Genomic DNA, 72,089 nt, shown 5'->3' on the forward strand with positions numbered 1-72,089 from the left:
CTGCCTTTGGAGATGGGCCGCATTATACTCAGAGCACGTTCTTCCCTCCGTGTTTGCCTTTTGAGATCTCGTTTATTTCTAATCTCTCTGCCAGTTGTTCTGATTTTTACATTTACAGCCACAGTTTTTCCTTGAAAACACACACACACACACACACACACACACACACACACACACTCACTCACACACACACACACACACACACAAATGTACACACTCGCACCTGTACACGTGTGCACCAGCTAATCACATGTCTAGTCAACTGTGCTTTCATGAATACCTGAAAAATACATCCAGAATACCATCACATCTTATACACTTAGTTCATACTAAATTGTTTCTCTTCTGTATTTGTAACAGCCACCCTCATTATAGTATTAGGAATGCAAAGTAATCTTTTAATGGTCAAATTCTGCTCTACTCCTTGTTTTGCTCTGAGGGCACCTTCAGAATCTTCTGGGATCCTGCCAGGTCCAGCACACTCTCAGTGTCCCATGGAATACATTGCTTCTAAAGCTAAATCTGCTTCACTCTTCTACATAGGTTGTCACTTTTCTCTCTCTCCAACACAGTAGGCGAGTAGTTAACCAATACAAACTGAGCCAAAAGCTAAATCATGGGGAAAAAAAGCAAAAGAAAAAGAAAGAAAAAGAAAAATGAAAATGAAAAGAAAAAGGAGAAGAAGAAAAAGAAAAAGAAAAAGAAAGGCTATATTTATTATATCGGAGAAAATACAAGTGAACCGTTAGCATAAGTTAAAAAACATCTGGTGGTGGGGCCTGTTTTATGTTGTCAAGAAGCTATAAGTTGTTCTTGATTTTTTTAAATACTCTTTAAATAATGATTCCTTACCATGTATAGTATATGTAAAAATGGTAATCTATGTCCATAAAACTTTTCATAACAAATCTTATCACTGTTTTGTTATTTATTCTAATCAAATATAAAGCTAAATTAAGTTAGTTGTTAGTTTGTAAATAATAGTAATATAAAATATACTTAGTAGCACTCAAACTAATATTTTGAAGAACATTTACTGAGTTATATTTTGAAATGAAAATACAGAATACATCTGTATACACAGGAAAGAAGGTATATAATTCTATCTTAATTAAAGGCATTAAAAATACATTTAAAATAAATAATTACTGCCTCTAAGTAGTGGGGCTAGTTTTATTGCAACACATATTGAACATCTTAATATTGTATGGATCTATGATGGAAACTTTATAGTCGGAGCGTATCTCTATTCATGATTATAAATTTATCACATTAATATTATCATTACTAGCGGCTTTGTCAGGGCATGCTCTCATTGGTCCATGAAATAGATATTGTGTCACTCATATTCACACAGCAAGGTTTTAAATACTGAGAAGACAAGAGTGAATTAAGACATCTCTATGTCGCAGAGTTTCAAGTGATGGCATCATATCCAGGTTATATCTTTTCCCAAACTTACTTATTTTAACTCTGTTTCCTCTTTAGTGTAACGTTTAGGTAAAACTTTTGAAACAGTAGCTTTACTTTATAAGTTTATATTTGTCTCCTGATAAAGAATTTTATCTATATAACTACTGAGCAAAAACTCAGAATTTATACATACTGTAAATAATTAAAATACTGTCTAATGCATTTGGATAAAATATTTCTCTTCTATATTTCAGTTTGCTGTAGATGTCTATCTACCCTGTGTATAAAAAAGCTGCCAAATCAATTCATCATTTCACTTGGTGAAAAGGACACTTTTCAAGCCTTTACCTTTAAAAATGTGCTTTTCTTGGCACTAATTTTAATATAGTAATAATTCATTTGGCACCAGAATTTCATCTGCCAACCAAATATTTCCAAGTAAGTACAAACATTAATTAAGTAGCACAATAGCTTTGTAAGGAAAACTATTATTACAATCCTGGATTTGAATAGATTATTGAAAAGGAAAACATAGCAATGGCAAGATTATTTTAAACTAATCAAAGGTGAGTTTATTGTTGGCTGCAATACTTTCAGTTCATGACTTTGCTCAAAGTAGAGAAATAGGTGGAACACATTAGAAGAGAGCATCCTGTATCATGGAATTAGACTGTACCATTCACATCATCCCTCAGTTTAGAATATAAAACGTGAGAAATAATTAATTTGTGCACTGTTTAAATGACAATTGGTGAAAAGAGAAAGCCTTATAGTTAAAGTGGTAAAAAAAAAAAAAAAGAAAAGAAAAGAAAAGACCCTTAACTCAAATACAATCATTAAACGAAGAGTCATTCCTTAGTTGCATGTTTTTCTTTGTGTGGGGATGAGGTGTCTTGAGTTTTCCTCGTCTGTGTTAGCTTGTCTCTTGGTGTTGTCCTTCAGTTAGTTACCCCAAATCAAATGGGCAACCCTGAAACCATACGCATTCAAGTAACATTATCCAGAATTGTCAGGTTGTATTTATGTGTATGTGTATGTATAACAAATAATTATAATGCTATATGCATTATACAGGATAGCTTAAAGGGAGCAGAGAGAACCAAAATGATCTAATTGTAATTTCAAAAAATATCAAAGAGGTAGTTTTTTAACAAAGTGAGACAGAAGTGACTAGTTATAAATCATTTTTCAATTGGAGAAAGGTTTTATGCCTACAGAAAGTGCATCAAAATCCCCGATCTTTTGAGATAAAATATGAGGTACTTGCTTAAGCACAAGTTTTGCATCTGACATTGGGTGTATTTGTTCAAAGAACAAGGTGATCAGGAAAGAAGATTGCATAACAACAACAACAACAACAACAACAAAAATGGCTACTTAAGTTTTCACTTTAATTGTGAGTCTCCTCTGTTAGATGAGAGTTCTAAATAGTGAGCAAGGGGAAGTTGCTTATCATGATGCATTTGGCATATGTGCATTTGAATCCTCGATATCCCACGTTCTTCATCTTAAACAGGAAAAATGTAAATTAAAAAAGGCCAAAAAACTCCAACCATATGCAATCTACACCCTATACACTACAGATGGACAAATAGTTTTATAAGGTATTCTCTTTCTTTGGGGCTTTGTTGTATTTAACATCATCTAATTTTAATAGCTGTCAGATATTGTACAGTTTCACTGTGAAAAAGATTTCACGTTTTGCTGATTTGTAATTGGCAGTGCATTCTGAAGGGAAAGCTGTGAAAGGCATTGGAGTTAAAGGGCTTATCCTCTGTTCAGGAAGCACACTGCATTTGCATTTTCCATAGCTCTCAGAATTAGGAGAGATATATTGTGTTTGCATGAAAGATAGCTGCAGAATTACTTCAATCCCTTTAAATACAAGTGGGTGAAAAACTCTGAATGGAAATGAGATCGGCCACTAAGCTGTGCAATGTGTGGAGGATATTATGGTAGGTTTTTGGACTGGGGCTATGTCATCCATTAAAAAAAAATAGCTTCTCAGTTATGTTGATTACCTTTTCAGAGGTTGACGGCTGCCTGCTATGCTAAAAGATAAGGTTTGATGGATGCACACTTTACTGAATTATAATAAAGATCATCTTATAAAATACTAATGTATATGTACTGGAAACTCCATACTATTTATTATAAGCTAACCCAACCTTAACAAAACAAAACAGTTAATGTTTTAAATTTACCACACCTATAAAAAGGAAATAAAGTTAATTTTTCTCTAAAGCTTAAAGTTCTTAAAATAACCTCTAACCTTTAGAAATCTTTCATCTGAAAATTTTAGCTAGTCAATATTCATTTGTACCTGCTTCTCGATGATTTATCTTAAAAATTTACAGATAGCTGGCAATCTAAATATTATTTCTCATGACTCATATTTATGCATTATATGGGAAGGATGTTAAAACAAATTAATATATTTTATTATAATTAATAATTATTAGTAGTAATAAGGAAAAAGCTTTTTCCCAAGCACACAATAAATGTCATGGATTTACTTCTTTGATCTGTGAAAACTCTTCAAGATAGGCAGGCTGTGAAAATGTGACTACAGGTGCCAGTATTCAAAAAATTCTCTTAGATCTTGACTTTAAAGGGTAGGCAGAAGTATCCATATCTGGAAAGGGCTGGTAAATTTGGAAAGAAACTAATATTGATGTGTTTCCTTAGTCATTTTATTTGTCAATGTTGGTTACAGGCTATGAAGTATCTCTCATCGCTCCTATTTCCTCTGAAATACATATTTTCCATATTCATTATAATTGGTTATTTTTTGCTTTTTCTTTATTTTTCTCTCATTCAATGTATCCTAATGGCATCCTTCCCTCCATCTACTCTTCCTACTATCCCCCCCAACTCCCCTGTTCCCCAGATCCATTGCTCATCCCCTCTATTTTCTCTCAGAAAAGAACAGGTCTCCCACTTATACCAAGGGAACATGGCATGTTAAATTCCAATAAATTAGGTAGAAGCCCTCATATCAAGGCTGAAAAACGCAACCCAGTAGGAGGAAAGGTGTCACAAGAGCAGGCAAAGGAGACACACTTCTCCTATTGTTAGGAGTCTCACAGAAAACCCCAAAACTAACTAACAACCATGGTGTATATTTGGAGGACCTAACACGGATCCACACTGGCTGTGTTTACTTCTTCAGTCTCTGTGAGCCCCTATAAGCTCTGCTTAGTTGAGTCTATGAGCAGTCTTCTACTGGTGTTCTATTCCTCTGATTCCTATAATCCTTTTTCCCCTTCTTCCCCATGGTTCCCCTAGCTCTGCCTAATGTTTGGCTATAGTCTCTTCATTTGCTTCTGTCAGGTGCTGGAGGGAACTTCTCTAGTAGTGACTGGTCTCGGCAGCAATCTATGTATATAGCAGAAAATCATTAGGAATCATTTTATTGAGTTTGTTTTTGTTTGACTATTTGTTTATTGTTGTTTGTTAGTCATGTTTGGCTTTACCCTGGATCTCTGAGCCATAGAGCCTCCAGATGTTGGAGTAGGTCTTGGGTCTCAAGTTAGACCAGTCATTGATTATCCTTTCCCATACACTCTGAGCCACCATTACTTCAGTTTATCTTGCAGGCAAGAGAGGTTGTGAGTCAAAAAATTTGTGGCTGGATTAGTGTCCCAGTATCATCACTGGGAGCATAGTCTGGTTAAGAAACTTTTTCTTAAGACAAACACAAGATAAATCAAATTAAGTATCATACAAGAAAAGCAGCAGTTAGTACAAACACCGTGCATGAGATGAAGCATGCAGCCAGTAAAAGACTGGATTTCAAGAAGTATGAAGCCACAATGAGTACTAATCACTGAATAACCCACCTTTGAAAGGCACTTTAAGATAGGTAGCAGTTATATAGGCCAGTTATACAGTTTGGCCCAATATTGGTAACAATATTGCATCTATTCCTTACAAGATTTTCAAACAATTTGATGCTTCTTGGCTTCCCTCTAAGAATTGCTTTTTTTTATTGGTAAGAATTGCTCATTTACAATTAGATCCTATTTTATTCTATGGAAATTCTGAAACTATGTTTTTCTGTAAGCTTAATGAGTGTTGCATGTAAGTTTTCTATCATAACCTGAATGATGATTGCAATGCAATTTAAACATACCACCAATAACATTATTATTAGCTCACGCTGTACAGAATATAATCCTGGGCATTATGTTTAGTTAAGCTAATGATTGTTTTAAACTGCTGAGTAATATCCATTGTAAAAATGTACCACATTTTATTTATTTATTTTTCAGTTGAGGGGTATTTAAGTTGCTTCCAGTTTTTCAATATTATGACTAAAGCCACTATGAACATAGTTAGGCAAGTGTTCTTATGACAGAATGGACTTCTTGCTATATACCAAATAGTCGTAATAACATCATGAAGTTTGCAAGCAAATGGATGCAACCAGAAAAAAGATCATCCTGAGTGACATAACTCAGACCCCAAAAGATACACATGGTATGTACTGAACTATAAGAGGATATTAGCTGTTAATTAAAGTATAGCTATGCTACAATCTACAGATCCAGAAAGTCTAAGTAACAAGGAGGGCTTTGGGGAGAGGGGACAAATGGATCTCCCTGGGAGGGGTAATATTGCAGGTAGACTGGGGAAGAATGGTGACTGGAACAGGCAGGATCAGATGAGGGGAGATTAGAGGGAGAGAGTAAATGGAGAGATGATTGAAATTGGGGGGAGGGGCATTTGGAAGGCAATGTGGAAACCCAGTGCAATGGAAACTCCCAGTAATCTACAACAGTGTGAACCATACTGAGCCTGAACCAACTATCTCTTTTAACCAGGGAAGTCTTCCAGTGGTAGAGCCGCCATGACACCAGCCACAAAATCTTCAACCTACAACCTGAGGCTATGGTCAAGATATATTTTATGAAAGAAGATTAAAGAAAAAGAAGAAGATAAAAAATTATATTTGGACATGTTACCTGTAGGTTTGATTGAGGAAGGTGGACCAGTATCAAGAAAATATTGTAAAATGCAAAATGTTGCTTAGTGATGTCATTTTATTATACTGATTAACATATAAATATTATTTTAAAATAAGATTAGTTTTTTTCAAGCTTTCTTCACTAGAACAATTAGGAATCTAGTCTTGATAAAAATATTTTGGCACTAATTTCTAGCTTCAGCATTTCATGTGACAAGCAGACGGGGTAGCTTTTTTAAATATGCAATCAGGGTCTTCATTAAACACTGTATCTCACTATATTCCCTATCATATCAAGCTCCTCAGCTCAAGGGAAACTCCAGTGATTAAGGACATATATTGATGAGCTATATCAACTGCCATGTTATGCTATCACCCTGTGATAGCAGATTCTTTAACCAAGATCTAGAACAGCCCATTTGGGTATAATAATAAGGAGACAATTTGACAATATGAGAATTTAGTTTTCCATAGAACCTCTATTCCCAGTAATGTGTCTTTGACCAGGTTTAGAGTATCAGGCTTGCGACAGATCCATGAGGCATGTATATCCAACCAGACTGTAGTTGGTTGCTCCAGTTCATGCTACTTTTGGATCAGTGGGTACAAAGTACATGGTCAGTTACTATTATAACATATAGAGTTCAGTGTTCGAGTTTTTGTTCCTACTACCCTGCATAGCACCTTCCAGCATGAAAGTTAGACAGCATTATGAGAGTTTCCTGGATAGTTTCAAATTGATTCCTTAATGTACTTCAATTAAAATGAATACTGTTTTTAGTAATAGGGTATTATAATTTACATTCCATGGGTTAGGTATTAAAAATAAGGTTCTTGGGCTCTGTCATGTAAGCAATTTTAGTTATGATTATTGAACACCAGAATCTATTGATCAGGTATATATGTTTTAACTTTTTTCAGTTTTAATGATGCATCTGAATTCAACTATTTATTTTTATTTTCATTATAATTAATTCATGAACTAGCAAGATAGTTTGGGCAGGTCTTTATAATGTTGAATAATGTTTTTAACTTATTTACAAAGGGCTGGTCTGGACTTAGTTTCTCTTATAATTTGTGTTTGGAAATATTTGATTTTAGTATGAAACAACATCTCAATTCTGAGCTATGAGGACTCATGAAACAAGTATAGAGTTTATCAGATTCTAAAACAAATTCCCTAGATATGTCACCAGTGTGTAGTAACAATGCAACAATATACAATCTATCTGAGAAGAGATGGCTTCGTCATTTAATTGAAATTGATGATCATTTACTAATGCCAAAGGTTATACTCTGTCCTGGAATATGTAATGTGAATTCTCTAGATTTTATTTTCATGGAGTTTGTAATGTAGTTGGGAAAGTTATGTATCTGACAGACCAATATACATAAATATAAAGGACATATTGCAAAGAGCAAGCAATACTTGGGAGCATAATTCAGTTAGGAGATCAAGCATCTTGGGATCTGAAGATTAATTTGCAATAATTATCTAGAAATTATTGAGTGGATCACTACGATGTTTTAAAACAGATATTTTCCAAACATGTGGCATGACATTTTCAAGAGAGACCTGTATGGGAAAAAAAAGTTCTCCAAAGCATGTGAGGATTCTTTGAGGTAGTTGAGGACACACTACTCGGGATTTAGCAGCCTCTAACAGATTAGACACAGGTGTCTGAGCTTTGTTCACATTTGCACAGCAGATAGAGAAGCTTTGGGAGCAGGGACTAAAGAAGGCCACTGTGGTAAAAGATTATGGATTGTTTCCTTGTGCACTCCTCTGCTGATCATATCTTTGATTACTTTGAAAAGTTTCCTCCTTTTCAGGAAGAGCAAAGTCATTGAGCCATGACTTCGCTCTGTAGCAAAATGATCAAGCAATTTGCCATGTTTCAGCTGCAATACCTTGAAGCTTCTTCCACACAGAGAATCTTTTTCCTGCCTTCAAGTTTCTGTCCCCATTAGAGCTGCATTAAGTTCCATGGAAATGAGAAAAGCAAACCTTGACCCTGAAATTAGTAACAAATATAAAATATATCACATGACAAAAGCTATCAGTTCTCCATAGAGAGTTTTATCCTTCCCTCCCAAGGACTCAAGGCTAAGTTGCTCCACGGAGCCTTTTTTCTTTTCTTTTCTTTTTAATGTAATTAATTAATTAATTAATTAATTAATTAATTAATTTTGGTTTGAGATGCCCATGAAACTAAGCTGTTGCTAAGACCTTCTTGATTCACCTAAACCATTATCTGGGTGCTCTTCTCTGGGTTCCTTCTCTATTTTTGTTGCTACCTCTGACTCTGACTCTTTTCAGCCTGGAAGCTGTGTGTGGAAGAAGTGAGAGCCATTCCTAATCTCAGTTATTACTGGTTGCCCCATGTCACCTCACCCCTCACCACCTTACCACATACCACAGCTTCTCTCATTAATGTTAACACCGGATCCCTGAACTATTACTAAAATAATTATAAATTTGACAGCTTAACTCTTTGTATTTTCTTAAATGTTTAATCTATTTATTGGCTACTTCATTTTAAATTGCCTTACCGATTCAAAAATCTCAAAATTGTCATCTACTTTAGGAAACATTCATTAAGAGGAAACGTGTTTGTTACTTGTTAATATAGCTGCCCTCTAATCAGTTATGGTGCTATGATAAAATCAAAAGTTAATCTCACATATATTGCTCCCTCTACAGTCAATGATATTTTAAATATGTCCAAGTAATTCCTGAAGGTTTAGTGAGATTATTCTTAGACCCATGGGCAAAATAATTTTTTTTTTGGATGGGGAGGTCTCTTCACAGGCACCACTTTCTGATTTAAGTGTCCCACCCCTCTTATTCAAAGGTTTAAAATTCATGAAATCAAGTTTTTAAAGCACTTTTCTACAACTCTTCAAATAATAATTCCAAGTGGAAAGATTTAATTTGAAACTGTAATTGTCTCTTTTCTACTTCAATACATTTTATAGAACTATGATGGACTTTAGTGCTTTGTTCTGAAACATAGTTATCCCATTTTCAAATAAAATTTTAAACATTCAAAAAGATAAAAACTATTTAAAAATCATAGCACAATATAGTACTAAAATATATGTGTACCTAATGAGAAAATTAATACTAATCATGACTACAATTTTTCTAAGGTGTTCTGTAGGAACTCTGATTTTTAATGCTCTCTATACCAGGAACAAAGCAAAGTACTGAACAACCTTTGGCATAGCCAACCACATATAAAAGGTTACTATGTTCATTCTTCATTTGTGAGGCATATAAGTTGTTTCTAGTTTCTGGCTATTATGAATAAAGCTTCTATGAACAGAGTTGAGCAAGTGCTTATGTGTTCAGAAGGAGCTTACTTTGGATATATGCCCAGGAGTGATATAGTTGGGTCTTGTAGATTAATTCCCAATTTTCTTAGTAATACCATATTAACTTCCATAATGGTTGTACAAGTTTGCATTCCCCTCAGCAATAGAGGAATGTTCCTAATGGATGAAGTGATACATTTACACAATGTAATATTACTCAGTTGCCAAAAAATGTAATAACATCATGAAATTTGCAGGATGGAACTAGAAAAAAAATCATCCTGACTGATGTAACTCAGACCCCCAAAAGACAAAATAGCATCTACTCATGTATAAGTGGATATTAGTTGTAAAGTAAAAGATAATCATGGTATAATCCACAGACTTGGAGACGCTAAGTAATAAGGAAGGCTAAAGAAGGGGATGCATGCCGCTTCTTGCAAAGGGGAAATAGATTAGATTTTGCAGGAGAACTGGGAATGAATGGAGTTGAGAACAGGCAGGATCAGGTTGGGGGAGGATGGAGGGAGAGAGGGCTGAATAGGTCTGCCCTAGTTCCTCTGCAATCATCTCAGTGTTCCTGTGGGACTCCTCACAGTGGGAGTAAGGACTTTCTCCAACTCTTCTGCCTGCTATTGGAAACCTTAATCTTTCTCCAACTTGCTTTTTTCAGCCTTAATATAAGGTGATGTGTCAAATCTAATTGCAATTTGATATGCCATGTTTGTTTGATATTCTTGAAAGGCCTGACACTTTCTGAAGGGAAACAAAAGAGATGTGGAATCAAGATACAAGTGTGCAGGGGGCCTTGGAGGAAAAGAGGGAGGGAACATGGTAGAAGGGATATAATATATGAGAGAATGATAAATAAAAAATTTAAAACTTAAACAGATTTTATATGATATTACTCTAAAAATACAGAGACAAACATATTTGCTTCCCTATTGTTTATTTGTTTGGATAATCACAAAATAAAAAAGTAAACTCACTAATTTTTATTTTCATTAATTATAGTAAAATTAGTGATATATCCTAATACACTTAATATCAAAAGAATTTATAACTTATTTTCTTGATACTAAATATTAAAGTGGGAAATAAATCTTGTTATGAAATACATTTCATTTATTTTTGTTGTTTTTAGTTTTATTGAAAATATATTTTTATGTAGTATATTCTGATTATGGTTACCTACGCCTAACTAGTCCTCACCTTCCATCAAATCCAAACCATTTTCTGCTTTTCCATCAAATACAATCAAGCATCTAAAGAAAAATAATAAAATAAAATAGGACAAACCAAAAGCAATCCAGAATAAAACAAACAAACAGAAAAAAGAGACAAAGAAAAAAGCACAAGAAGCACATATAGACACAGAGCCACACACATGTACACATGCAGACATCCCATAAAAATACAAACTGGAAGGTATATTATATATGCAAATGATCTACAAGGAAAAACCTTCCCTGACAAAACCATTTTAAAACAAAAGTCCCCAAAAGTATCATTGAGTTCATTTTGTGTTAGCTATCTGCTGCTGGCCATCTGGCCTGTCCTTAAGAATTAGTTTTATTCCCAGTGATACTTCATTGGAGAAAACTAGTTTTTCATTTGAAAGTAGATATCAATTAGAGATAGTTTCTGGGTTAGGGGTGGGGATTTGTGCTCACAATTCCTCTTTGCACTGTGATCTCATGTGGTTTAGATCTATGTAGGACCAGTGTGTGATGTCAGTCTCTATGAGTTCATGTAAGTGTTGGTCCTGCTGTATCTAGAAGGCCTTGTTTCTTTTACTGTCTTTCTTCCTCTTCTTCTGAAGGATTCCTTGAACCCTGAGGGGAGACACTTGATGATACATCCTATTTAGAATTAAGTGTTCCAAGGTTTTTCACTCTCTGCATGTTGTCTTGCTGTGGCTTTCTATTTATTCCCATCTACTGCACAAGGAAGCTTGAGCTTCAACCAATGATGGCTGAGCAAGAATCTGACCTATATCAGAATGTCATAGGAATCATTTTATGGCTACATTTCTTTAACAGAACAGTAGTACTTAGTTTTTCCCTAGTTCCCTGGGATATCTGTTATTAGGTTCTTGGCTACCCAAGAAGTGTCAGGAATGGATTCCATCTCATGAGGTAAGCTTTAAATCAAATCATATATTGGTTATTTAGTCCCATGAGCTTCGGGCCATTATTGCACTAGAACATCTTGTAGACACATCATCTTTGCAAACTAAAAAATTTGTAGCTGGGTTAGTGTTTACCATTCTTCTTTGGTAGCAAGCAGAGTACCATCTATTCTCTTATGATGATGGTTATGGTTTTCTATCATTCTGATAACTTTATGCATGTAAGTACAAGCTTGCAAACACACTATACAATGCAATCAGCAGTACACATTTCATGATCAAGCAGCAGAAACCCAAGCTTCCAAACACAAAGCAGTGATAAGTGGATACCAACTTTATTACCAAGATTTCATCACTTTACCTGAGATTCATTCTTTGAACATGTCCTATGTTTTTAACATGTACAATTTATATAAGATAATTAAAGCTGTTTAAAATTCAACACATTTGATTCTTTCTCATTTTTTTCATATAGTGACTTTGAAATCTGCATTCCATAGACTGATTAAACATTCAACCTGACTAGTACATTTAAAATATCTACAAGTTCATGACCATGTAAAATATCTCCCTTTATTTTGCAATGGAAGGTTTTTTCTTTTTCTTTTTTTTTTTTTTTTTTTGATTTTTTGTTGTTTTTTTTTAATTTTTAAATTTTAATTTATTTTTTAAATTTATTTTTATTGGATATATTTACATTTCAGATTTTATCCCCTTACTCCCATTTCCCTCACCACCCAGGGACATCCTATCCCATCCCCCCTCCTCATGCTGCTATGAGAATGTGCCCCCACAAATCCCCCGACTCCCATCTCCCCACCCTCGAATACCCCCACCCCCCACACACACTCAGTGTTCATTCTTCATGGGACCAAAAATCTCCTCTCCCACCTATGCCCAACAAGGCCATCCTCCCCTTCATGTACAGATGGAGTCATGGGTCCCTCCCTATGTACTCCCAGGCTGGTGGTTTAGACCTTTGGGATCTCTGGTTGGTTGGTATTGTTGCTCTCCCCATGGGGCCACAAACCCTTTCTGCTCCTTCTCTCTAGCCTCTCCATTGGAGGACTCTTGATCAGATCAGTGATTAGCTCTGATCATATGTTTCTGAATGTGTCAGCCTTTGACAGACCTCTAAAGAGACAACTATATCAGGCTCTTGTCAGCATGCACTTCCTGATATCCACATCAGCGTCTACCTTTGGTGACTGCACATGGGATGGATACCCAGGTGGAACGTTCTCCAGATGGCTCCTCCTTCAGTTTCTGTCCCATACTTTGTTTTCATATTTGCTCCCTTGAGTATTTTTGTTACTTCTTCTAAGTAGAACCGAAGCATCCACACTTGGTCTTCCTTCTTCATTAGCTTCATGTGGTCTGTGAGTTGAGTCTTATCTATTACAAGCTTATGGGCTAACATCTACTTATCAGAGAGTAAATACCATGTGTGTTCTTTTGTGATTGGGTTAACTCACTCAGGATGATAATTTCTAGTTCCATCCATTTACTTAAGAATTTCTCAAATTCATTATTTTTAATAGCTGAGTAATACTCCATTGTCTAAATGTGCCACATTCTTTGTATCCATTCCTCTGTTGAAGGACACCTGGGTTCTTTCCAGCTTCTGGCTATTATAAATAAGGCTGCTTTGAACATAGTGGAGCATATGTCCTTGTTATATGTTGGAGCATCTTCCGTGTATATGCCCAGGTGTGATATAGCTGGATCCATAGGTAAAGGTATGTCCAATTTTCTGAGGAACCACCAGACTGATTTCCAGAGTGGTTGTACCAGATTGCAGTCCCACCAACAATGGAGGAGTGTTGCTCTTTCTCCACATCCTCTCCAGCATCTACTATCACCTGAGTTTTTGATCTTAGCCATTCTGACTGGTGTGAGGTGGAATCTCAGGGTTGTTTTGATTTGCATTTCCCTGATGACTAAGGATGTTGATCATTTCTTAAGGTGCTTCTTGGCCATTCGAGTTTCCTCAGTTAAGAATTCTTTGTTTAGCTCTGTACCCCATTTTTTTAATAGGGTTATATGGTTGTCTGGAGTATAATTTTTTGAGTTCTTTGTATATATTGGATATTAGCCCTCTATTGGATGTAGGATTGGTAAAGATCTTTTCCCAATCTGTTGGCTGCCATTTTGTCTTATTGACAGTGTCCTTTATCTTACAGAAGCTTTGCAATTTTATGAGGTCCCATTTGTCAATTCTTGATCTTAGAGCATAAGCCATTACATTTCCGGAGTTATACGCTTTCCTTATTTACCCCCACCCAAGATCTCCCTATCTCATTCCCCCTCCTCCTGCTTCTATGAGGATGTTTCCCCACCTACCCACTAACTCCCACCTCCCCACCCTCGAATTCCCCCACACTGGGGCATCCAGCCTTCATGGGACCAAGGACCTCTTCTCCCACCTATGCCTGACAAGCCCATCCTCTCCTATATATATACAGCTGGAGCCATGGGTCCCTTCCTATGTGTTTAGACCCTACAGCTCTGGTTGGTTGGTATTGTGGCTCTCCCCATGGGGCTGCAAACCCTTTCAGCTCCTTGGCTATTAGCCCAAAAGCTCGCAATACCCAAGATACAACTCACAGACCACATGAATCTCATGAAGAAGGAAGACCAAAGTGTGAGTGATTTGGTCCTTCTTAGAAAGTGTAACAAAATACTCATGGGGGCAAACATGGAGACAAAGTGTGGGACAAAAACTGAAAGAGGGGTCATCTGGAAACTATTCCATCTGACTATCCATCCCTTGTGCAGTCACCAAAGGTAGACGCTGATATGGATTCCAGGAAGTGCTTGCTAACAGGAGCCTAATATAGCTGTCTCCTTAGAGGTCTGCCAGAGCCTGACATACATATAGAGAAGACTGATGGTTATTTTTTAATGTAACTTTTAACTTCTTTTTGAAAACTGTAATGTTATTCTCCTAAGCAGATTTTTATTCTCATGCCTTGATTGAGTTTAGATGAAAAATTTCTTGGTACTTATAGGCATTATTCAGAATCTTGAATATGTAGACTGTGTGAGTGTGTGTGTGTGTGTGTGTATTTGTGGGTGTGTGTGTATTTGTGGGTGTGTGTGACTCTATGTATATGTATGTATGTAATTGTTTTGTGCTGGTTCATTGGTATACATGTTCATACATGTGGATGCCAAAGGTCAACTTAGGTTGCCATGCCTCAGGAGATATTCACTTTCTTTATTGAGATAATGTTTCTCATTGACCTGTAGTCTATTGTGGATGATAACAGGTTTTACTGGTTAGGCTGTCTCCACCTACTCAGCTAGAATAACAAGACTGTGCCAGCATGTTTGACTTTTTATGAGAGCTCTTAGTATTTACATGTTTGAATGACAAGTTCCTATTTAAATTACCTATTTTAATGTCCTTTAAAATATATTTTATTCAGAAAGTATATTTTAAAAAATCCCAAAAAACAGTATAGGCTGTAATTTTCTGCTTGTTGAATCAACCATTCATTATTAAGTCCATGTCAATGACCAAATCAAGAGATTTCTTTTACTGAAACTAAACCCAGATTTCTAAAGAATTCTAATACACACACACACACACACACACACACACACACACAAATGTAGTACACAATAAACTTGTGTATTGCATGAAGTTACCACCCTTTAATAAAATGCTGATAGTCCATTAGCTGAGGTAAGAAAGAGGAGGTGGGAGAGAGAGGATGCTCCCTGGTAAGGAGAGAAGAACTCTGGGATGAATTCAGATGCAGGAAGAGGTGTGCTCTGAACTCTGAGGAGACAGACCCATACACCTTAGAGAAGGTAATGAATGCTAGCATTGAAAACAATCACAGGCCTTACATCCTGAAGGAAGGGACTATGATGACTCACTATAAGGCTTTCTTCTGACTCATTTCTTTCATGTGAAGGAAACATGACTCATCATTCAAAGCAATATACTTTAATGTTATTTTTTTAGTATTACTAAAACAAAATAGGTTCAAATTTGTGTCTTTTGATTTTTACTCTGATAAAATACTTGAAAGTGTGTATAGGGTTATATGCAAATGGTTATTGATATGTTACCACAATGGAAAGATAGAGCAAAAAGTATTTATCAATAAGACATCAATAAAACATATCTATGCAGACTATATCATATAGTCATTACATTCATGCTGTGTAGAGATGTAAATCAGAACAATGGAAATGTTGTGTATTGATTTTAACACTGTACATCAGTGTTAAATTTGCCAAAGTTCACTGAACTGTCAACTATATGTTTTATTGTGTGTTGTTTTCTATCAATAATGAAAAAATAAAAGAAACAATAGTTTCTGCTGTGAAGAAACTTATGATTAGAAAAGGAGCAATCTAGGAATTGATAATACCTAAAAAACAATCAATTTTATAAATGGACTTTGGTATTGTAGAATATATTTTTTTCTTTACCACTGGTCCTGGCATGGATTGTCTAAGACTTTAAAATACTTTTGTTTTGAGAACTCTCTATACATTACAAGCTGATACTGGACTAGATCGTGCAGCAAAGGAGTGCTTCTATACAAAGTGAAATTTTCATTTGTGTTATGTGATATCTAATAGAGAGATTCCCCACTGATAGCTTCCGTATGTGACTTATCTTTGGAATTACTGAGGCACATTTAGAAATCATGACTTAGCTAATACTGGGAGAGGAGAATAACTGGAGATTTGTGGTGATTCCTAATGACTAATGGTGTCATAGAAAAGGCCTATGTAATGAAGCCTCCTTAAAGATCTCTAAAGAACTATGTATTAGTCTTTTCTGGATAACTCAATATGTGGATTCTGTTAGAAAGTAAGCCTTGAAACAATGGGAATCTCCAGAGCTATTTCCAGATGTGCTATATCATTTTTTTTTGATGTGAAAATATTAAAGGAGAAAATATGAAGTGAGGATGGTTTGGGGGTTTTGCTTTGAGAAGTTTCAGACTACAGACTTTGAGTGATTAGGCTTCTGGGCCCAAGTGTGAAGGGACAGGGCATCTTCAAAGAGAATCATAGAGGAAAGGTCTCATCTTAAGGCATCTGGAAGAAAACAATCATTGAAGAATATGGTGATAAACTATTTAGCTACAAGACCTTTAGCAGGTGTTTGGTATTTTCTTGGGGTGTGTTTACACCTCTATTTTTTTGTCTTAATTGCTGTGTTATTTATTAAGTGACTTAATGTAGGGCAGAGAAAATACTTTGATTTATTCAGTATTTCTAGATATACATGAACAGACATACATACACATATGTATATAAATATACATTGGAAGCCATGGATATTATCTATAACTAAAACTAAATGTAGTTTAATATATTTTTATATATTTTTATATGGCATTACTTTGATATCATAATTAATTAAGATTACTGGCAGAAGTTATACCTCAATGGAGAACATAACAGAGAAATTGAGGTCATTGCTTCCTGATAAATTCATTTCTTTTCAACTTGGATTTTTCATAAACATTCACTCATGGAACATTTTTAAAAAATCAATAAGGAAAACAGCACAGGAAAAACAACCACAAAGTGAAACAAACAAACAAACAAACAAACAAACAAAAAACATGAAAATGAGATTTCTCTACATTATCTCCTTACAGTAACTGATAATTTTAGGGATATGACTCTAAAACTAGTACCTCAAACTAGAATTACTTGCCTCCAATACATGGATGTATATTGCTATTCTTGCATAATTATCAGAGGAAAGCTAGTCATAAACGGTCAGTTTTATTACAGCCAGTTATATTCTTGCAATCACTGGATATGTGCTGGGAAATGAACATAAGCCACAGCAGGATGAAATACTCATGAGGAAACTATAAAACCTGGGTATCAAGATTGGAATGTTCTCTAGCAGAATTCAGAAAATCTCTCTGGAGTGCCTTTCACACTGCTTAATATTTTACCCTCCGATTGACCTCAATTACCAGATACAGGCACATTGCCACTCTGTGATTTGGATATCATTGCTAGGCCTTAGCAGTTTCACTGGACAAACAGATGAAAATGTCTTCAACACATAAAGCAAACAACAGACACTGTGAGATTTGGTAAGATGTATGTATATACAGAAATAGATTTTAGGGAAATATATTTAATATATGGTTAAATATGAACAAAACGTAGGTTCATTATATTGATATATGAATATAAAAAGAGGAAGTACAATGTCATCCTAAGCAGAACTGGCAAGTTGGATCAAAACTTAACAAAAAAATTAAGTATGTATAAGTGTTATGGCCCAGTCCCCCATCCCCAGAGAACCATCTGTAAGGAGAGACTACAGATTTTCAATGACTATGCTTAATTTTTTAAAACAGAACAAAAAAACAAACCAGGGACATGAATTGGCTGCCATTACAGAGCCCAAAAGAGGCCCTGTTTTGTCTGCTCACGAGTCAACACCACTGAGAGACTTCATATCCATGCCATGGTGCAAGGACTAAACTCCAGGGGTAAAGATAAACTCATAGTGTCAGAACCAACCACAAATAAGGTGATTACCATGGAAAATTTAAAGCAAAACAAACTAGAAAACAGAGGACTAACCATCTCTTACTATCAGCAAATGTGCCCAGCAGCTGCTGGTAGTCTCCAATCACGACGAGCAGATCAACAGAAAAGGGAAAATGTTGAGGATGAGGCCAAATTCTGAATCTTGGCATCTAACTGAATTTAGCATAGAGAGAGCATCAGCATGAATTCAAATATGTGTGAATCACAGTAATCACCCGAAGTGCTAAATCACACAAAGTGCTAAATCACACACTTCATGATTTATCCAAGCTACCAAATCACTGTGGTCATTGTGGTGTGAATTCTGTGGAGCTTTCCAGAGTCAAACTTCTAATGACTCAGATTTAACACACACACACACACACAAACACACACTTATCCTTTCTAATAACCCACTGTAATATCTGTAAGATAGGTGATCTATTAAAAAAAAGTCAGCCATTTGGATATACGAATCACAATTATTGATAAGGGCTTAAAATAAAATTAAGTTGAAGAGGAAGACCTTGCCTATGCAGATATCTTTATCCACACTTTTCTGACATAGTTTCAATGTCAGTCTTTTATTAATATCAAATTCCATTTTCAGTTAAATATTTTTGTGTGAAAAGCAGGAATTCCGTTTTAATCCACATATGGTCAGTCAGGTTTCAAAGCACTACTTAATAATAAGAGTCTTTATTTCTTTTTACTTATTTTTAATTAATTAATAAACTTTATATTCCAACTGTAGTTTACTCTCTCTCCTGTCCTCACATGTCCTCCTGTCCTCATACTTTCATTCCCCTCCCCCATCCACTACTCCTCCATTTCTCTTCAGAAAATGGGAGGCATCTCATGCATATCAATAAGCCATGGCATATTAAGTTGCAGTAAGACTAGGTGCTTCTTCTCCTATTGAGCGTACATGAGTCAGCCTACTTAGGGGAGAGAGATTCAAAGGCAAGCAACAGTGAGACACCTTCTATTACAGCTCTTAGGAGTCCTACTTAAACACTAAGCTGCATAACTGAAGCATACATGCAAAGGGCTAGGTTAGTCCCATACATGCTCCCGTGTTGGTGACTTAGTCTTTGTGTGCTCTTATAGGGTCAGGTGAGTTGATTCTGTAGGTTTTGTTATGGTGTCTTTGACTACTCTTGTTCCTACAATACTACCTCCCCCTCTTCTTCAGGATTCTTCAAAGCTCCAACTAATATTTGTTTGTGGGTCTCTGTATCTATTTTCATCAGTTGCTGGATGAAGCTTCTCTCACAACAGTTATGCTAGGCTCCTGTATAGCAGAATATCATTATGAGTGTCAGGGGTAGGCTTCCTCTCATGGCATGGGTCTCTAGCTGAGCCAGTCATTGGTTGTCCAGTCTTTCGATTTCTGTTCCATCTTTACTCCAGCACATTTAGGCAGGATAAAGTGTGGGTCAATGGTTTTATGGCTGGATTGGTGCCCCAATACCTCCACTGGAAGTCTTGCCTGGTTAAAGAAGATGACCAGTTCATGCTTCATATCTCCAATTTCTCGGTGTCTTAGCTAAGATCGCTCTTACAGATTTCTGGGCAGTTACATGCTTATGTTTCTATCTTGTTTCAGAGATCTACCTCCATTCCAGTTGTCTCTCTCAGTACTATCTCCTTCCTTCCATCTGATCTCTCCTGTTCCCATGCCCCTCCCAACCCTTAACAGTACCTTCTCAGGTTGACCTATAATATCTATTCTATTCTCCATCTCAGTGAGATTCAAGTCTCCTACTTTGAATCCTCCATGTTACTTAGCTTCTTTGGGTCTGTGAATTGTAATATGGTTATCCTTCACTTTATGGCTAAAATCCACTTATAATGAGTACGTACCATGCATGTCTATCTAGGTTTGTGTTACATCACTCTGGATGATGTTTTCTAGTTCCATCCATTTGCTTGCAAAATTCATGCTGTTATTGTTTTCATAGCCAATTAATCCTCCATTGTGTAAATGTCTTTTCTTCCATTCTTCAGTTGAGGGACATCTATATTGTTTCCAATTTCTAGATATTATCAATAAATGTGCCATGAGTATAGTTAAGCAATATCCATGTGGCTTATTAGAGCATCCTTGGAGTACATGTTCAGGAGTAGTATAGCTGGATCTTGAACTAGTCCTAATTTACTGAAAAACCAACAGGTTGATTTCTAACGTGGTTGTACAATTTGCACTCCCACCAGCGATGGAGGAGTGTTTTCCTTCCTCTACACCCTCACCAGCATGAGCTGTGGCTTGAGATTTTAATCCTAGTTATTCTGACTGGTGTAAGATGAAATTTCAGAGTCCTTTTGATTTCCCCTGATGATTAAGAAGTTTGAACATTTCTTTATGTGCCTTTTGGCCATTAGAGATTCTATTGAGAATTCTCTGTTTATATCTGTACATCTCTGTTTAAATAAATTATTTGGTGTGTTGGTGTCTAGTTTATAATTTTCTTATATTGTTTGTATATCAGCCCTTTGTCTGATCTGAGGTTAGTGAAGATCTTTTTTTGTTCTGTAAGATGCTGCTTTGTCCTTTTGACCGTGTCTTTTGCCATACAGATTATAAGATTCATTAGGTCCCATTTGTTAATTATTGTGCCTGAGCTATTTGTGTTCTGTTCAGAAAGTTGTATCCTGTACTAATGAGTTCAGGATTATTTCCCTCTTATCATGTGTATATAAGAGGTCTACTAAATTTTTTAGTTAATTTGTATTCAGCCATTTTGCTGAAGGTGTTTATGAGCTATAGGAGTTTCTTGGTAAAAATTTTTGAGGTTGCATGTTTACTCCTCATATCATCAGCATCTTATATCAGATTTAATGTATCTGGTTTTATATTAGGTTCTTTGATGCACTTGGATTTGAGTTTTGTGCAAGATGATAGATATACATCCACACATCTTCTACAGGCAGATAGTAATATGATAAGCATCATTTGTTGAAGATGTTTTCTTTTTTCTATTATGTAACTTTTGTATTTTTGTCAAAAGACAAGTGTCCATAGGAGTGTGGACTTACTTTTGGGTCTTTAATTAGATTCCATTGGTCAACCTGTCTAGTTTTATGCCAATACCATATTGTTTTTTTGTTTTATTTGTTTGTTTGTTTGTTTTTTATTACAAGTGCTCTGCAGTACAGCTTGAAATCAGGAATGGCAGTATCTTCAGAAGTTCTTTTATAGTGCAGGATTGTTTTAGATATCATGGGTCTTCTGTGTTTGTTTGTTTTTCCACATGAAATTAAGTATTAATCTTTCAAAATCTGTGTTGAGGTTTTTATGGGGGTTACATTGAATCTGGAGATTGCAGTTTGTAAAATGGACAAAACCTACTTATCTATGAACATGGAAGATCTTTTCATCTTATGATAGCTTCTTCAATTTCTTTTTTCAGAGACTTAATGTTCTTATCACACATGTCTTTCACTTGCTTAGTTAGTCCAAGATATTTAATATTATTTGTGGCTCTTGTGAAAGGTGTTATCCCCTAATTTCTATCTCAGCCCACTTATCATGTGTATATAAGAAGTCGACTAAATCTTTTAGTTAATTTTGTATCCAGCCATTTTGCTGAAGGTGTTTATGAGCTGTCAGAGTTCCCTGGTAAAATTTTTTGAGGTTGCATATGTTTATGTATCTGCATAAACCTCATATCATCTGCAGAGAGCAATACTTTGACATCTTACTATCCAGTTTCTATCCTCTTGATCTTCTTTAGTTGCCTTGTTGCTCTAGCTAAAACTTCAAGTCCTATATTGAATAGATACAGAGAGATTAGACAAACTTATCTTGGTTTTGATTTTAGTGAAATTGCTTTAAGTGTTTCTTTATTTAATTTAATGTTGGTTATCAGTTTTCTATATATGGCTTTTATTCTTTATAGGTCTGAACCTTCTATCTTTGATCTCTCTAAGCCTTTTTATTTTCCTTTTAATTATTTACTCACTTTACTTCCAATCACTGTTCACTCTCCCAGTCTCTCCCTCTCCACTCTGTCCCCCAAATATGCCTTCTCCACTGAAAGGGTGGAGGCTTCCCTGGGGATCCCCACTCCCTGGCACATCAAGTTTCTACAGGATTAAGCACATTTTCTCCCACTGTGATCAGGTAAGATTGTCCAGCTAGAAGAATATACCTAAAAGACAGGCAACAGCTTTTGGGATAGGCCTGTTCCAGTTCAGGACCACATGAAGACCAAGCTGCACAACTGCTACATCTGGGCTAGGGGACCTATGTCCTGCCCATGTATGCTCTTTGGTTGGTGGTAATTTGAATGAAAAATATATATATATATATATATATATATATATATATATATATATATATATATTTAGATATAATCCCTTGGTTAGATATACGGTTATTGAAGTTTCTTTCACAATTTATTGGCTGCCATTTTATCCTAATAACAGTGTCCTTTGCCTTACAGGACTTTTTCCTTTCCATGATCTCCTATTTGTCCATTGTTCATCTTAGAACCACAGGCATTACTGTTCTGTCAGGAAATTGTCTTTTATATGAATAAGTTCAAGGTTATTTTGTACTTTCTGTTCATTTAGGTTTAGTGTATCTGGTTTTATATTAAGGTCATTGATAAACTTTGACTTGAGTTTTATGCAGGGTGATAGATAGGAATCTATTTGCATTCTTCTACCTGTAAACGTCCAGTGAGACCAACACCATTTGTTACAGATTCTTTCCTTCATTGTATGGTTTTGCCTTCTTTGTCAAAAAGTAAGTGTGCATAAGTGTGTGGGTTTATTTCAGGGTCTTTGATTCTATTCCATTCATGATTCTGTCTGTTCCTATACCAATACCATGTAATTCTTTTATTATTGAACTTTAGTACAGCTTGAAATCAGGAATTGTGATACCTCCAGAAGTTCTTCTATGGTTTATTATTTTGTTAGCTACCCTGGCTTTGTTTTTCATATGAAGTTGATAATTACTCTGTCAAAGTCTATAAAGAATTGTGTTGGTATTTTGATGGGAATTGCATTGAATCTGTAAATTGCTTTTGGTAAGATGTTCATTTTCCCTATGTTATCATGAGTATCCATGAGTATCAGAGAACTTTCTATCTTCTCATATCTTCCTGAATTTCCTTCTTCAGGAACTTGAAGTTATTGTCATATAGGTCATTCACTTGCTTTGTTAGAGTTACACCAAGATACTGCATACTTTTGTGGCTATTGAAAAGGGTGTTATTTCCCTAATTTCTTTCTTGGCCTATCTGTCATTTGACTAAAGAAGGTCAATTAACTTTTCTGGGTTAATTTTGTATCCACATACTTTGTTGTAGGTGTTTATTAGCTGTAGGAATTCTCTGGTAGAATTTTTAAGGTTGCTTATGCATACTATCATGTCATACTTAAGTAGCAATAATTTTATTTCTTCCTTTCTAATTTGTATCTCCTCGAGTTCTCTTAGCTGTCTTCTTGCTGTAGCTAGAATTTCAAGTACTATATTGAATAGATAGCAAGAGTGGGCAGCCTTGTCTTGTTCCTGATTTTAATGGAAATACTCTATGTTTTTCTCTATATAATTTGTTGTTGGCTATTGGCTTTTTTTTATATTTGTTTTGTTATGTTTAGGTATGCAACTTGTGTTCATGATCTCTCTAATATCTTTAATGTAAATGGATATTGTATTTAATCAAAGATTTTTTTTTAGTATCTAATGAGAGAATCATGTGATTTTGCATTGATGGATTTTTGTATATTGAACCATTCCAGCATGCCTGGAATGAAGCCTACTTGACTTTGATTGGTGATATTTTTGATTTGTTCCTGGGTTTAAAATGTGAGTATTTTATTGAGTATTTTTTGCATCAATGCTCATAATAGAAATCAGTCTGAATTCTCTTTCTTTGTTGAGCCTTTTTGTAATTTAATTATCAGGGTGACTGTGGCTACTTAAAGTGAGTGTGGCAGTGTTCCTTCTGTTTTTATTTTGTGAAATTGTTTGAGGAGTATTGATATTAGCTTCTTTTTTTTGTAAAACCAATTTTTAATTTATGTTTTTTATTGGATATTTTATTTACATTTCAGATGCCAGGTTCAGAACTAAGTGTTTTAGTTGGGAGAGATGATATTAGCTTCTTTTGAAGTTCTGGTATAATTCTTCACTAAAACCACCTGGCTCTTGGCTTTTTGGGTTGGGAAATCATCCATTTCATTTAGATTTTCCAATTTTGTAGAGTACAGGGTTTTGAAGTATGACCAAATATTTTTTTAATATCTTTGTTGTCTCTTGTTATGTTTCCCTTTTTATTTCTGATTTTGTTTATTTGGATACATTCTCCTTTTCTTCTGGTGAGCTTGACTAATCGTTTGTCCCTTCTGTTGATTTTCTCAAAGAACCAGCCCTTGGTTCTGTTGAATTGCTGTATTGATTACTTTGTTTCTAATTGATTGATTGATTTCAGTCCTGATTTTATTTCCTGCCTTCTCCTTCTGTTTGGTGTGTTTGCCTGTTTTTTCCCCTAGATTTTTTCTGAAAGGCTTTCATATTTTTATTTTTTCTTTGACCCCATAGTCATTGAATAGAATGTTGCTCAATTTCTAGGAGTTTGTAGGCTTTTTGTTGTAGCGGTTGATATTAAAGTCCAGCTTTAATCCATGGTGATCTTAGAAGGTACTGGGAATTCTTTCTTTTTTTCTTTTATTCTTTTGTTCTGTTGAGACGTGCTTTGTGTCTGAGTACAAGTTCAATTTTGACAAAGCTTCCATCAAGTGTTGAGAAAAAGTTACATTTGTTTGTGTTTGGGTGAAATGTTCTGAACATGTCTGTTAGGTCCATTTGAGTCATAATATATTGTTAGTCCAATTATTTCTCTGGTTTGTGTCTGTCAGGCTGACCTGTCAATTTGTGATAGGGCTGTTCAAGTCTCCCAGTATTAATGTGCGCTTTAAGCTTTAGTAATGTTTCTTTAATGAATGTAGGTATCTTTGCGTTTGAGTCACATGTATTCAGAATTGAGATGCCTTGGTGGATTTTTCCTTTATTGAATAAAACACATTCCCTATTTTTTAGTTAATTTTGATTGAAAGTCTATTTTATTAGATATTAGAATGGCTTCTCCAGCTTGCTCATTGGGTCTCTATGCTTGCAAAAGAGTTTTCCAGTCCTTTACTCTGTCTTTGTTGCTAAGGTGTGTTTCTTATATGTAACAGAAGGTAGGATCATGTTTTTGCATCCATTCTATTACCCTATGTCTTATTGAGTAATTCAGCACAATGATGTTGGAAGATATTAGTGACCAATGATTGTTAATTATTATTATTTTGATGCAAGAAGGATCTGTGTCTATATGTTTCCCTTCTTTCCAATTTTCTGGTATGTAATTATTTATTTCCTTTGTTTCCCTGGGTGTAGATAACCTCATTGGCTTAGAATTTTTCTTCTAGTTTCTTCTAGAGTTTACAAGTCATCTGCCCAGGCACTTCTGATTTTTAGAGTCTCTGTTGATATTTTGGGACCAGTTCTGCCTTTATGTGTTACTTGGTTCTTTTTTTCTCACAGCTCTTAATATTTTTTCTTTGTTCTATACATTTAGTGTTTGATTGTTATGTGAAGAAAGGATTTAATTTTTCTGATCTAATCTACTTGTTCTTTTGTAAGCTTGTAAGTTTATAAGCAACTCTTTCTTTATATTGGGGAAATTTTCTTTTATGGTATTGTTAATCATATTTTCTGGATCCTGGATTTTGGGAATCTTCTACTATCGCTATTTTTCTCAACTTTGTTTTTTTTTATAGTTTCCAATATTTCTTGCATGTTTTGTGTTAGGAACTTTTTATATTTAACATTTTTATTGACCAATATATCTATTTCTTCAATCATATCTTCTTTACCTGAGACTCTTTCTTCCATTTCTTGTATTTTTCTGGTGATGCTTGCATCTGTAGTTCCTGTTCTCTTCCCTAGGTTTTCCAAGTCCTGGATTTTCTCAGTTTGTCATCTCTATTGCTTTGACTTACACTTTTAGCTCTTCATCAGTTTTATTCATTTTTTTCACCTCTTTGATTATATTTTCCCGTATTTCTTTAAGATATTTATTCTAATTTTAATTGCCCCCAAGTTTTATTTAAGGTCATTTTTTTCACCTGTGTTAGGCTATCCATTGCTTGGTACAGTAAGATAGCTGGGCTATGGATATTAGTTGATTGTGTTCTTATTTTGGTGGTTAGCCATCTGGTTTTCTCTGTCATGAGCATGGATGTAAGTAATTTTTGTGGGCCAGAAAATTTTAAATTATTTCTTAAATTCCTATAACTGACAGCTTTGTATGGGTTTGCTTGTCCACATGATTGTTGAGCCCAGTTAGATTAGCTGTTAAGACTGTGTGGCTAATCACATGTATCTTTTCTTCCCCCAGAAAACCTCTGGCTAAGTAGTAATTATAAGAACTACCATTTCACAGTGCCGTGTGTGCACCATGGCATAGATAACAAGGGATAGCTGGGCTCTGGTAGTGTCAGCATTGTCCTGGGTATTGCTGATTATGTACTTATACTTGCCTTTAGTCATCTGGGTTTGGGGATTATAGGTTTAGGTGCTTATTCTGCATTTATCTTTGTTAGATAGTTGTTTGAGATGTTTGTTCCTCTTGTTTCTGTTTCATTTGTTCTTCTAGACTGAATGGGGTTCTGGTACCCAGTGTGTATTCAGGTCTTGTACAGTGTCTCTGCTGAAGATTTTGTGGCTTGGATGACCTCTAGGATTTTGGGTGTCAACATTGCCTCAACCCCAGAGGTTGAGGCAACCCTAGTACCAGCAAGGTGTAGGGTCCCTAGAGCAAGTACGGTCCCCAGGAAAGAGCTAGAGTTTTAAGGTAGAAAATTTAAAATTGTTGTGTAGCTTATGACTATTTGAGATTATTTTTTCTACTGTATATTTTTAACACCTTTGCAAAATCTAAGGTGGCATACTATGTGTAAGTTTATATTTGAATATTTTATTTGTCCAGATGATCTACATGCCTTTTCGATATACCACTACTATATTGTTTTCTAATAAGACACAAAACAATCTGAAAATTCAGATAGTGATATCTCATCTAAGTAAACAGCTTCAAAAGTAATAATCTCCAGAGTCAAGAGTCAGCTTATACATTGGAAAAATCAGAATTTGCCAACTATACTTCCAACAGGCGATTGATATTTAGAATATAAAAAGAACTGAAAAAAAATGCTTCAAGCCACATTACCCAAACAGAAAATATCCCCACTGAAATGAATCAAATTCTCAGAGAAGATACAAATGATCCATAAATTTTTGGAAAGGCTTTCAAAATCCTCAGTAGTTAGAGAAATTTAAATTAAAACTGCTTTGACATTGTCTATAATTCTAGATATAATGACTATTGTTAAGAAAACAAAGGACAAGAATAGCCGTTGTGATGTGAGAAAAGAAGAGCCCTTATTTACACAGGATGTGACCTGGAGCAGCCAGTATGGACAGCAGTAAAGAGAATTTCAAGAAACTAACAATAGAATTAGCACCATGTTTGGGTGTGAACCTGAAGGAATATAAGTCAGTATATGAGGGAATTAATTTCATGTCCATTTCATCTATTTACATTTCACTTATGAGTGTATTAGACAGAAAATTGGCAGATTGAATCAACATATTCATCAGTCTCTGATAAAGTAAGGAAACTAGTACATATATGCACATGGGATCTTGCTCAGTAACAAAGAAAAATAAAATTATGACTTTGTAGGCAAAACAAAAGAGGAAATGTTACACTGAGAGAAATATGCCATATTCAGAAAGGCAAATATGAAAACATTTTCATATGTGGTATATTTGAATGTGTGTTGTATGTGGGCCCTGAAACTATAAAGAAGCAATAGACCTTACAGAATGAAAAAGATAAAAAAAGAAGGTATTATAATACAGATGTCATAAATGTAGAAAGGAAAGAGATCAAAAAGAAAGAAGGGGACTGGAGCCAGACAAACACACACACACACTCACACCCACACACACCCACACACACACACACACTCATACACACACATACACTCACATACATACAGACACAGACACACACATACACACACACAATCACTGTGAAACATATTTGCTTAAAATTAATTAAAAACTCAATTTATCAATATAACAATCTTAATTATCACATGCATATACTGTGTGTAGTTATACATATTTAATAAATATATATCAAATAATCAGAATTTAGCATTCAAGCCGTGCAGTGATGGTGCACGCCTTTAATCCCAGCACTTGGGAGGCAGAGGCAGGCAGATTTCTGAGTTTGAGGCTAGCCTGGTCTACAGAGTGAGTTCCAGGACAGCCAGGGCTATATAGAGAAACCCTGTCTAAAAAAAAACAAAAAACAAAAAAAAAAAAAAAAAAAAAGAACCAACCAAACAAACACACAAACAAACAAAAAAACCAGAATTTAGCATTCAATACCTATTAGGTATCACTTTCTCATAAACATACAGCGTTTTTAAAATAAGTTACCAGAGATCAAACACAGAGCTAATAATCACAATAGAGTAGTTTGTTGTACATAATATACTAAGACTGAGACTGCGGACATGATGATTTACTGATCAAGAACATTTGCTCTATAGGAATGATCACTAGAACTCAATTCCTGAATGTAGAAACCCAACACGCATGTTCCTATCTGAATGTAGAAACCCAACATGCATGTTCCTATCTGAATGTAGAAACCCAACACGTATGTTCATATCTGCTGCTTCAACACTAGGGTCCACAGATCCTAGGAACTCAATTAGCAGAAATGGTGAGTTTCTGGTTTAGTGAGAGATCTTGTCCCATGACAATAAGATGATAATGAGAAACACCAGATTACCATATGAGCATAAGACTGGTGAACCAACACATCTTTATCCACTACACAGACTTGTATGTGCAGAGCTGTCTTTACACACATAATGACAAAAGGTGTTACAGAAATTAGGGCAATTCATTTGAATTGGGAGGCTTTGGGAAGGCCATTTGACACATGTGATCAGGACAGACATAATGGAAGATAGAGGGTTTGCATCTATGGAGAAAGAGGATAGGCAAAATTAATTTTTTAATTAAAAAAATATTTTAGGTTTTACTTCTTTACTTTATAACCTGCTTACTGCCCCCTCCCAGTCATCCCTTCCCACAATCCTTCCACCATCCCCTCCCATTCAACTCTGAGTGGGTAGGCGCCCTCCTGGGTATTTCCCTACCCTGGCACTTCAAGCCTCTGAGTCAAGGCTCCTCTCTCCCACTGAGGCCAGACAAGACAGCCCAGCTAGAAGAACATATCTTATATAAAGGCAACTGCTTTTGGGATAGCCCTCAGTCAAGTTGTTTGGGACCCATATGGAGACCAAATGGCACATCTGCTGCATATGGTCAGGGAGGCCTAACTGCAGCCTCTGAATGCCTGAAGGGTCCAGGTTAGTTGACTCTGTTGTCTTCCCTGTGGAATTCCTATCCCCTTCAAGGCCTGCAATCATTTTTTTTTCCTATTCTTCTATAAGAGTTCTCATCCTCTATCCACTGGCTGTGGGTGTCTGTATCTGTCTGAGTCAGCTGCTGGATGACGCCTCTTAGAGGACAACATGCTCCTGTATGAAAGCATAACTGAGTATCATTAATAGTGTCAGGGACTGGTGCTTGCCCATGGGATGTGTCTCAAGTCTGGTCAGTCATTAGTTGGCCATTCCCTCAGTCTCTGCTCCATTCCAATACCTGCATTTCTTTTAGACAGAATAAATTTTGGGCTGAAAGTTTTGTGAGTGGGTTGGTGTTTCTATTGCTACACTGGGGTTTCTGCATGGCTACAGGAGACAGCCTCTTCAGGTTCTATATCTCTAGTGTTGTAAGTCACATCTAAGGTCACCTCCATTGATTCTTGAGTGTCTCCCTTATTCCAGGTCTCCATTTTGTCCTGGAGATGCCTAGCACTTTCTCAGCTCTCTCAGTAGAAGATTTCCATTCATTGTCATGGCCATCTGGACATCTATTCTATCCCTCCTTACACCTTATCTTGAGTGCCCCCCACCATTTCCCTTGCTGTCTCCTCTTCCTCCCAGTTCCCTCCCTTTATTTGCCTTTTATTATTATTTTATTCCCCCTTCAAAGTGAGATTCCAGCAACTTAGCATGTGCCTTCCTTCTCGGTTAGCTTTTTTGGGACTGTTGAATATAGCATGGTACCTATATTTTATGGCTAACATCCATTCATCAGTGAGTACATACCATGCATGCCATTTTGGGACCAGGATACCTCACTCAGGATGTTATTTTCTAGTTCAATCCATTTTCCTGCAAAATTCACAGCGTCTTTCCATTGTGTAGACATACCACATTTTCTTTGTCCATTCTTCGGTTGAAGGACATCTAGGTATAGGAGGAGTGAGTCAGTATGTTTTACTATCTCCCCGTATCCCCCCCCCCCATGCCCCACAGTGGCCCAGGCATGGGCAGTAGGCACAGCAGGTACTTCATTCACTAACACCAGAACCTGCCTGACACCAGAGAACAAAGACTTACAATGTGACTGGGACAGCCAATCAGAAGGTGCCAGCTGTGCTGAAAGAGCAGTTGTGGGCTGAAGGAACTTGGGTGGAAGGTATAAAGGCACTCTCTACTATACCAATAAATTGAGTTTCTGTTCCTAGGCTGACTCCCCAGAGTCTGAGGTGTTGATTCTTACCCACTACCCCCAAGGACTGGCTCGAGGGATGGAGGTTTAAGGCTACATCTAGGTTGTTTCCAGTTTCTGGCTATAATGAATAAAGCAAAATGGCAGCCCACAAATTTAGAAATGATCATCACCAACACTACATCTGATAGCGCTAATATCCAAAATTTACAAAGAATGCAAGTTAGACACCTACAACTCAAATAACGCAATTTAAAAATGGGGTACAGAGCTAAACAAAGAATTTTCAAAGGAGAAATCTCCATTGGTGGAGAAGCAATTAAGGAAATGTTCAAAGTCCTTAGCCATCAGAAAAATGTAAATCAAAACAACTCTGAGCTTCTATCTTTCACACATCAGAATGGCTAAGATAAAAAGAAATCAAGAGATAGCACATGCTGGCAAAGATGCAGATCAAGGGGAATATTTCTTCATTGCTTGTGGGAATAGAAACTTGTTCAAACAATTTGGAAATCAATTTGACAGTTTCTCAGAAGACTGGGAATAGATCTTCCTCAAGACTCAGCTATACCACTCCTGTGTATATAAACAATAGATGCTTCAACACCCCACAAAGACACTTCCTCAACTATATTCATGGCAGCTTTATTTGTAATAGCTAAAATTGGAAATTTTTATGGAAAAATGACACACATATAGACATAAAGAAAAGAATGTATTTTATACATGGACATACGAGAAGAACAAGACATAGAATAATTCATAACACAATTGAGAGTAATAGATATAAATTTCAAAATATGAAAGGGTATATTTCTGCTTTGAAAGTTCACGTGCATGGTGACATCTGAAGAGAAGTGTTTATGAGGACTGGTAGATGGGGTGAATGGAAATATCTACCATAAGTGGATATATATTCAAAGCAGAATGTTGAGGTTTAGCATCTTGCCCCTTTGCTTTTAGGTAAGTAATCTCTACCTCCACTTTCTGTTCATTCTTTCCAATTCACTGGCCACCAAGGTTTGTCTCTTCTCACCTTAATTGTGTGATTATTTATTTTACAAGTTTATCAATGACATTACTTTGACTTGCCCTAGGTACACTTGGTCCTGCAGTAGCATCAAAATCAATTTCTGTACAAATAAGTCAGCCTATGTTGACATAAAAATTAAACTTCAACTAATTATCTTGGTACTTTCAAAGAATAATAATTTTTAATTTAGAAATTACTTTAAATAGTAGTAATTACAATGAAAATAACAAAATAATATATTCTGACACGAAATTCTGAGATACATGTATAAAATTTAGAATTGGTTGCATTTATTCTTTGGTCTATAGATATTCAAATGTACTCACATCTTTGGTTCTGAGGTCTATTTCCTTCATGTAAATTGGCTTTTCAAAAAAGTCATACATGTTCACAAATCTATCAGTCACTCACTAGTCTGCTCCATTGGCCCATGTGATAGCCTCTTTGCCAATATCAAACTATAATGACTATTGTATCTGTGTTTGGAGTCTCTTTATCAGACAAGGTGATTATTTCTCCCATATTCATCTTTTAAAAACATTTTAAGGCATTGGAGGGCCTATGAATTTAATGTAAAATGTAGAATAATATTGATAAAAACTTTATTAATCTACATGTCAATTTAAAGAGAATTTAAATTTTTTCTAAGTAGAGATTTACAAAATTCATAAGGGATGTCCAACCACTTATGGCTTCTTGAATTTCCTTGAAGATTAGTAAGTGGAAAAAGATAATTTATAAAATTATATATTCACTGGTGTACCATTGTTGTGATGAAATAATATGTTGAAATGGGGACTTGTTTGATATATTTAGATACAAAACAAATTTAGAAAATGGGTAAGTAGGAAGCTGGGTGTAGTCAAAAGGTAGCCGGGGAAATTTCCTTATGATTGGATTATTTTGTATTTTGAACCAATATACTCAATTTTGTATTTTGAAACAATATACTCAAACCAAACCTCAGGATTGCTAGGAAGAAGAACTAGAATAAATAATTATGGTTAGGGAGTGGAATGTGAGGATCAAACTAAAAAAGCAGAGGGTGCGGGAGGGAATACAAGGAGAGACAGCTTAAACGATGGGCCATTTGATGGGTCCTAGGGAAACGCGTTACTGTGTTAAGATACCTAAAATATAGAAATATATGAAGGTTATAGAACTAGAATTACAAAATAATGGGGAGACAGAACTCCAAATGGTTATCTCTGTTCACCAAATGAAACCTATAGTTCTATTCCAGGGATGGTCACATCTAATCATGTTGTTCAAGGGTCCCATGAAAATTCTCCAGCTATCTAGGCTATTAACAACACTACTGGTTGCTCTCCACTAACTGATGGTAAGGCCTTATTGCTGAAGACAACACCTATACAACTCATTGGACCTAGAGAAGTGTAACTGATGACTTCCTAGCGCCTTTACACTTATTGACAAGTGTTCATCCTATTGAAAGGTGCTCTGCAGATTATCAAAGGAACATTTTGAACACTAAGCCACCTATGAACCCTTTAATCTACAGTAGAGACTTTTCTTCAAGATATGCCAGTTTAATAGTGGTGCAAAATTTGTCAGACTAACCAACCAATATATGATTTGATTTAAAGCTCAGCCTACAAAATGAAACCCATCAGAGAACTGTCCTACTGCAGTAAAAGAAAAGAAATAGAGACCACAGCTAGACAAGGTACAGAATGAGAGACTTTGGAACATCCAGTCCTAAATGTGATGTCTCCTTCAAATACCTCCCCTGGTGTTCAGGGAACACTGCAGAAGATTGTAATAGTTAGAGATAATGCTGGATACCAAAGAAACAAGGCCTTCTAGCCACAGCAGAAATATGAAAATACATACATATGAACTCATAGAAACAGTAGCAGCATGCACAAGGTCTGTATGGGACTGTAGGAGATAGATTCCTGAGCTTAGAGAAATAATAAATACAAGCTTACAATCCTAATCTCGAATTTATCTCCTATAGAGAACCTCTTACAAAGGAAAAATATTTTTCTCCAATGGAGTCTCACTGGGCATATAAGCCACTCTTAAGGGCAGCCCCATTCCCAGCAATAGATGGCACACATAGAATGAATTCAATAACATTTTTGGAAATTCTTTGTCTCATATGCTGTGGCAAGGATTTTACTTTTTATTATTATTTTATTTTTTTATCTTGCAGATCGTTTTTGTGCTGTTTTCACTCTTTTTCTTCTATTTGTTTATTTGTGTCTCTTGTTCTGCATAGGTTTGTTTGTTCTTGTTGTGTATTGTTTTAACTTATCATTGTTTATATGTATGTCTGTTTGTTTTCTAGAAGAGAGAAAGTAAATTTGAATAGCAAGGGAAGTGGAGAGCATTTGTGAGGAACTGGATGTTAGGAAACAGTGTCCAGAATATATTGTATGAAAAAAAAAACAATTTTAATAAAAGAAAAAATACATCCACACAGAGAAAAAGGAAATCCCAATAAATATTGATAAAGTCAATGTATTATATTAATGCCAATATTATGATCTTAATAATGGGCTATATTTTGTCAGACAGCACATTGAAATAAATTTAATTAAGACTATGGTCTCCTTTTTTGCAAATGATATAGCATAGAGCACATGCTTTCTATTATTAAGTATAATACTTCTTGGGAGGCAAAATAAGAAGGGGTTGTGGTTGACTGTCCATTGGAATCTGTGCCTGGATTTTTTTTTTAGAACTATTTGATGTCATTAATGTTTGTGTATTGAGATTATAAAACCCTTTGAAGCTCTTCAAAGCCTGAGTATTTAAATCTAATACTTCATAAAAATGAAGCAGTGGCACTAAATGCATGTCACTGCAGTTGGAAAGACTAGAGGCATGACACCTAAAATTACAACAGTCATGGTGAATCTCAGGACAGAATTGAGTTGATAGATAATGACATCGGTGGTATATGTGATCAGGATAACTTCAAAGCCTTAAATATCCTTTTTATACAGATGTTGTGGTGAATGAGGTAATCCATTTGCTTTCTAGGTTACTCTGGGATATTTAGAAAAAGATTTTTGGTATAGATTTTTCTTATTGTAGTATTTGTTTTCAAATAAGATAGCTTACAGTTGTCTGTCTGTCTTTCTTTCATCTTTTAATATTTTTTCCTTTACATTTTTCTAAAAAGATACTTTAATGCCTGGCGTGCTGGACATATGCAGTGGCAACAAAGTAACCAGAAAAAAAAATGTAACTGTTCCAGCTACTTCTGTTTATAGAATCAAAGCACATTGATTTCTCTAACAAACAGAAACTTCCATTATGATTTTTTATTTCACTTGAAGAGAAGTGAACACTGTATTTTTAGTACAAATGTTAAAATAATATGTCCTCGCTGAAAATCAAAAGTGTAATATTCACCTAACCAGCATAAGCTGTGACCCTCAACGATTTACAATGCCTTTGAAGCTGCCAAGAGGTGGCAAAAACACTAATTTTAACTGCAAGATAACAAATTGTATTTCTTTTATGATATTCCTGCCGTGGTGAAAATGAAAATTATTGATGCTGGGAACAGTGCCCATGGTGTTGTTAATCACTGCACTGCAGTTAATTGATTTCCTTAGGCATGAGCCAAGGCATGCTAGGACACCACTTATTAGATGTCTCCCACTCTCCCAGAGCCATTTGATACTCTCACAGAGTAGAGGTTTTATAGGGAGATGCATTTTGGTCCTCACACCAGAGATACCTCTGTTTGTTACAACAGGCGGTCAGTGTAAACTATTTAGTAATTGGTTGACTTTGGGAACACGAGAAAACAGAATTGTCACCTTTCTTCTATATTACCATAAAAATAATCTGAAATTATATACTGAAATGTTAGTTCAGTCATCTCACATGTATATGCAGAAGCTTTGAAGATTTCATTATCTTCAAATATCAGCTAGGGAGTGTTCTTCATTCAATATAAGCTAGAAAATGTTTTGTGAAGGAATAAATCAAAACAAATTCCTAAATAGACTCAATTTCTAAATATGAAGAGCTAAACTACAACCTAACCTTTCCTGAACTACAACCTAACCTTTCTTTTCCTTCCTTTATTCTGTCGTTTTTCTTCTTAAAGTATCTAGTTAGTAATAAAATGTATAAGAAAAGATATTACAGAAATTTATATTAAAAAGTTTATGATATATTTAAAATATGACTATTTATGTTGACCTGAATGTTGATAATTTTTTTTTACATAGTAAGCATGTGCCTTATGAAGACAAAATTGAGGTACTATTATCCAAAATATTAGAAAGTTCGATTAAATTATTATTTTGCCCTTTATCTTAGTTGTCCAGTATAATAGTCAATGAAAGAAACAAACTGCTCTGCTAATTGATTGGATTCATATATAAAAACATCGAAATGTAAATGTTTGTGATTACTCTCATTAATGGGCAAAATATTAACATATTTCTGTCATGTTTATATCACAGACATTATGATGGCTACAAATGGCACACTATCCTTACACTCCCATGGCCAATACCATTATTGATGGGAAACAGAACAGCAAAATGCTTAACTAAGAAAAGAGTCTGACCATAAGAAATAATTCTCAAATGAGCATGTGTGCTTATAACTTATATAATACCTTAGACTGATATAAACCAAAGTATAAATGATAATTAGATCATAATATAGATATTAAATGCAGATAATATAAACATTACAAGGATACTGATAAAGCATGGCCATAAATAATTACAATTTGCATCTTGTTAAAATGAGGCTTAATAGCAAACTGTAAGAAATGTATAAGTGTAAGATTTCTATGGATATTTGTACATTTAATACCTTGGTAGCTCAAATTATTCTCATAAAACAGAAACTTACTTTGCATTGCATTATTTGTGTAAAGTTTGCACATATATGCTTGTTATGAGCACTGAGCTGGAGTGCATTTGAACAAACTAACTGCTCAGCAGAGCATTTTAAAAAGAAACACAACCCGGATATTCTCCCTATTCTGACTCTGTGATAATTAGGAAATACTAAACAGTCGCTAATGTAAGACCATGCATGTGTCTCAGTCCTACTTCTTTAACTAGGCTGGGTTTTTAAAATGCTGGTGACAGGTCTGATTTGATTGTTCTATGTAATCATATGATGACTAAGATTCCAGTTTCTTTAATTGGCCTTAAGGAAAGTGACATTATAGCTGCTGTAATAATTTGCAGATAATCAATTTTAATCTGCTTTCTTGTCTGGAGAACATGTGGCCATTTTAGGGAAACTTTGTGATTACCACTAGACATTAAGTGAAATGTAAATTAACTGTTTTCATTTTCTAGGAAAAAAAGAAATATGAATTCTAAGAAGCTTTGAACATTTGAGTACCCTCTTACTTGGCATTTCAACTTAAATTTCTGTGGTAAGCTCTTAAATTGTTTGCACCTCTAGGAAAACTCTATGGTTATACTTACAGTATCATTGTCATTTAAAATAACTTACTTCAAGGAAAATGTTATGTATTCAATTTTGTACAGTTTCTGAGACAGAAAATTTATGAGAATGAAAACTTGTAGTCAAGTTTTTATATTGGGAAAAAGGATGATATTTAAGGCTTGTGTTTAAATATAAATAAAAAATGGTTGAATTCCTATTAATAATATAGCATGGCTTGAAATAGATGAGCAGTAAAGAATAGAGAAGAGTGTAAAGAGTCAATATAGTTATATTAAAATTTGAATCCCATATGTATTGAAAACAGTAATGTCATAGTAGGGAAAATTACAAAAAAAAATTTATGCCACTGGTAAAATTATCATACAAGATATGTGAAGCTATTCCACTTGAAGAAATGCAAAAGATAAGGGCTTAGTGCTCATGAAAGGTGTGAGCCATTCAGATTTATTAGAAAATAGTTTGAAGACATGATGATGTACAGGACTTTGATGCTGAAGAGTAATGGACATATTCAAGTAGCCAGGGAAGGTAGCAAAATGTCAAGTGGAATACATGATATGGCACTGGCTAAGAAGCAGAAACACTGATGCTTTTGAATACACAATAAGCTCAGACTTGTATACTGGTTATGATTCACTTTATAAACAAGGCAAGAGAAAAGTGTCTAGACTGAAATTCAGCTGTCCATTCATAAGCCTTTTGAGTGCAGTGTACAGACAGGGCAGGGACAGGCATAGCCCAATCATCCTGGCTCTTTGATCCATGTTAAGACAACAATTTAAAAAATTAAATGAGCCAAGGTTTCTGGTTTTGGAAAAGATACTTTGAAAGGGACAATAATTACTCACCCTAATGCAAACAATAATGTATGAAACACTAGCACAGGAGATACCCACCACAAGTCATTGAAAGATAGTGACGTTGGGAGCGAGGAAATACCATCCACAGAAGACTGGGAAGAGTTGTTTCTTTCTGTGGGTGGCAGTACAGCTGGGATTTCAGGATTAGTCACAAGGAGGCTGAAGTTCAAGGAGCAAACTACAAAAGGATAAAGCTTAACTTCATCCAAGGACCAGAGAGAGAACTGTAGGGAGTCAGAAAGTGGTCAATCTGAGTGTGAGTAAATGACACAATGCCAATAAAGAATCCTTACAAGGATCAGAAGAAATGGAGTCCTAGATCCCACACTGGGGCAGGATTCTCCCTTGGTCTACTAAACACAATGGACTATAGATAGGTTAAAAGCTAAGTTTTCTTAAATTCATGAGTTGATTGATATTCTCTCACCAGGAGGCACAGCTTTAATTTCTAGCACTCCAGTGTGTGAGCTGTATGTCAGAAGTCACTTCTGGAGAATGAATCATAGAAGCAGAGAATTAAAACTATATAGTCCACAATACATGTGATCAAGTTTTAATACCACTAGAGATCCTGTTTGATGACTTGCTCCTTTTGATGGGATCAAAAAGGCTCTTATCTCCACAGCATGTTTTGTGTGTGATATTTATGGATTAGAAATAGATTTTTATGTGTATTTAATTTGTAGGAAAATCTACAGAAGTGAAGATCATATGAAACAATAAAAAACTACAGAGATGTTGAGAACAGGCAAATCATGTCCTTGTTGAGTACTGGAAAAATACTAAATAAATAATGATAGTAAAATGAGATCTAGAAAGATTATAGGTTGATTAATATAAAAGTAAATAAATAAATAAATAGCTAAAAAGTTCTAGCTTCCCAGGAGAATTCTAGCAAAAAATGAAAAATGAATAAATTTTCCACATTTCATGCTAGAAAACTGAGTCTTCAACTAACCCTGGAGAGTAAATAGAATCCTGTAATACAAAATCAGAACAACATAACAAAGTATTGGAAAAAAATGGGTATCTTGTGCATATTCCTAGAAAAGGATATGAAGGGTCCTGTATCACTAGAGGCCAGTACAGATGTACAGATGACTTCAGTTTGAACTGGAGACAGCAGATGGAATATTGAATTTTGCTGACTACCATTCTAGTTGAGAAAACTGGCCTCTAGTTTTAGGGAGAGCTTCTGACTTAATGAACTGAGGAAAAGAGTGATACAGGACACTTCATATCCTTTTCTAGGAATATGCACAAGTATACATATACCAATATACCATATAATCACGCACAGAAGAGACAGAGAAGGGGTGACTGAGAGAGAGAGAGAGAGAAAGAGAGAGAGAGAGAGAGAGAGAGAGAGAGAGAGAGAGAGAGAGAATTTCAGCAAACCAAATACAGCAACGTTTGAACCACTGAATATATCCTAATAATTTATTCAAACATTAACACTAACAGGCAGTGTAGTTCCCCATAATAAAAGAATTGCTACATAAACTAAGGCGAATCAAACAACAAATAATCTCAAGAGTCATAAAATTATTTTACAATGTCTAATATACTTTCTCTTTTAAAAACTAACAACAAACAGAACTTTTTAGCCCTGTAAAATGACTCGTGATTCCTGAACAGGAAGCACTATACTTCTTAAAGCAACTCTGTCGTTGTTATTGCTTACAGCTGCTACCACCTGCCTGTACATAAAGTGCATTTGTTACCCCCTGTAGCTCTTGGGCCTGCAGTATGTGATCAGTTTGGACCACAGTTTGATTTCAAGACATTTCATAATATTTGCTGGCAATAGAGCCTAACTCTATTCTCTGAAAATAAGATGGGACATGATGTTTCACCATGAAGTGTACTCTGTCATGGGGTGTCAGGTCCTCACGATCAGAGCATTTATTCTATGCTTCCAGAAGGACAGGTGTATGAAAGAATGTTAGAATAAAATAGAGACAAAAAAGGTCTCATTTCGGAGATGGCATGCTACCACCTCTGCTATACAACCTGAAGCCGTTTCTGTATGTGGAACACTAATCCTATCGGAAATAAAAGTCTCTTCTTGGAGACAGATTTACTAAAATACATATCCACAGATTTTAAAGCTGTTATTGATCATTCTCTACTAAATTAAAGAAAAAGAGTTCATTTTGTGTTATCTCCATATTCACTGGAGCACAGTCAGGTCAAACTCTTAGAGACTTGCCCCTTAAAGAAAACTGAGTCTTCTCCACCCTGCCACCCAGTCAGAAGCCATGAATTGTAGAGAACTAACTTCAGCATCCTTCTCACACTTTAAGAGTTTTCTTTGAGAGCTTCCTCTTCAGAAATTTTACTTTTGAGGGATGGGAACAAGGGTTGTTCAGACGCCTCCCCTTGTCCCTCTTTCCCAACTGTGCTTCTACACTTATTAATATCACTGCAAACGTAGCTTACCTGATCATTTCAATCAGTGAGAGGATGGATCATGAGCTTCCACGTGGTTCTTGGTGATAACTCAGACCATGAGTACTGCCCCTGGTTCCAGTAGACCCACACTCCCAGATATAGCCTTTGGTGATACAAGGGCTGGACACTATCATGGCATCAGGTGGCAAACATGGGCCATTTAGATTAGTAGTGTTGTCTCCAGCGGCCGCCAAGCCCAAGGACATCAACGTGTATTCATACAGCAGCCTAGACCATGGACATCTGCATGGCCTTGGTGGTAACACAGACATCAACATAGATCCTGGCTGCCATAAGACCTCTACTCCAGCCATAGTTCTTTGTGTCAGTACACATCTGGATATCTTTATGGCCTTAGGTGGTAGTGCAGACCACTAATATGAGCCTAATTTTTATTGTCCTTGCATCCTGTTCTTTCTCCAATTCCATGTTTCTCTGCAGCATACATCTTTCTCTAGTCTCCATCATGTATTTGTTCACCACAAAAATATGTCCTGTCTACATTAAAAGAACTGGGTTACCTGAGTGGCCTCCACAGCCCAAGCCATTAAGGCAAGTCTTTGTTTTTTTGTTTGGATTACCTGTCCCTTGGTGAGAGTAGTGTATTGAAGTCTCCCACTCTCAGTATATGAGGTTCAATATGTGATTTAAGCTGTAAAATTCTTTCCTTTACAAAAATAGGTGCTCTTGTCTTTGGGGCATAGATGCTAAAAATAGAAATGCCAACTTTGTGAGCATTTCCTTTGATAAGTATGTCATGTTCTTCCCCATATTTTCTGATTAGTTGTGGTTTGATGTCTATTTTTGATAGATATTAAAATGTCTACACCAGCTTGCTTCTTTGGTCCATTTGTTTATATATCCTTTTCCAACACTTTCCCTTGAGATAATGTTTATGTATCATTCTTGAGGTATGTTTCTTGGATACAGCAAGATAGATCCTGCTTCTACGTCCATCTGTTAGATTTTGTCTTTTTACTGGGAAATTAATCCCATTGATATTGAGAGATAACTATGACCTGTGATTGTTGAATCCTATTATTAATTTGATGTTGTTGTTCTTGGTGATATGTGGGCACGAGTTTGTCTGTGTGTGTGTGTGTGTGTGTGTGTGTGTGTGTGTGATATGCTTCCATTCTTTTGGTTTGGTTGGGTGAGATCATTGATTCCCTGATTTTTTTTTTATGAGTGTAGTTTACCTTTACAGGTTTAACTTTATAGGTTAGTACCTTTTACTGGACTGGATTTGTAGATAAATACTGTTTAAATGTAACTTTATCATGGAATATCTCATTTTTTACATTTATGGTGATTGAAATTTTTGCTGAATATAGTAGTCTGTGGCCATTTGTGGTCTCTTAGTGTCTGAATTACAGCTGTCCAGGCCTTTCTGGCTTTGAGAAATCAGAAGTAATTCTAGTAGGTCTGCCCTTATATGCTACTTAAATTTTTTTCCATTCAGCTTTTAGTATTTTTTTCTTTGTTCTCTATATTTAGTGTTTTTGTTAACATGTGGTGAGAGTTCTTTGTTTTCTGGTCTAATCTACATGGTATTCTTTATGGTTCTTGTACCTTGATAGGCATCTCCTTCTCTAGGTTAGAAAATTTTTCTTCTATTAGTTTGCTGAAAATACATTCTGGGTGTTTGAGCTGGGATTCTTCTCCCTCCATTCTGTTATTCTTATGTTTACTCTTTTTATAGTCTCACAAATATCCTGGATATTTTGTGTCAGGAATTTTTTAGATTTATCATTTTCTTTGACTAATGTATCTATTTCTTCATTGCTTCTCAGCCTTTTGGCTAACATCAAGTGTCGTATCTGTTTCTTCTATTTTTAACTTAAATGCCTGAGATTCTGTCTTTCATATCTTGTCTTATGTTGAGTATGCTTATCTCAGTATTTTCTGTTGAAATTCCTAAATCTTTTATTTCCACAGTTCCTTCAGTTTGTCTTTGTGGCCTCTATTTCCATCTTCAGGTCTTGAATAGTTTTATTTATTTTCTTTAACTTTCTTTGTATTTTATTTGTTTTCTTTAATGGAATTATTCATTTCATCCAATCGTTTTGTTTTCCTGGATTTCTTTAAAGGATCTATTTATTTTCTTTTTAAGAGCACCATCATCTCATCATCATCGTCGTCATCATCGTCATTATTATCAGAGTTGTTTTTAAGGTATTTTCCTGTGTTTTATGTGTGTTGGAATATTTAGTACATGCTGTGGTAGGTTAGCTTGGTTCTAGCAGCTATATATTCCCTGGATGCTATTGATTATGTTCTTATGCATGTAGGCATCTGGATTTGAGGTAATTATTGGTATAGGTGCTGATTTCTGGTTTTGTGTTTGTTGGGTGTCTTGTTCCTTGGTTGCTGTTTTTTCTGTGGATTTTTGGAGAGTGCATTGGCTGTGTGTTTTACTGGCTTGCTCAGCTGATATGATCACAGGCAAAGCCTGTTGATGCTGGGGCCTGGAATATATAGACAAGTTGGGGGAAGTGCAGCTGGTAATTTGTTGCAGGAATCAACACAAGACTGAAGGATTGGATCTAGAGGAACAGAGAGAAAAAAGAAGGTTTTCTAACAGCATACCTTTTTTTTTTTTAAACCTCAATTTTTAAGCAACTCATATTGGACTCATTTTACTGTCCATTTGAATTTGTCTTATATAATGATGTACTAAATGTTATGTCATACTTTTAAACTTATTTAAAATCTAAATCAGATTTTGTGCTGTTTTATTAATTGCAAACATACCATCAAATCCATAAATAAAAGAAAATAAAGCACCAAAAGGAAATTATACAATGTTAAGAGGTGGCATAACTTTCCTTCTATTCTATTCAAAGTAAAAATATTTGCACCTGTTTGTCTACATATTATATGTATGTGTGTGTTTTATATGTGTTTGTGTGTTTTCATGTGTGTGTCTGTGTGTTTTGTGTTTATGTGTTTGTGTGTATGTATGTGTGCATGTCTGTATGTTTATGTATGTGTGTGTGTGTGTGTGTACGTGTGTGTATGTGCGTAGGCCTGAAGTTGATAACTTATGCTTTCCTCAATATCTCTGCACATTGATTTTGGGAGCAGGGTCTTTCACAGAACATGAATTTCATAAATTTTGCTAAATTAGCTGGATAATCAGCCTTGAGGATTGTCCTATATCTGCTTATCCAGGCTGGGATTACAGTCCTCTGTAATCATGGCTAACTTTTTATATGACTGACAAGCATCCAATCTCAGGTTTTCATATTGTGAGACAAGTCTTTATTCACTATGCCATTTCCCTAGGCCATAAAACAACATTAAAACTAATATAAAGTAACACTTTTCTCTCTCAGGTAGGTTGTGCTTTCAGTTCTGTCCCTAAGAACTTTCCCCTTTTCCTAAAATGTCTCTGAGAAAAATGAGATAAACCCAATTTGTAAAATTAGATGAAATTGTTGAGTGTGTTGCAGCGTTCTCAAATGCATTCATTCTCTACTATCAGCTTGTCAGTTTTTCCTCTGAACCCTCCACAGATACTTAATTACTGCCATAATATTATGAACATAATCCTAGCACTACAATCATTACACTTATTGTAGAATATGTTCATTTGTAATCATCATCTATAATTTCAGAGCATCCATTTTCCTCATATTGCCTAAAGTATTGTAAATATGTCACTAATTATTAATAAAAGGGGACTGCATATAGAGAATGCTTATAAACACCATAAGTAGTTCTGCCTATAGCTTTAGCAGTCTGGCCGTATCATTGCATGCACATTTATTGTCCTCTCATATAAAATGAAGATGAATGAAAAAAAGACCTTTCTTTTAATAATTGACTTCTATAGTCTCATTTTTTTCTCTTCAGAAAGAAGTTCTTAGCTTTCCAACAGGCTTGTCATGAGTACCACATACATGAAATATATGCATATATGTTCTGTGACAGGTTTATGATCTGCTTGTCACACATATGTCCATGCTGACAGTAAGTAGCTCTGTTATGATCAGAAACATGTGCACATAAATTGTACCTGACTGCAAGAAAGACTACCGGAAAGGCACTTTTTTTGTCCTTCCAGATCCTTCTTGAGTCACTGTATGAAGATGGATTATTACAAGATAGAGGTCAGACTCTAGAATGCCAAATCAAATCACTAAGCACAAGAAGCACTCAGGGTAGGGGATTGGATTAAGCATCCCAGATTTGACATATGCAAATTGGTAACTGGAAACAGAATCAGCAGGAAGAAAGCAAAGTCAAGACCATGGACAGGAGTATTGTCTTTTCAAAAGGTACTTCAAAATAGTAAAAAAAGCATTTTCATTGTGCATCTTTTTTCTTCTTTCAAGATTCAAATGTTAGGCACCAAAATAGTGCTGAAATTTAATTGAAATATAGTAGACACAACAGTGCAGATCTTTACTGGATTAATACTTCTTTGCTGCAATGTAAATGGTGAAAGATTAAGACCAAAGAAGCAATCAATCAATCAATAAGTAAATTAAAGATAATATAATAAATTAACAAAATCTTCAAGCTACTGTTGTATTTTCTACCTTCTTGTGCATTATAAGAATTTATTCTGTTATTAATTTAAGTAACTTTAACTTTTATAGACAATACAGCATATTAAGACAAACTTTATATTTTCCTCATAAGATGTGTTTAATCATATATAAGCTTATAGTCTGCAATAATTACAGATATGTCAGTATTATCTAATTTGGTTTTAACTGCAGATTGGGTACATATTTTGACATTAAATAATCAAATAAAAGTCACAAAACTAAAGATGAAAACATCTTGGTTGGAATGGAAAGTTTTGGATGTTGTGGTAAGAATAAATAATGGGCCCTTGTCAAAGCAGTATAGAAATAACACACTGTGAAATGATTTTAACATGTTCTGAAGGTACACTCATATTATCTACCATACTGGGTGTTGGTAGTTTTATATGTTCTTGGAGAGTTTCATATCATGTAATTTGATCACAGTCACTACTTTCTCCCAACTCCTACAATGCCCACCCACTCTGACCTGCCCACTCAAATTTGTGTCCTTCATTTTCTAAACACATAAAATAAAATGATGCTATTGGATATGTAGATGTTTAGCAGCCTATAGGAACATAGTTGTCCTACCAAAAATACCCAAACAACAATACTTGAATCACACTTAGAAGGTATGTAAATGTACCACATTTTCTTTATCCATTTTTCTGTTGAGAGATATTTAGATTGTTTCCTGTTGCTGGTTATCATGAATAGAGCCTCAATGAACATGTTTGATCAAGTGTTCTTGTGGTATGGTGAAGCATCCTTTGGGTATATGCACAAGAATGTTTACATATGCTTCCATTACCGGGAAGTTATCTCCCTGGAATTCCTCACTAGAGTCAAGCTGATGCTCACAGCATGCCTTTGAACACACTGAACTACTGGTTATGGAACTTTTTATTCTACAAAAGACTCTCAATCAATAGATACTTGTTATACTAAAAGGAAACAGAAAGATGTGGTTCCTAAATGGGCTTTAAGTACAAAATTAAGATTACTAAGTGAAATCTGTCATAAAATTAATGTGATTTTCTGCATAAACACAGCAAAATTATATTTGTCTCTGATGGTCTAACCCCAAAGACCCCAGGCAGCACTCAGTCCTTCTTTTCATTTTTATATACTTTTTAATGGATATTTTATTTATTTACATTTCAAATGTTATTCCCTTTCTTGGTTTCCTGTCCAGAAGCCCCCATCCTATCCTCCCTCCCTCTGCTTCAATAAGGGTGCCCCACCGACCCACTCCCACCACCCTGCCCTCGCATTCCCCTACACTGGGGAATTGAGCCTTCACAGAACCAAGGTCCTCTCCTCCCATTGATGCCAAACAAAGCCATCCTCTGCTCCATATGGTGCTGGAGCCATGAGTCCCTCCATGTGTACACTTTGGTTGGTGATTTAGTCCCTGGGAGCTCTGGGGGTTTCTGGTTGGTTATTGTTCTTCTTATGTGTTGCAAAACCCTTCAGCTCCTTTTGAGTCCTTTCTCTAACTCCTCCATTGCAGACCCCAAGCTCAGTTCAATGCGAGCATCTGCCTCTGTATTTGTCAGGCTCTGGTAGAGCCTCTCAGGAGACAGTTATATCAGGCTCCTGTCAGCAAGCACTATGTGCTAAGATAAACAACAAATGGGACCTCATAAAATTTCAAAGCTTCTGTAAGACAATGGACACTGTCAATAGGACAAAATGGCAATGAACAGATTGGGAAAAAAATCTTTACCAACTATACATCTGATAGAGGGCTAACATTAAATATGTACAATGAACTCAAGAAGTTAGAATCCAGAGAACCAAATAACCCAATTAAAAAATGGGGTACAGAGCTAAACAAAGAATTCTCAACTAAGGAATACCAAATGGCTGAGAAACACCTTAAGAAATGTTTAACATCCTTAGTCATCAGGAAAATGCAAATCAAAACAACCCTACGATTCCACCTTACACCAGTCAGAATGGCTAAGATCAAAAACTCCAGTGACAGCAGATACTGGTGAGGATGTAGAGAAAGAGGAATACTCCTCCATTGTTGGTGGGATTGCAAGCTGGTACAACCACTCTGGAAAACAATCTGGTGGTTCCTCAGAATATTGGACATAGTGCTACCTGAGGACCCAGGTATACCAACCACTCCTGGGAATATACCCAGAAGATGCTCCAATATTTAACAAGGACACATCCTCTATTACGTTTATAGCAGTCTTATTTATAATAGCCAGAAGCTGGAAATAACCCAGATGTCCTTCAACAGAGGAATGTATACAGAAAATGTGATACATTTACCCAATGGAGTATTACTCAGCTATTAAAAACAACTTTATGAAATTCTTAGGCAAATGGATCAAATTAGAAGATATCATCCTGACTGAGGTAACCTACTTACAAAAGAACATAGATGGTATGCACTCACTGATAAGCGGATATTAGCCCAAAAGCTCAGAAGATCCAACATATGTTTCACTGACCACATGAAGCTCAAGAAGAAAGAAGACCAAAGTGTGTATTCTTCAGTCCTTCTTAGAAGAGGAAAAAAAATCATGGTAGCAAATATGGAGACAAAGTATGGAGCAAATACTGAAGGAATAGCCATCCAGAGACTGCCCCACCTTGGGATCCATCTCATATACAGTCACCAAACCCAGACAGTATTATGGATGTCCTTCTGTTCTTATATATAATAAGTTTTGATTGCTTATTCTTTTTGTTTGTTGTTTGTTTGTTTGTTTGTTTAAGACATAATGCCTTGCTATGTAGCCCAGACTCTCCACATTATTATTGACTTTCCTCTGTTTCCTAATCATTGGAGTTAAATGTTTGAATTATAATTCCAGGTTAATGTCCAATTTGATGATTTTATAGTTTCTGTTTCCCACAGTCCTAGCAGTTCACTATGTTCTCAAGAGCATCTCCTAAGTGATCCTTCAGTGTTTGTCCCTGGACTAGAATGATATGTGACATACAGAATGCTGAGATCTCATCTCCCCCATTGTTTTAAAACATCTCCTCAGCACATCTTTCTTCAGTAAAAATGTGTATAGGAGATAATTAAAACACTAATGCATTTCAAAGTATAAGTAAATATAAAGGATAGAGAGACAGAATGACATCAGATTGATAAATGAAAATATAGGAAAAAAACAACATAAGATAATATTTTCAACATTGAGTCGATAAGTGTATTTGCAGTCTAAAGTCCCTTATTCATTCAGACTCTGTTGCACTTCAAAGCAGCAAAAAGAGCTTGTATGCTTTAAGCAATAGAAAATTAAATTTCCTGTTCCTTTTTACAGGAATCTGAGAATGATTTGTAAAGGAAATTAGCCAGAATGGATAAACTATGGTCCCAGAAACAAGATATCCAGTATATAATAAGCCTGAACAACTGAACGATTATGGAACAAAGGAGTGTCTTCATGATAGTTCCACAATAGGCTCTGTGCACAGTCTTATGTTAGTAGGTCAGAGGTCTCTCATAGAAAATCAAGCAGAATTAAGTGAGCTTCAAAGATGTTCAAAGCCTTGGTGGTATAAACATTATAGTTTTCTGGTAAGCACTTCTTTATTACATTTAGGAACACCTGAGCCCTTAATAGTAAAACTGATTTTACTAACAAGAAGTGTGTTCAACTTAACCAAACATGTAGCAGAGTCAGAAAAAAAAAATAGCTTGCCTGCTGTACAGTATTAACAGCAGCACATAGTGGTAGGTTTTACCAACCAGATCCATTTATTTTTTTTTCCAGAAAATTTCAAATTTAGTTTTTCTTTATGGCTGAACATAATTTCACTTTCTATAGATATGACATTTGTCATTAACCATACATCTTTTAATAAGAACATAAGCTGACTACATAGTCATGATATTGTGAAGGGAGCAGCAATAGACAGGTGTAAGAATCTCTGTAGCAGGATATATAGATCTGTTTACATATTGTCACAGCAGTGGAAATGGTTGGTCATATGTTAGGTCTATTTTTAACTTTTTGAGAAGCATTCATAGTTTCACTGTGTTTTTACCTGTTGAACTCAGGTGAATAGTGGTCAGATCTTTTCCATATGGTTGCCAATGTTTAATACGTTTTGTGATTATTTTTGGGGGGATAGTACCCATTTCAATTTTGGTGAGAATATTTATTATTGATGCCTGTCAAGCATTAAACTTTATCTGAAGTCCTGCTGGCAAACATATTGTATTGTTCTGCGGGCCATTTACTCACAGATTCATTGGCAGTACAGAAACACCTAACTTCATCCTATTCCATTTGTTAGCTCTCAGGATTATTTCTCTAGCAATCTGAAGAATATTATTTCCTGGGGTGGTATTGTAAAGCATTTTAGGTATATTTTATTAATTTAAATATTTCAGGTTTTTAATAAAGGCATTTGATTCAGAAGTAATACCTCTGTGGAGGAGTGTTTTTCAACCTTCCTGATGTTATGACCTTTTAGTATACTTCCTCATGTTATTGTGACTTCCAAACCACACAATTATTTTCATTACTATTTTGCAACAGTAATTTTGCTACTGTTGTGAATCACAATGGGAATATCTGAAAGAAGACATCTGTGAAATGGTCATTTGACCCCCAAAGGGGCTGCCACCCACAGGTTGAGAAGTGCTGCTATAGAGGTTTGCATGTGATTTCATTTTCCAAAAATGGATAGGCAGGTTTTTCCAGTGCCTTCTGATGAGTGAGCTCTCTTTTTTACCCCCAGTATTCAGACCTGCTTCTGCTCTAGACCAACGTTATCTGTGTCACTATGGTTCTGTAGTATAATTTGAAGTGATGTTTTAGGATATCTCCAACATCATTCTATCTGCTTAGGGATGCTTAGACTATTTCTGTATTTTATATTTACACATAAATTATAGGATTTGCTCTACTTTTGTTAAGAATGTCATTGGAATTTAGACGAGTATTGCATTATACCCTTAAATTTCATATGATGATACAGTAATTTTTACAATTTTAATTATGTCAATCAGTCTACAGAAAGTCTTTCCATCATCTTCTGACTGCTGTATTTATTTTTAATAATGATATTAGTGTTTCGTTATAGAGGACTTTACATTCCTCGGTTAAGTTTATTCCTAGGTACTTTGTTTTTAAGATAATGAAAGTGATGTTTTTCCTGTGTTCTTTCTCAAGAAGTTTGTAATTTTGTACAAAAAATATTTTTCCAATTTTTCTTTTATTTTTGAGATTCTAATATACTTAAGTCATTTCTCTGTTCTCTTTTCTTTCTCTAAAGAGTCCTAGATAACATCCTTTCTTTGGTTCAAATTATTTTGTATCTTTCATTTTTATTAAGTCCATCAGATCTTTTAAAACATGATTATGTTATCAATGAATCAGCAAACAATTCGACCTTTCCCTTTCTATATATGCCATGTCCGTGTATTTCTTTTGTATTATTGTCATAGCAGAACTTCAAGTATTATATAGAATGAGAGTGGAAGGAACAGGCTTCCTTGGCTCATTGCACTGGTTTAGAGGAAATGATTTCAGTCTTTTACCACTTAGTATAATGTTAGCTACCTGTTTGTTCTATATAAACATTATTATGATCAGATATATTTTGCTAATTCTGAATTTCTTATTGATTTTTGTCAGGAAGAGATGCTAAACTTTATTAAATGATTTTTCTGCATGTATTGATATGACCAGGAGTTTCTATCTTTATGGCTATTTCATCTTGTCTACATTATTGATTTGCATATATTGTGTTCTCTTTGAATTTTGCACAAAAACTAAGTTGGTTGTGATGTTTAATCATCTTATTATGGTTTTAATTCAGTGCACAGATATCACATTGAAAAATTTTAAACTTATACATATAAAAGAGACTTATTCGTAGTTTACTTCTTTTCTTATATTTGCTTGTGTGGACAATCAAGGATCTTCATGTGTGAAAAGAAGACCATGTTGGTTTCCACAGCGATGTCAAGTGATCACCTTTAACTTTGCCAATGGGTAGAAAGGGGAAGTCATTCTATGGCTGGATGTCTTAATGGTGATTATTTGATATGCATCCTTATGTACCATTTGGATGCCTGGTGCTTGTGAAGGCCAGAAGACAACGCTGGATCCCATGCAACTAGAGTTACAAATGGTTTTGAGCTGCTGTGTGAGTGCTGCGAATAGAATGTAGATCTTCTGGAAGAGCATCCTGTTCTCTTAGCTTGTTTTCCATCCCTTTAACTTCAGGGCATCATTCTGCTACTTATTTTCGTGTTTCCTTTGCTTCAAGCTGCTCACTGTGTTTACTTTTCCATAGCCATGGCAGTCCCTTTCTGATTCTCCTATCATTCCTCATACAATTCAATGGTAGAGAGAGATAACAGTGATCAGCACAATGGTTGTGGTGCTTGAGGCCCTGGGGCTGACAGCAGTGGCCCCTGCAATCATGCAGTCAGAGTCCATTCATGGGAGAATTTTGTTCTCAGCTGACTGGTAAGAGCATCAGTTGGCAGTGGTTTAGTTTCCCTAGTTTTTCTTCTTTTAGTATTCATGCAAATGAAGCTTCTCATCCACAATCCTACAAAGAAATTTAGGGGAACATTTTAATGAGAAATTTATAGCACTTACAGAGAAAGAAAGAGAAAGAGAGAGAAAGGGGATAACATACAAGTTTAAAAAAATTCATACCAAAATAGGCAGAGGCAGCAATTTTATCTAAATTAAATAAAATTTTGTAGAGGAAGGAGATGTAATCAGAGAGTATTTCTAAGTTCAGCATTCAACACTATTAGAAAAACCATCCTGGAAACAAACAAACAAAAAATGTAGCTAAGGAAGAGTTGATACATAAATAAATTGGACAGCATATAAAGTCAAATAACAATAAAATCTTACAATAAGAAGTTGATCACTAATGTCAAATCAATTTAAAAAGAAGACATAATGTGGATTAGTTACTTTTTGTTGTTTAAGTAGCTATATCATAATATCACTCAGAAGCACCTTAAGAGCAGATTTATCTATCTATCTATCTATCTATCTATCTATCTATCTATCTATCTATCTGCCTAGGGTGTTTTTACATGTATGGTCTTTGGCAGTGTTAAAATACCATGGATATTGAGGTCAGAAGCCTACCTTGCATATCAAACTTGACTTCACCTTATTTGAGATGAGGATTTTTATTTGCCACTGTATATCCTTCAGTAGCTGGCCAGTGAGCCTCCATGTATTTGTTTGTTTGTTTGTTTCTACTTCATATCTTGCCTCAGGAGTGCTTTGATTACAGGAAAAACACTACTGTACCATGTGGACTCCACAGGTATAAAATGTGGCATTCTATTCAGTGTATTATACAGATATTTATATTTGATGTTACATAAATACTTCACCCACTGTGTCATGGTAGCAGGGACATCTCAGTCCAATTAAATGGAGGTGAAAAGTAGCTAGGCATACTCTAGCTGTCAGGGGAGAATGAATGGACTGGAGAAAGTGGACTGAGATAGTACACACAAAGGACTGTCCACAGGGATCCCCCTATGCCAGCCCATTTCTCAAAGATCCTTCAGCTACCCAGAAGAGCTGCACTGGCTGAGTATCAAGTGTCGAAACACATTAATGGGTAAGGAGCATTTTACACTCAACTATAATCACATTTCCAATCCGATAGTGATACTCACTGAAGAACTTACTTTGAGCTTCTTTTGACTTGTGACTTATTTGCCTTGTATGTGAATAGCAGGACATCGAGATAAAAAAAATATATTAATTTTTAATTCTTACTTCAGAAAATATTATTTTAATTTGATTTTGTCCATTTGGTATAGAATAATTACTAAATATATAGCCATTTTCATATATTTTTAATTACTGAATATATCTCATACTCATTCTTACTAGCTAGCAACTTGATGTCTTCTATTACTTTTTTTTCTGGTGAAAAGATTTATAAGTATAATTGCTTTCACTATGACATGCTTTGGAATATTAATTCTAAATTTCCTTTTGAAAAAAGTAACTTTTGCTTCCTTTTAGTGCTCTGTTTTATTTCCCTCCAGCTCATATGGTAAATTAATTGGAATTTTCTTAAGAATCGTTACTCTGCTCTCATTAAGAATACCCTTTAGAGATCAAATTATGTTGAAAATAAAATGGTTCTTGAGACCTAATTTATCTGCAGTTTACAGCAATCGGAAGGCTAATTTATCTAATAATGATCAGCATAAATCTCAAGGTCACAGATGGTGATGTATGACTAATGTTTTTTATGTTGTATTTCTGAATATCCTAGTAAAAAGCGGATACATGTAACCCAGATAACGTGTCATTACAAATCTATTACAAATTTGTGCTTTAACAGTGCTCCTGTAGAAAACATTTCAAATGCCTGGTGGTTTACACAGAGCCTAAATGAAATGCTCCAACGGATGATCTTTGTGAGAGCTGAGCTTGAAACATCTGGAAACTAGACATTACCCAGGTGGTTAATGGAGACTAATTTATACACAATTTGATATCCAAATCATTTCACTTTTGACTATACAAATATAATTATATTCCTCCTTGCTAGTGGAAAATATCATTTTAATTTTTTAAAAAAATCACTATTACATTTATAAAGATACATTATTGCCATTGGTTTTCAAGATTTGGGACTCATAGAGCTGGGTCCACTGGTATATGTTGGAAATTGTGGTTAAGGCAAACATGGGTTAGCATACTGAAACTGTGGCTATGAAATGAAAAGCCTATGAACAGCAGCATCTGCAGAGCTATGTATTGGGGAGATATCATTATAGAGCCCTTCGCAGAGCTGTGCCCATTGTAGAGAATTATAAATCACGAGTAGTACTGGTAACGGAGGGAGCAGGTGTCCGAAGGGACAGAAAATGCAAGTTTGTACACAAAGCCTCTTCAGGGTTATACCATGTCAAAAGGATGATTGGAATTATGCTGTCAGATTACATAGAAATCTCTTTCATTATATCACATGATTTTAGTTTAGATAAAGCTAAGGCATTTTATGAACTAGAAAATCAATTTAGGGTAATCACTTTATTTTTGAGCAATTTTGTAATTCTTATTGATATGAACAAAATATTATTAAAGCAAAATGGAATACATTCTCTTAATAAAATCATAATTGGCAAGACATAAATATAGGTTAGATTCTAGAATAATTTCCAAGCAGATAATTAGATTAGTTATCTTAATCAAAATAAGAATATTATTATGTACTAATTCTATTTTTTTCAACAAGATGACTGTTTAGAAAACAATCCACTCCCCATCCAAGACCCATCCCTTGTCACTGGGCTTCGGCAGGGTGCAAGTCTGAAACAACAACCAATCAGGAGCCCACTGGTAGACCACAGATGACCTATGCAAAGTGTAATGACCCAAAAGCAGGGAGAGCACACCTGAGACCACTCCTGAGATGACCCTAAACACCCAGAGACCCCAGGTGTCACTAAGATGAGGAATTAAGTGGTGGAGAGATGGAAGAGAAAGAAAGCAGAAGGATGTGGGCACAATGAAGAGAGGCAGAACTGGAGACACAAGGATAGTGAGGGACATCCTGAGGTGAGTAGCCAGCAATGCCACCCAAGGCCATGATAAAGTTTTGGCTTGTGCTGCTACCAGGGACCATGTCTGAGTCCTTGACCCTCTACTAGGAGCAGGAGGGGAGTTTGAGGCAGGGATCTATTACCATAAAAGGTCAGGCAGATAACCCTAGTCTGGACTGCTAAAATGAACCGGTCCCATTCTACACCTGTGCATCCTGGGAGAGTTGGACCTAAAGACATTAGATCAGAAAAACTAGTCTTCCCTCTTGCCATTTGTGGCATTGAATGAGCTAGCAGGGCAGGACTGGAAAGCTTGCCCAGGTGTCTGTGTGGGAGAATTGACCAGATGAACAATTCAGCTACTACCAAGGGCAGATCCAGGTCTTTGTGTTGGCCTATTCCAATACCTACTCCATAAATGAAGTGCTGGAACATGTGAATGGGTTCTACAGATCTAAAGCCTCAGTGTCTTCATGACACATTGGAACAATACAATATCTTAGAGGAGTCCTTGTGAGGATCCATCACTGATAGTGTACCAGAAGCCAGAGGCTTTGAACCAGACCAATGACTCATTGTAACAATCCCCACACTCGGTGTCCAACATTTATGGAACTAAGGTTCTCCTCGCCCACCTATGCCCAACAAGGCCATTCTCCCCTACATATACAGCTGAAGTCATGGGTTCCTCCCTGTGTGCTCCAAGACTGGTGGGTTAGACCCTAGGGAGCTCTGGTTGGTTGGTATTGTTGCTTTCCTCATGGGGCCATAAACCCTATCAGCTCCTTCAGGCTTCTCTCTAACTCCTCCATTGGGGAACCCCTTGATGAGATCAATAGTTAGCTGTGAGCATCAACCTCTGAATATGTTAGACAATGGCAGACCTCTAAGGAAACAGCTATATCAGGATCTTGTCAGCATGCACTTCATGACATCCACACCAGCATCTACCTTTGGTGACTGCATGTGTGATGGATACCCAGGTGGAATGGTCTCCAGATGGCCCCTCCTTCAGTTTCTGTCTCACACTTTGTGTCTATATTTGCTCCCTTGAGTATTTTGTTACTCCTTTTAAGAAAGACCGAAGCACCCACACTTGGTCTTTGTTCTTCATGAGTTTCATGTGGTCTTTGAGTTGAATCTTGGCTATATCAAGCTTTGGGCTAATATCCACTTATCAGTGAGTAAATACCATGTGTGTTCTTTTGTGATTGGGTTACCTCACTCAGAATGATATTTTCTGGTTCTATCCATTTACCTAAGAATTTCTCGAATTATAATTTTTAATAGCTGAGTAATACTGCATTGTGTAAATGTCCCAGTTTTTTTTGTATCCATTCCTCTGTTGAAGGACATCTGGGTTCTTTCCAGCTTTTGGCGATTATAAATAAGGCTGCTGTGAACATAGTGGAGCATATGTCCTTGTTATATGTTGGAGCATCTTCTGGGTATATGCCCAGGAGTGGTATACCTGGGTCCTCAGGTAATGGTATGTCCAATTTTCAGAGGAACCTCCAGAGTGATTTCTAGAGCGGTTGTACCAGCTTGCAATCCCGCCAACAATGAAGGAGTGTTCCTCTTTCTCCACATTCTCACCAGCATCTACTGTCACCTCAGTTTTTGATCTTAGACATTCTGACTGATGTGAGGTGGAATCTCAGGGTTGTCTTGATTTGCATTTCCCTGATGACTAAGGATGTTGAGTATTTCTTAAGGTGCTTCTCGTCTGTTCGAATTTCCTCAGTTGAGAATTCTTTGTTTATCTCTGTATTCCATTTTAATAGGGTTATTTGGTTGTCTGGAGTCTAATTTCTTGAGTTCTTTGTATATATTGGATATTAGCCCTCTATCTGATGTAGGATTGGTAAAGATCTTTTCCCAATCTGTTGGTTGCCGTTTTGTTCTATTGACAGTGTCCTTTGTCTTACAGAAGCTGTACAATTTTATGAGGTCCCATTTGTCAATTTTTGATCTTAGAACATAAGCCATTGGTGTTCTGTTTGGAACCTATTCCCCGGTGCCTAGGTATTTGAGGGTCTTCCTCACTTTCTCTTCTATTAGTTTCAGTGTATCTGGTTTTATGTGAAGGTCCATTATTAACTTGGACTTGAGCTTTGTACAAGGGGATAAGCATGGATTAATTTGCATTCTTCTACAGGCTGACCTCCAGTTGAGCCAGCACCATTTGCTGAAAATTCTATTCTTTTTCCATTGTATGGTTTTAGCTCCTTTGTCAAAGATCAAGTAACTATAGATGTGTGGGTTCAGTTTTGGATCTTCAATTCTATTCCATTGATCGTCCTGCCTGTATCTGTACCAATATCATGCAGTTTTTATCACTATTTCTCTGTAGTACAGTTTGAGGTCAGGGATGATGATTCCCCCAGTTCTGTTATTGTTGAGAATAGTTCTTGTTATCATGGGTTTTTTGTTATTCCAAATGAATTTGCAAATTGCTATTTCTATCTCTATAAAGAATTGATTTGGAATTTTGATGGGGATTGCATTGAACCTGTAGATTGCTTTTGGCAAGATGGCCTTTTTTACTAAATTAATTCTTCCAATCCATGAGCATGGGAGATCTTTCCATCTTCTGAGATCTTCTTTGATTTCTTTCTTCAGAGACTTGAAGTTATTGTCATACAGATCTTTTACTTGCTTGGTTAGATTCACTCTGAAATATTTTATATTATTTGTGACTATTGGGAAAGGTGTCATTTCCCTAATTTTTTCTCAGCCTGTTTATCCTTCGAGTAAAGGAAGGCTACTAATTTGTTTGAGTTGATTTTATATCCAGCTACTTTGCTGAAGTTGATTATCAGGTTTAGAAGTTCTCTGGTGGAAGTTTTAGGGTCACTTAAGTATACTATCATGTCATCTTCAAATAGTTTTGACTTCTTCCTTTCCTATTTGTATCCCTTTGACTTTCTTTTGTTGTCTAATTGCTCTGGCTAGGACTTCCAGTACTATATTTAATAGGTAAGATGAGAGTGGACAGTCTTATCTAGTCCCTGATCTTAGTGGGATTGCTTCAAGTTTATCTCCTTTTAGTTTGATGTTGGCTATTGGCTTGCTGTATATTGGTTTTACTATGTTTAGGTATGGACCTTGAATTCTTGAGCTTTCCAAGACTTTTACCATGAAGGGATGTTGAATTTTGTCAAATGCTTTCTCAGCATCTAGTGAGATGATCATGTGGTTTTTTTCTTTGTATTTGTTTATATAGTGGATTACATTGATGGATTTCTGAATATTGGACCATCCCTGCATTCCTGGGATAAAGCCTACTTGATCATGATAGATGATTGTTTTAATGTGTTCTTGGATTCAGTTTGCCAAAATTTTATTATTTTTGCATTGATATTCATAAGGGATATTGGTCTGTAGTTCTCTTTCTTTGTTGGGTCTTTGTGAGATTTAGGTCTGAGAGTGATTGTAGCTTCATAGAACAAATTGGGTAGTGTTCCTTCTGCTTCTATTCTGTGGAATAGTATGAAGAGAATTGGTATTAGGTCTTCCTTGAAAGTCTGATAGAATTCTGCACTAAAACCGTCTTGTCCTGGGCTCATTTTGGTCTGGAGACTTTTAATGACTGCTGCTATTTCTTTAGGGGTTATGGGGTTGTTTATATGGTTTATCTGCTCCTGATTTAATTTTGGTACCTAGTATCTGTCTAGAAAATTGTCCATTTCATCCAGATTTTCCAATTTTGTTGAGTATATGCCTTTGTAGTAGGATCTGATGATATTTTTACTTTTAAGGGGAAGTTGCAAGGGCAGAGAGCAGGAACATTGGGACAGGGAGAAAAGTGAAAGTGGAGTCAATGATGTAAAATTCAATGAATCAATAAAAAAGCTTAATGAAAAACAATAAAAATATCTTTTCTGCCACTTAATGAATTTGGAATGTGTAATTTGGAATATTAAATGAGATATTAAATGTGAAATATTATGCTTTGGTAGTTGTCTAGAGAAGTTATTTTTTCTTTAACACAGGTTTCACTTACATACCCTTGAATTTCTAATCCCTCTGCCCCAGCTTACTGAGTGCTGGTATTGCAGGTCTGTACCACCACTACCACAGTCAGCTAAGAGATACTTCTGTACTACTATACCCTGATAACATAGCTATTTTAGATTTTTTTAAAAAAATAAATGTAAGTAATATTCACTCTTACAAAGTAAATTATGTTTAAAGAAATTTAATGGATATCACATCAATACTCCAGTGTTATACATACAACTTAAAGAGTATATTATAATCTTTGAACTATTATCAAAAATACAACCTAATATTATTATAGATTATAATTTAATGTAGATAGAATTATATGTAAATAATAATCTGGTTAACAATCATTACAAAGCATCACAAAGCAGTATCATAATATTTATATCACAAATCAATAGACTACAACAGAGTGTCCATCACTGATAAATGGAAATTATGGTCCATATACACAATGAATGTTATTCAGCTGTAAAGAAGAATGATATTTGCAGGAAAGTGAGTGAAACAGGGAAATATTGTATTGAGAAATCCACAGAATGTCAAACTCAATGTTTTCTGTCATATATGTAAGCTGTAGAGAAACATATAATTTTGTACTGTCATTAAAATATAATAATAAGAAAAAATTTAATGAATATACTCTGCATATGTGAAGAAAATGAGTTATTAAATGCAAATCTTTGTGCTAGGTGTAGGGTTATTATTATTTCCCAGGAGACATTGACCAAGGAGGTACCAAAACTACCCAAAACATTGCAGGCTATTACCATTGTTCTAGGTGTCCATCAGAACAGATAGTAACATTCTACTATTGAAGATACCACACACTTTAATTACAGGGCATAACAAAAACAACTTCTGACTGAAGTAGATAATTTTTTTTTCTTTCTGAATAGTTTTTATAGTGCTGGCAGATGTTGTTCAGGCTGCTTTGAGATAAAAGTCACCAACAGATTTACTCATTTGTGAATCTTGTGGGTTATGATAACTTGCCAAGTAAAACATGGATGTTGGTGATGTCATGGCATGGATATCATGGTGATAAATAACTTCTGTCTGATTGGATTTGAGGTTCACTCCACATGAAGGAACTTATACCTGTATTTTGACCTTGGTCAAGAGTAGGTCTTTGAAATTATAGGCTCTACCTGCTTTTGATTGGTTAAATGAATGTTTTCCTACTGTCTTCTAAATATTTTTTAAACCCATAGACAGCTACTCATAAAAGAAGCTTAGTTTTTCAATTGACAACGATCAACTAAGAAACACATAACTGATCCAATTACTGAGAAAAAAATGTGCTTGTTTCTAAGCAAGGCATCTAATTTACTCTCTCTGAGGTTTGGGGAACATTGTAGAAGAGAAGGCTGAAAGATGAGGAGGAGTTATGTGACAGTGTCCTCTGTCCTTGACGTAGCCATTACAATCATATATTTACAGCATCTGTTGTAAGATGCACAGGTCCATTACAAAATTCTGCTTATGTGCATTTCCTCCTCCTTGAAGGAGAAGCTTCCAAGCCTTCATTCTACTCTGAAAGACTATGGGCATTTAATTGTCAGTAGGAGCAATGGTTTTATTTTCTTCAATTGTATAGCCACTTACTTATAAGTTGCACATGCTCCAGCAAATAACCCCGATTCATGTTCATTCAAACAACCCTAAGACTTACTGGGTCATAGAAATGGAGTGGATTAAGACATGAAAATAGGAGAAGCACCTATTGAAAAGAAGGTTTCCAACAAAAGTCCATTGTTTAACTATGAATATCTATTAAAAGTAGATCTTTGTTATTATTTTACTAATTTAATAATCACTTCAAGGCCAAAAAAACTCTATCTTGGTAATAGATGATGACAATGAATAGCAGTAAAGGATCCATTCAGTCCTTTCCTCAATAATTTTTGCTGGCATTTTGTTTGGGAAGCAAACCAGGAAGATTTCTTCTCACTAATTTTTAAGTTTTTGATCCCCCCAAATAATCTTATGTTATGTGCAAGTGATATTTCTAATCCACATGAAAGCTAGACATGCTCATCATTGTCTTAAAATAAAACATTGCTCAATATTTTACTAACGTTTGTCCACCCCTCTGCCCTTCTGTGCTCTCTGTATTCCATACTTGTAGAAAGCAGTGTTCAATGTGATGATAAGGTAGTATTAATTTTGTTTTCTCCAAGGAGAGAAAAGTGTGCTGTTTAATTTACATGCACACATGATCATAGGTACATTAAGGCTTTTTTTTTTTCTCAATTCACAAAGACTTCAATTCTCTATCAAAGATAATATCCCTAGTTTCATCCTATGATCTTGCTCACATGAAACGCTTGGGTGAAGAAGATAAAAGGGCCACTATTTCACAACTGTACCATAGGGAATTGTGGTGAGAAATAGTTTTTCAAAGACATGATGACAGATGCCATTAAAAGGCACAAGCTGTTAAATCTAGAGCCTCATATGTGCTTTGTTCTTGATTTCTAAATTTATCCCAGGTTGTTTTCAGAACTTAAAAACACAGCCATGGGAGGCTTGCGATTAGAGAAACTTTTTGAAGTTCACAATAAGAACAGCTGGTCCAAAGACCAGGATGAATTTTGAAAAAGTTTGAAGTAAATACAAAATACTGATTGGGGAATTTTTTGCCAAATAGCAATAGATGCTGTCAGAGACTTATTGTGGGTGTCAGTATCAGTCAGGTTTTATATGTTTATCAGAATCAATGTATCAATGATCCCACGTGTTTGCAGAGATGAAGCTGCATGGTTACTTGAGAAGTTTGAAGTACACAATATCAAGTTGGAAAAATGTAACATAAAAAAGTAGTGAATGGACAATTGTTTGAGGGACAGTGTCTATGATCACATTAATGTGTCATACAGAGTAACCACATGCAGATATAAAACTCCCTACCTTAAACTGGTATTAAAATTAGCTTATCACTATTCTTTTCATTGGGGTAAGAACGTTTGATCTACCATCTTATTAGCTTCAAGTCATAATAGTATTGACATAGAAAACTTGCTAAACTTTAACATTTTTCCATATTAATGTTTTCCTTACATAGAATACAGACTACATTTCCATACCCCAGCTCCTAGAAACTATTTAACTCCAGAATTTATGACTATATTATTTATATACATCCCAGAAATAGCAAAGGTATTTCTTTATTTATAAACTGCTTCTCTCACATAGGATCAGTCCTAGTGTCCTCCAGTTTCAATTATCCTGTCAATTAAGAAATAATAATAATAAATAAATAACATTACATTTACAAGTATGATGCCTTTTCTCTTTTCATTTATGTGCTGATGGGTATTTGGGTTTCAGCTACTATCAACAGTGTGGTAGTGAACAAGGGTCGGCGGATATTTTATGAAATGAAATCTTTACTTTAGGGATTATTTTAGGTATCTGAGACTTATGCTTTTCCATATGGAGGTGGAAACTTGCACTTATCAAGATCTGTGCAAAATTATGTTAGAATTTTGATGGGTATTGTGTTGAATTTGGAGATTGTATTGTAAAGTGGCTAATTTTACTACATTAATCGAACTGGTTCATGAACATGATAGATCTTTCCATCTTTTCACTGATATCTTCTTCAATTTCTTTCTTCAATGGCTTAACATTTTTTTGATCATACAAGTCTTTTTGCTCATACAAGTCTTGCTTGATTAGAGTCACCCCAAGATTTTTTATATTATTTGAGGCTATTGGGAAAGTTATTTTCCTAATTTCTTTCTCAGTTCATTTGTCATTTGTTTATAGGAGGGAGTACTGATTTTTGTGATTTAATATGTATCCATCTACTTTCTGAAAGTGTTTATCAGCTAAAGAAAAATCCTCGTGGAATTTTTATGATCCCTTATCTTAAAAAAAAAATATGTGGCAGGATACTTTGACTTCTTACTTTCAAATTTTATTACCTCAATCTCTTTCATTTGCCTTATTGTTTCAAGTATTACATTGAAATTTAACTTTGATTTAGCTATTGGCTTGCTATAAACTGTCTTCATTATGTAAAGATATTTTCATTCTATCTCTAGAACTTTTATCTTGATAGTTTGTTGGATTTTGTCAAAGGTCTTTTCTGCATATCATGAGATGACTATGTGGTTTTTGTCTTTGGGTGTGTTTATATGTTGGGTTACACTTATCATTTTATGTATGCTTAGCTATCCTTGCTTCTCTGGTAGAAAGCCTAATTGACTCTTGTGAGGTATCTTTTTGATATGCTTTGAATTTAGTCTTCAAATATGTTTTTGATTATTTTTGCAGATGTGTTCATAAGAAATTGGTCTATAATACTTTTTTGTTGTGTCTTTATATGTTTTGTATCAGGGTAACTGTGGCCTCATAAAATGGATTAGGCAATGTGTCTTCTGTTTCTATTTTGTGGAATAATTTGAGGAGTATTGGCATTATAACTCTTCTTTGAAAGTATGATACAGCTCTTTGCTAAAAACTTTTGGTCCTGGGTTTTATCATTTGTTTGTTTGTTTCTTCAGTTGGTTGTTTTTTGTTGTTAATGGTTTTTGTTTTTTTGTGGTTTATTTTATCATTTTTTCTTTTGTTGGGAGACTTTTATAATTGCTTTTATTTCACTAGGTGTTATAGGTCTATTAAAATTGCTTAGCTGTTTTTGAGTTAACTTTGGTAAGGGGTATATATCAAAGATTTTATCCATTTGTTATTTGTTTTAGCTTTTACAATTTTTAAGTGTGTCCTTATTATCTCTATTTCTTGTGTCAGTTTATTATCTGTCTTGACTTCTACATTCATTAACTTGGGTTTTTCTCTCTCTGCCTTGTAGTTAATTTAGATAAGCATTTGTGAATCTTATTGATTTTTTATTCAAAGAACCATGTATTTGTTTCAATTATCAGTTTTGTTGTTTCTTAGTATCTACATTATTAATTCCAGACCTGTGATTGATTACTTCTTCTTCTCTTAGATATAACTTCCTTTTGTTCTATTTACTTTAGGTGTTATGTTAAGTTCCTAGCATGAAATCTCTCAGTTGTTTTGTTTGTTTGCTTGTTTTTAATGTAAGCATTTAGTGCTATGAACTTGCTTCTGAGAACTACCTTTATTGTATACCATAAGTTACTGTGTGTTGTGTATTTACTTCTGGAAATTCTCCCACCTCAGTCTTGATCCCTTTTTCATTCTGTAGTTAGGTTTCAATTTGTTTGAATGCTTTATGCTTTTTAAAATTTTGTTTTTTAATTATAAATATATGATTTGAGGTATAGTTGTATTTATTTTACAAATAGAGAGTGGTCCTTAAGTTTGGTACATATATTTCAAATTTTGCAATGTTCTCTTGGTTGATTTTTTTTCTCGATGAATAAATAGTGGCCTTCTTTTTTCTCTTCTGCTTAGTTTTGCTAAAAGTCTATTTTTTAGATACTAAAATGGCTAGGCCAGCTTGCTCTTTATCTGTACATAGAATGTCTTTCCCATCTTTTACATGGAATTAATGTCTATCCTTGAAGTGTGTGTTTCTAAGACACAGCAGAGAGATAGATCCTTTCTTCACATTCATTCTACTAATAAATGTCTCAATTGGGGAATTGATACCACAGTTGCTGAAATAAATCAATGACTACTCTTTCTTAATTCTGAATATTTTTTTGTCATGGTGTAGGTGTATATGGGTGTGTGTGCACACACACGCACATATTTTCCCTTTTAATTGACTAATTTTCTATTACTAATTACTTTAGTTTTCCTGGGTGCAGTTAAACTATTTACATTGAATTTTTTCTTTTAGTACCTTCTGTAGGGCTGAAATAATTGTTTAAATTTGGCTTTATCATGGAGTGTCTTATTTTGTTCATCTATGGAAATTGAAAATTTTGCTAGATATAGCATATTAAGCTGGCATCTATTATATATTAACATCTGGAGAATGGCTCTTCAGGCCATTCTGGCTTTTATTGTCTCCATTTTAAAGTCAGATGTAATTTCAACAGTTTTGCCTTTCTATGTTACTAAATCTTTTTCCACTGTATGTTTTAATAATTCTTTTTCTGTTTTATACATTTAAGGTTGCATTATTCCATGGAGATGGGAATTTCCTTTCTATTCGAGTCATTTGATGTTATGTATGCTTCTTTCACCTTGATAGGGACCTGCTTCTTTGGTTTAGGAACATTTTTTTTTTTCTGTGATTTTGATGAAAATATTTGCTGGCTCTTCAAGCTGGGATTCTTCTCCCTCCTCTATTCTTACTGTTCTTATATTTGGTCTTTACATAGCATCCCAGATTTTCTGGATGTTTTGTGCAAGGCTTATTTTAAATTTAAATTCCTTTTTTTGCCAACGTATACAAGTCTTCTGTCATGTCTTCAATGTGCCAGTGTCTCTATTGCATCTCTTGTATTCTGTTGGTAAGACTGTGATGTTACTGTTTGAGTTTCTAAATATTAGTGTCTATTTTTTCCCTAGATTGGCTCCCCCCCATTTACTCTATTTCCACTTTTTTGTCTTTTCTTTTTTTGAACTGTTTCATTCATTTTCTTCCTGTGTTATATTTTTATAGATTTCTTTAAGGGCTTTATTTAATTCACGTAAAAGACTTCTATCATGTTCATCAAACCTATTTTAAGATAATTTTTTTCTTGTGATTCTGCTATATTGGAATACTTAGAACCTGCTGTGGTAGGATTGTTTGCTTTAGTGGAGAAACATTGTCCTGATTGTTGTTCATTGTGTTTTTATGTTGGTGGTTAGGCATCTGGGCTTGAGAAGATTGTGATTCTAGGTGCTGATATCTTTTCTTGTGTTTGTTGATGGGTTTTTCCATTGGCCTCTATTTTACTCTCTGACCCTTAAGAGACTGTGGTGGCTGTGTGTTTTCTTTTATGAAATCCTTCTGGGTGCCTGAAATATGTGGCATCTGAGGGTTTCAGGCAAAATGTATGTCTAGATATTTGGGAGCTGACACTTAAGAATGGGGATGGACTTGGGATGGAATGAGGGGATCTAAGGAAAAGAAGAATGAAGATCTGTTTTCTCCCTTGGGAATGAGAACAGAGAGTAAAGAGAGGGTACAGCAGATGATCTGCTACAGAGCTGGGGATGAGGCCAACTGAGGGAATGGAATGGGAAAAATGGAGGGCTAGGTAAAGATTTGCAGTTAGCCCACATGCTCTGCTGGCTTCAGTAGCCCCTGGGTTCCCAGGGAACTCCTGCTTGAATTGGAGCCTTGGATAAAGCAATGAATGAGGATAATGAAGTTTGAATGAAAGGTCTATGTATCCACCTGATCTAATGAAGTTGAAAGGAGAATGGAGAAGGAAGGATGCAACAGGTGGTTTGCTAGACAGCTGGGTGAGTATAAGACTGAGTGTTTAGTTCTTGAGGAGCTGAAGGAGAGATAAGGATTAGGTTAACTAGCTGGAGAAGTTCCTAAGTGATACCTATAAGAGCTAGTGACTGTGATAATGCAATGATTGTGGGAAGGGAGGATAGGTAGTGAAGATCTGTGAGATCCACTGCAAATGGGTGGAGAGGAGATAGGGAGCTTGCAGCAGGTGGTTTATTGAAGAACTAAAGATGAGAGAGGGTGATTGGAACTGGTGGATGGGAAGAGATAAAGGTCCAGGGTTACCCTGCCTGCTTCCCTGGCTTGGGTGACCCTATAATGTCTGGCTTTGATGTCTTCTCTTAGAAAATTACTATTATCTTATTTTAACTTTAGTCCATTCCAACTATTTATTGTGAATCTCAAATACCACACAAAAAGCAAGATTTATACACGTGTCCTTGTTTTGATAAGTGCATGAAATCCCCAATTTTGATCAAAGCACATCTCAGTGCAACACAATGCCCTGATTTACATTCTCATGTTTTCCATCTGAACACAGCAATTCTTAGCTGGGCTACCAGAAACAGTACTTCTTTCTTTGTTACTAGTTTATGTTCTTCTAAGATACACTCCACAGAGCAGGGAATTATATTGCTATTGACATAATACTCTAGTTTATTTAGCATGACAACATCTATTAATATTTACCAATTAAAAATCTTCTTTATACCCTGAGGACAATTTGTACAAAATGATCTCAAATATATTATTCTTGTAAGCAGTGTTACCTTTAAATATAAACTGGTCGCAATTCTCCTGTGAAAAACAAGCACGCAGCATCTGCCCTTGCTGGTGACATATGTACAGTGTTACAGGGAAGGAGTTTTAACCAACGCCTGAAACATATTCAATCACCTCTCACTGGGTATGGTTGCTATATGGACTTGTCTGAATGTTATATATATTTGCTTACATGTTTGTTACAAGAATAAAGACCTTCTAATTTTTCAATCACTTAAGAATGTGTCTCTGTCAGAGGCCAGTATCTTCTACAGAGAAGCATGCAAGATTGCTGAATGCAGCACAAGAGCAAGCTTGAAGGATTACCTTTAATTTAAAACCACTAATGCTTTTACCAACGCGTGTTATGTTGTCATACAGATGAAAAGGTCTAGGTAGAGCTAACAAGTCTGAGGCTTGATGTCAATGCCAAACACAGATTTCCATGTTCCCTTTCACTCTTTCAGAGTGTCTGATGTAAGTGGTTCTCTGGTTTCATCTGAAGATACTTTTTTATTCTTCATCCTTTTCTCTACAGCCTGAAAGGTTAATTTCTCAGTGATGTGCTTGTGGAACAAATTTGTGTTTCAAGTAAGTTTAGATAGCCAAGGGCCTCAGTAAGAATCAACAAAGGTAAAAAGCAAAGTAAGTCTTGGCTCTCTCCTGTGGGGGCTTCTCATAGACTGTTCTCTTTTTAGGGTGTTGTTCAACATGTCTCTATTCTTAGGCTTCTGCGTTTTATTGGGGGATTCATAAACTTGTTTGATTCCTGTCTCTGGCTTTCTCATTTGTTTTCTGACCCATAGTTTAAAAAAGGAGTAATTGTTGAATTATGTTCCAACTACTAAATGTGATAGTCACATTGGAGACATAACTGATAGATTGCTCAAGGTTAGAGAAGTAAGGCCTACCTACATTGCTTTAAAGGTCCACCTATAATTTGACTTTCCCAGGAGTTCAAAACTGACAAGGAAGTGAGAACTGTTTCAGAATCATGCCATATATGAGCTCTATTTAATAATATGCAAAGGAAGAGTAAGAGATAGTAGAATACTATTTAATAAGATAAGGAATATTAAGTGATTTTTAAGTCACCTTTTGATATTCCTTTGGTAGCATTATTTTTAGATACATTAGGAGGTGACCTTAAAAAAATAATGTTATGATACATGCCCTTACTCTTTTTTTTCCTATTTGGAGCTTTGTGTTTTAAATTAATTATTATAGGATAATCCAAAGAAGAATTTTTTTCCCACAGTCTCATGATATTAGTCTGGGAATGATAAAACTTACTATTTTCAACTATTTTTGGTTGTTCATTCAAATGTTCTGTGTACTGTTCACCTATGTCAATTAAGCTTTCCAAATTATTTTTTTCATTTAGTATCTTGTGTGTGTGTGTGTGTGTGTGTGTGAACAACCCCACACCGTTTACTTGTGGAAGTCAGAGGACAAACTGTGGTGGTTGATTCTTTCCTTTCTCTGTGTGCTTCCCTGCAAAACGAACTCAGGTTATCTTCTGTGGCAGCAAGCTCCTCTACCCATGGAACAGTCTCCCAGTCCGTTATTTAAATATTGGATTTCTTTCTTTGTGTTCTGGAACACACATAAAATTCCAGTACTTAAGAGATAGAGTCAGGGAGATCAAGAGATCAAGATCATCCATGTCTCTACTGTGGATCTGAAGCCAGTACAAACTAGAAGAAAAAAAAAACCAGCAAACCAACAGAAACAAACAAACAAACAAACAGAATAACACCTGGAGCTTATTGTCACTTTTGATCTGGTTTCTATGGATATAGACCAAGTATTTGGATACTTTTAAAAACCTGAAATATCTTAAAAGGGATATTTAAATACTATCCTCATTCTTGAGATTAAAACTAATTGAAAACTGAGAGAGTAAAATAATAAATAAAAAAGACAATTAATAAAAGTGGCTAGGACAAAGAATGTATGGAACTATTAAATAATTTACTTGCTAACACGTTCTGCAGTGTAGATAACAAAATTATATAAAGCAAAGTCATTAAGCCTTTCCCTGGATCTAAATAAAGGTAAAAAAAATAAATTCACATGGAGAAAAAACAAAAAGTTCAGACATTTTCTCAAGTTTTATGGAGTACTAACATTTCCAAAAACCAAATTTCAATTCACAAAATCAGGTATCATCTTAACATTTGTGATTTTTTTCTCATATTTTGTTATTTGTTAACTTTTACCAATTTTTGTATTTACACTTGTATTCATAAAAAATTCACATGAAAACACAGCAAAATTTTAACTTTGTTAATAAAACCTAAAAAAGTTAATTGTTTTTCCTTGCCAAACACACACACTCATTACAAGGGGTGACATGGTAACCTGATTGATACTTCACATTCTAGACTTTTCATGTGCATTCATTTTTTATGCTCTAACCACTTTCACATAATTGTGCTCATACTCTCGTGCATGGATAAAAGTACCAAGGTGTTTTGTCTCTGTTTTATATTCATTGGATCAGCCATATGCATTGTTTTCTAATTGGCCCTGTTAAATTAACAATTTGATCAAGAGATTTGGTGATTTATTGAGGGGGAATGGTACAATATCTTTTATGAACCTTTCACAGTGTAGGGCCCTTGTTCACAGAAAGGAACAATTTGTGCAGGTAGGGCCTTTGTACTCTCTCCACAGGAGAGTACTTTGGAAATTGGAAATAGGTGATGGATTTCTGGCCTGTATGATGAGTCCAGCAGTTCTGCCTACTGTCATCGGCATTTAGTTTTCCAGTCTGCAGCTGCAGCACTGATAGCCATTCGGTAAAATTATTTTCTCTTCCTCTAAGTTTACTCTCGTTTTAATCTCTTTCTGTAGTACGAGGTATAATTGCCTTCTTCCCCCACTTACATCTCTATTATTTTCTTTTATAGTCATACTTATCATTCTGACCCAGTGTAGTCATTTGGGGCTCTAGCAAATAAAATGATAAAGGAAGAAAATAGAATTTTGAAATTTCAGCTGCTTGCTTCTGTGTTGTGAGTGTTTGTTCATTTTGGTCTCACAAGTTTGCTGCCACAGAATAGTGCTGATAAGAAATACCCAGCCCTCCTCTCCATCATAAGTTTGGATAGAGCTTAGAATCCAGTAAAGAAACAACCCACTTTTGAAAGGATTAATAATTTGGAGTGCGATTATTTGTATACCTAATAAGAATTATGAGAAAAGAACTGTGTAAAAAAAATAAAATTTGCAATGCTATGATCATTTGCTTTTCCCTTTTTAGTTCTAATGGAAAGCTATTTTTTTAAAAAAAATTACTTGTATACTTTCAGAAATAACTTTGACCATATGCAAGTGTATGCAAACATGCATACATACACATAAATTTTGTACAATTTATAAATTCATTTGCTTATTATATATACTACCAGATATATGTAAAAGCAAATGACTTAAAAATATATTCTTAGCCAGGAATAGAGACACAGGCCTTTAATCCCAGCTTTTGAATGGCAGAGGCAGGCATATCTCTGTGAGTTCCAGGTTTGCCTGGTCTACAAAGATAGTTTTGGTACAACTAGGGCAACTTAGAGAGATCATATCTCAAAAAAAAAAATGTTTTTCTTGAGCTGGCTAGTTTTGTGTCAGCTTGATAAAAGGTAAAGTCGCTGGAGAGGAGGGATCTTCAGTTGAGCAAAAACCTTCAAAAGCTTGCTTAGGTAAGCCTGTAGGATATTTCTTTTTTAATTTGGTGATTCATATATAGATCTTTATGTATTTGGTTTAGTATAGAATGCTGAGATAGGATTGCCGTGAGATCAAGACTAACCAGGTTACAGAGTCCAAGGACAGACTCCCATTAGTCAGATATGAGCAGCTAGGAAGTCATTGAGAGCGAGCCTCTCCCAAGTAAGCAGCTAAAACTGAAACACCAGGACTTTAATTACTAGTCAAAACAATGAGAACTGATAAATGTCTCTAGCAGACTTGACATTCTAAACTGCCCAAAGAACATAAGACTGCTATGTAGCTGAGGCTTTCTGGTTAAGAACAGGGTATATACCATTGTCACTTCCTTTAAGAGTCAGACCCAATGGGCCAGTCAGTCACTTGGACAGAAAAATGCACTTCCATAAACTGTCTTAAAAACTTTAAGCAATAGTAGGAAACCTACATACAAAAGCAGTAGAAACAGTGATCTCTCTGACCAGTCTCAATTCTCATCCTATGAATATTATCTTCCACAATGGTCCTATCAAGTACTGTGTACTCTCACCTGCAAGATTATTCATTTTACATTATAATAAACTTCAACTATGTTCTATGTTGCAGTTCATCTGCTTCTTATTTCTCTTGATGGAGATCATAGAGACCAGAGAACCAAAAGAAGGCTGGAGTAAGATCTCTGTAATGAGACAAACAAAAGCATGCCAATAAACAACCCAAGTTAAATCTCTTAAATCTACTCTACAGTTGAAAGAAGAGACGATTTTGGAGAACAGGGCTCTATGTGTGCCATGGCCACTGCTTTTATTAGTAGTGATGGTATTCTTTATAAAAACTCAATAATTTGTTCTCTGTGAAATTAGCCTCTTATGAACAGTTATCTCCAGGCTTTAATATTATTTTCATACAAAATAATGAGAAATATGATATGAGTTTTTTAATTTGGAATTTTCTTCATTCCAAGGACCTACTATATAGTGTGATTATGTTCCATTTAAAACAGAATGTGTCTTACCCTAAATCATATCAGGTCGTATAAAGCACTGACGCTTTGACTTGAATGTCTCTACTTTACAAGCAATTGTCTTAGTTCATTCTTAAGATGGAAGATGACTCTGTACCTAGGCAGACCCATTATTGCATAATTTCTTCCATGATGTGCAGATTACTTAATGATGTCTCCTCAAAGTGGAAAGGATGCTGTCCTATCAATTTATGAGGGTCAACTGGGACTAAAGAGGATATGCTAATATTAAAGTCTTATCAGAACCATAGTCCAAGACCTTGATGGGCTCATCAGAATGGGTGCAATTCACACAGAACCCAGAAAGAGATGAATACTTTGCACTATAACAGTGATACCTTTGTCACATGTCTGATCACT

General features: G+C 35.4%; 1 non-coding gene across 1 annotated transcript; it reads left to right on the plus strand.

Annotated features, from left to right (window-relative positions):
• The first annotated feature begins 37,032 nt into the window (after positions 1-37,032).
• Positions 37,033-37,163, plus strand: LOC117721161 (small nucleolar RNA SNORA72). Its single transcript, XR_004608420.1, has one exon. It is a non-coding gene; the product is annotated as a small nucleolar RNA SNORA72 (small nucleolar RNA).
• The last annotated feature ends 34,926 nt before the right edge of the window (positions 37,164-72,089 follow it).

The sequence above is a fragment of the Arvicanthis niloticus genome, chromosome 15, assembly GCF_011762505.2.
Source record: "Arvicanthis niloticus isolate mArvNil1 chromosome 15, mArvNil1.pat.X, whole genome shotgun sequence".
In the NCBI taxonomy this organism is placed as follows: Eukaryota; Metazoa; Chordata; class Mammalia; order Rodentia; family Muridae; genus Arvicanthis; species Arvicanthis niloticus.